Raw genomic sequence first — 72,089 nt, 5'->3', positions numbered from 1 at the left:
ATAGTGTGAGCCTGGCATAAGGGGATATTATATTATATTATTATTTTATAACTTTTAAATATAATACACCAATATATGAAAAATGAAACTACATAGCTATTTCTTGTATTTAGCTCGATTAAAGCAAGAGAACATGAATGTTCTTGTGGAACATGAGGTTCACAATGTTTTTGCAAGAATACCAGGATTTGGGTTTGTACAAACTTTTTGCAGTCAAAATACAAGTTATATAATGCAAGAAGTAGCATTTCTTTGTGGGAAAGTAGACAAATATGTTTTTTTTTTTCAATTATGAGATTATGACATGGAAGAAGAGAAAGAAATATATAGATTTTCTTTTCAAAAATTTGGAGATAGTACATGACCAAGTTGTCTATGCCATCAAAATCATGCTACTTTTATAACCATATACCAAAACTTTGGGATAATTTTCAAGCAGTAAGTCATTATATCCATGCCTATGTGATGTTTCCATTTACTATTCTGGCTTTGATTATATAGCTCGTATATAAAAAATATACGTTTACAACCAAGTACAAATACATACAACGTATTTAAAGCTTCCTTTTTAGAAGAACGGACAAAAGAAGAAGACTTGTAAGCAGATTTGGGGAAGGGTTTGGGATTTTCACTGAGTGCCATCTTGATGTAATTTAGAAAAGAGCAGGCAAAAGAAGAGGATTTGAGGAAAGATTTTTTAGAATATGAAGACTTACCACAGACAGAGATTATTAATTAATTAAAAAAGATTATTAATTAAAAAAAAGGAAAAAAGATAAGCTGGGATGAAAATAATGAAGAGAAGATAAGAATGGAAAGAAATAATGAGCAACTTACAAGGTGTTGTTGTGTTCCTGTTACAAGGAAAGTCTCGTTGAAGACAATTTAATCCTGGGAAGTAACTGTAAATGGAACATAAAGAGAAACAATGTTAAGAAGAAATAATAAGAAAAAGAAAAGGAATGTTGACCATAGCTCTTTTGACTTTTCATAGCTTATTTGACCCAATAAGCTTTTGAAAAAGCTCCAAAATAAAAGATTGAGTTGAGTTGGGTTGTGAACAAAGATATTTAAGAGTTAACACTACCCTTTACACTCCAGATTTAAAATAATGAAAAAAGTGGAAACGATAAAATAACATGTTATATATGTGACATGGCATCTTCCAACGTTGACTATGCCTAATAGAAATGAACCAATTTCTAGCAGTTTCTGGGATTTTATTCTTGTTTACCAGTAATATCCATTGCATCAGATAGATTTGTGGATTGAAAAACTAAAAAGTCTCATTTCAGCCAACTACATAAAAGCACTCAGACATTGATTGATAGAACAAATAGACAAGATATACACATAGACACACAGATCCCAAACATGAACAAAGTTGACTAATTGCATCATACCCAAAAGATTGATAGCCTGAGATTGATTGATAGAACAAATAGACAAGATCAAGAGGGGCACCTGATCATGAAGCAGGCAATATCGACTGAGTCATTCTGATTAATTCATTTTTGAAAATAAAAAATTCCATGTACCCAGAAGCTGGGACAAAAAAAACTCACCAAAGCTGGGACATTTTCCTACTGAGTGGGTTTGTTTTTACTGAGTGGGTCATTTTTAGGATCCATGATTTCCTCTTTTCTTAATCTTTTTTAAACCTAGAAAACTTATGAAAATGGAAGTTAGGGGACAACTTAAGGTGCACCATGTGGAAGTTACACAAAGCATTCAATCTAAAAAGAAATATAAAAGAAGCACCTGAATAAAGGTTGCTGGACCACCACATATATCAAAGTACTTCTTTAGGCGCTCAATGTTCTGAGAAAACAAGAAAGATTATTTTACAATATAAAATATTTGTAATATTAAAAAAAAGTGTTAAGTACCTTAGCATTCTTGAAGATGCCATTAGATCCTTCGTTTCTCAACGGTTGACCATCTTTCATGAATATATTGCCTCTTGATAATCTAGAAAATCCATAATTTGGTGATGCACCCAATTTTCCTTGTGCCTGAGCATGTGCTAATACTTGCTGTTGCTGTTGATGTTGGTGTTGCTGCTGTTGTTGTGATGCCAAATAAAACTGATTTGGGTTTTGTAAATTGGGTTTATGGACTTGAAGACCTATACCAGAGTGTAGTTGGTCAATTCCCTGCATTTGTATTCTTATGTCAACCCCAATGTAAACTATGAAATTTTATATATTACTGAAAGAAACTCCTATAGGAAACTTACAGTTAGAGGCCAACCCTCAATGGAAGACCTAACTTTTTGTTTGTGTGCTATAGAACGTTACAAATAAGCTGGAGGAGCAAAGGGATGACAGCCTGACTCAACTTAAGGAGACCAATATATATATATATATATATATATATATATATATATATATATATAATATTCCATTTCCATGCCAAATTTATTGAACATATTGTTTTATCACAAATGTTGTTCAGGTTAAGAAACCAATTGAAGCAAAAGGAGGAGCACAATGCTCTTACTGTCCAACAATATACTCAACAGAAAACTCCTTATAATTAATGCAAAGCAACTTGAATGGAATTTCTCTTTTTTATTTTTGTAAAAGTAATATTGATATTGATACATGCAGTTGAAGCTGGAATCTCTAGAACTCCAAATTGCAGACTTAAAGCTTCAACAACATGAAGAAAAGTTGGTGAAAGAAAAGTCCCAAATGAAGATGTATGTAGAACAATCAATCACTGCAGAGCACGATTCTAGTATTTTTTCACATCCTGGAGTCAAATCAGTCAATATACTAGATGTTGCATGAGTTTTAAAGAGATCCAAGAGAGATTGAAGTACCTGTTTCTTGGGTTGTTTAAGATGTTGCATTGAGGGCCTGAGTTGCGCACTACATGGAAAACTGAAACAGGGACATATATACAGATGCTTTGGCGTTGCTTTGTCATCATAAACATCAAGATTAATATTTTGGGAATCAACTTGAGCAGACATTTCAACCTTAACTTCAGCAGTAAGGTAATCCGATCAAACATTCCATTCCATTCCTTTGATTTCATCATACCAAAAAATAATAGGAAATGGACAAACTAACCAAATTTCAAAAAAAAAACATATATACAGTACATGATGTTGTTTGTGGAAATAAAAAGAAATATTATTACAGCAGAAAGTAAGATCATTCTTGATCCATTGATAATTAATTATGACAATTTGTGAACAACACCTTGGAGCCATCAAAACTGTTGGGAATTAACTTCCATTAATTGCCAAATATCCTAGAAGGGCATTAACAAAATTTTAATCTTTTAATCAGAAACTAAAAGGAATCTCCTAAATTAATTTAACCCTAAACCACATGTACTAGAAGGGTATTACTTCCAAACTGTTGGAAATTAACTCCCATTAATTGGAAACTAAAAGAATCAGGTTTCAATAAACTAAAAAGAAAAAAAAGTATAATATAATTACCTGAAAAATATCAATAGCATTCATTTCAACTGGGAAAGGATTTTAGATGGTCAGGAGTGAATTAATGGAGTTAGATACATGCTTCTTTGAATTGACGAATGAGGTGACCCCATGTCAAGAAGGTGATAATGTTGTTATATTTATTATTTTAGTCTGATTTGCCCCTCCCCCTGCCCTTGGATGAAGTGGTGTCACTGCCCCACTATGGATTCTAAAGCTAGGACCTGGACTTGTCATTTTAGGACTTGGAAGTGGAGAACACTCTGGGCTACCTCTACTTGGTTGCCAAAACAACCCTGCCATGTCACCTCCCATTGAATTATGACCTGAGTTTTGACCTGAACCAGGGCTAGAACAGTGACCCGATCCAGATCCAAGAAAAGGGAAATCCGGATTAGGTTTTGAGGTGTAGAAAACTGAATTTATAACTTGCTCTGTTCCAAATGCACGTAAGGGGCTTCTAGAAGGATTTGATATGGAAGAATCCGGAGCACTGAAGAACGCACCATGAGAGGGGACCTGAAGATTTGGGACATGACTTCTTAAAGGCTTTCTTCTAGGTGGTGAAGAGGAGATGTGATTATCAAAAAGATGATCATGTGGTTTTGGTACCTCCCTTTTAGTCACAGGTAACTGATCCTTAACAATCACACTTCATAAACAAAAAGAGAAACATACAATGAATCAGTCATATACAAGATTTAATGCATTCTTTTTTTTAATTTCAAAATTTATAAATATGCTTACTTGGAAGGGCTGCCTGCGGTTGTTCGGCTCCCGATATCATAATCAGATGCCAAGGGGCTAAGCTGGCTTGAATCAGGCGGATCATCACTACCACTATAACATTCACTAAAAATAGAATTTGCTCCATCAAAATCTCTTGCATCTGGTCTGGTTCGCATATGGGGGAGTGGAAGAAAGGGAGGCGTTTTGGAGCCCTTTTCTTGTTTTTGTTTTCCGGATACACTGAGTCCAGACTCGGTACGAGTCATACACGAAGGGTGAAGAACTAGAAGAGGGATTGGTTGAGCTTGAGGTCTTTCTTGAAAACTTTGACATCTTGCCACAAGTTTGGATTCTTTGGATGGCGACACAGATCTTTGGATGGTGACACGGATCTGGACTGAATCCTAGATAGAGACCCAATCTCTGAAACTGTGTCACTACAACCTCTTCGGGAACCACTTGATTTTTTGGTCAGAAGAGATTATAAACTTGAAAATTGTGTCAATGAAACTATCCTTGCTTGTCTTCTTCTTTGCTTCTTAAATCGTAATAACAATCTCTATGAAATCGCAGGTTGGGTTTTAGGTTAGAGAGAGAGAGAGAGACACGAAGACCTAGGCTTCTTTCTTGCTAATTGGAAGAGGAGCTACGGGCTTTAATTTTTCACATGGAATAGGCGGGGTTTTAATTTTTTGGGATTTCATTTCCCGCTTAAAAGGCGTGTTTCATTAAAAAAATATAAAGCGACGCACTTAGACGACACACAGTTTATTATAAGCGTCCTCCGTATGTCTTTTTTTTCTTTTTCTGACACACATTTTAGGGCACGCACAAATGCGTGTTGTCTATCCTTCAAATTTTATAAGAGATGGAATTATTTTTAGGGCACACGTTTTTGCGTATCGTAAATCACTGCGTGTCATTGTTTGCCGTCATTAAAGACCTGTTTTCTAGTAGTGGCTTTTTTGAGTATGGTAAAAGCCTGATGGGTTTTGAGCACTACATCAATCCTATGTTGTACATGCAAACCCTGAAGCTTTTGATCTAGTTTGTCTAATGAACATGCTGTTGTGTAAGGCGTCTAAGTCCATAACTATTTCTGGTATGTACTTGACCCGACCCGGCATGGTCCATTTGGGTTGCATGGCACCATGTAATTGGATAGACTAAATGAGAGAAATAACACTTGTGGTTTATTAATATATTATAAGTTCTAATATATTAATAATATTATTTAATTAGTTTGATCAAGAATTAATTTTAGAATTAATTAAGTGATCAAAAGATAACTAATTAAATATATGGGTTGATTATGTAAATCATCCATATCTTGTATAGTGGGCTAAGAGGCTCCATGGATAATCAAGTTGGGTTGAACCCATTGGATGTTCCATGGAGGCTCCATGGGAGTTACAAACCCATGGGTCATGGAAATGAAGAGTCATGACACATTAGGGTTTACATGGTGTAACCCTAAATGTGTCAACACTATATAAAGCTCATGTTTCTCCTAAAATCAGCTACACATGCATGCTTGAGGGCTAGAGCTGATTTTTAGAGTGTTATACTTTCTCTCCAAGTTTACTCCATAGCATTTTGGTGTTGTCTGAAGCATTTGAGGCATCACACTTGGGGTGCTAGGCTCACAAGGTTTCAAGGATCAAAATCAACAACAAGGTATGTAGTTCTATCTTTTATTCAAGTTAAAATTGTTCCCCATGTATGCTAGATAGGATCATAGCCTTAGAAATCAACTTTGCATGATAATTAGACAAACATAGATCCAAGGTTATTAGGGTTGCATGTACACTTAGGAAGTGTTAGAATGCTCAAAACCCATCAGTGGTATCAGAGCCTAGGCTTGTTTGTTTGTTATTTGTGCTAAATAGTTGAAAAAGTTGATTTTGTGCAATCTGCCTGATGAACTCGCCGAGTCCATGGGGGGAATCGCCGAGTTCATGTGTATCTTCAACCTACTCGGTGAGTAGGTTCGTGCACTCGGCGAGTAGGAGCCACAGAATGCATATTTTCGACTTTTTCTGCTGGAAATGGACTAGAAACATTACCCTAAACTGTTTTGGTGTTATAAAACTTGTTTTAGATGGTGTAATGTTTGTTCTAATCCATTTACAATGGCAAATATCATTTTTTCATGATTATATGTGTTTATATGGACTTGAAACTTTGATATGGATATTCATGTTCTTGATCTTATGAATTTAGATGATCATAGGAATTACTTGTAACCTACTTGGTAGTTTAATTCTTGATCATAATGTGTTTTAATGGAGTCCATAACTTGTCCTCAAGTTATGGAAAACCAAGAGTCACACTTGAATTAAAACCATTAAAAGAACACAAGAGTTAGAAAAATGAAGAGTCTTCATTTTTAATACTCTAATTAACTCATAAGTTACAAGAAATGAAAAGTCTTGAAAGTTTACAAAACTTGCCCTCAAGTTTTGGAACAAGTAAAGTCTTGATTAAAACTTTAGTTCCAACCCTTAGAATTCTAAAAGTTAAAATTCAACCCTTATATACTTATAATATTATAAGTTAAAATTCAACCCATAGATTTCATCCACTCCAACTTCTATAGAGTCCATTAACCCATTTATGCAACTATCTTATAATTACACAATCAGTCCCTTTTCTTTAATTAATCTGTTTTAGCCACAAAATTAATTATTACTAATTCTTGACTAATATTAATTAAACAATATGATTTCTCTTTTAATATATCTTTCATATAATATATTAATAAATCATAATTAATCATCTTTCTCCTTAGTTCAACCTATCAGTTGCTATGGTGAAGGCAACCCAAAAGGACCATGCTCACAATCGGGTCAAGTATATACCAAAATAATTATGGGCTTAGACACCTAATCCAACAGTCTCCCACTTGGATAAGTCTAATAACTATATTGCATATGACTTCAGAACCTGATCAACAACCGTAGCTTTCAAAAGCCGCTGTCGAACTCTGATCATATTAGAAACATGTCCTTTAGATAAGGGATCATATATTCCTCCATTCTAGATATCATATGAACTGAGACATGGATTTTAATCATACTCTCTGTTCATGTGTTGTTTCCTGATTTCCGATTTTTGACGACTGACAACACACTACAATTGAACACATCAACTTAGTCCCGGCTCGGCCAAGTGCTTAGGGTGTCATCACTAAATCATCGAGGGTCCCACATATATCGCTTTTACCCCACTTTGGGTAAAATGAACGGATAAACTTGGACTCAATGCTCGCTTGTACCTAGTCATCAAATCACAAACAATAATATGTTTTATAACACCAAGTTACTGGTGTGTTTACATAATATCAATGTGCAACCGAATTAATGAATACAATTCATACGTCTCGGTTCCAAGAATCTTGGATATTGTCGTCTCACCAATCACTCGTGATAATATCCTTGATGCGATCCAAGTGAGCATCGGTTTAATCCAATACTCTAATCTTATAAGAGCACTCATGAACCCTGCAACAAACTTTTGCTATGTCTAAGACACTTTAGACAATCTACAGTCAGATTCATGACAATCTTCTTTCATACCTACTTCCAAAGTATGATCGACTGTGGATGGTTTGAATAATCTCATTATTAGGGAAGTCAAAACATGCAAAGTGAAACACAAGAAAAATATTAATCCCATATGGCCCCAAACTTCTGAGTATAAAAAAACTCATTTTCTATCATTTATATTATTTTAAAATAAATTACAAAAATGGTCATTGTGGTTTACCAAATGTCACGAATTCAATCCTTTTATACTTGAAAAGACGAAAATGTCATTTCCTGAATACTAACGGAGTTAGTGCATGTATTGCAAACCACAATGCCCATTTGCATAATGAAAATTAACAGTGACTGACTTTGTGACATTTGACAAACCATAAGGACTATTTTTATAAGGGAAGTGATTCGTACACAACAATTTTTATCCGTACACAACATTTTATGTTTAATAGAGTTGTACAATACAACAATTTAAAGCACAAATTGTTATGTATGGAAAAAATTTGTTGTGTACGAATCAGCTGCCTTTTTATATTTCTGTCTAAAAAATAAAGTATTAACATAAACTGATAAATAAAACTACATTAATTAACTATACATAATGGTTAATATTTTAAAAAAGTTTCATAATCGAACTTAAAAATAACCAAATAGATAAGCTTTTACTAATTAATAATAACAATAGTTAAAAAGTTATCATTAAATCTAAAAATAAAATTTTATTTTATTTTCACTCAAACCATGGATTGAAGCCATTGATTAATGTGATTGTAATATATATTTGATTTATAATATATACTTCAGCTTATTATAAGATTTTCATTATTTTATAGTAAACCAAAAATGAAATAATTGTTTTTAATAAAATATATTTTTAATAATTTTTGTTATGTAATGTTAATATATATCAAACATGTTGCCTAATTTTATATACGAGGAAACACTTGAGATATAAATTAATGGAAATCATCAACCGTAATAGAAAAAATATATTACAAAGTATATCAAATTACACAAAACACAAAAACATGTGAATGAGAGCACTCGACAACAATTTAATCTAGCCACAAATATCATGAATCCGATCAAATACAAAACATTATAATCTCCGGATCAATCAAATCGCCTGAGCTCTATAATGGAATTTTCTTTTCTTTTGATATTGTTGTACAATCTACTTCTTGGAAGGTGGTGGAGCAAAGAAAGGAATATTGGGAACAGTTGTTGGAAAGTTAGGGATGGTAGGCATAGAAGGCAATGGAGGCAAGGAAACTTTGGGCATGTTTGGGATGCTGGGCATTTGTGGTAGTGGCAACGTGGGGATGGTGGGCATTTGTGGTTGTGGCATTGTCGGGATTGTTGGTATCTGTGGCTGTGGCATTGTCGGGAATGTGGTTGCTTGCAGCAAATTGCGGGAAGCAAAACACATCTCATTTGTTGTAATTGAGAATAGTGCAATTGCGAAAATGTAAAGGTAGGAGGTGGAAGCCATTGTAGGATTTTTTTGAGTTGCTAAAGATGAGTCAAAAGATTCTGAGAGGTGATCGAAGATTAATGAAGTTGATTAACCTGTGAAAAATAATGTACAAGGGACCAAGTATATATAGGTAATGCACAGTGATAATGATTGATCAATAAATAATTCACGTGTCATGAGTTTTGTTGAGACTTGCATTAATTAGGTTGGTTGGTATGAAGATATCCAAGGCATGTAATGTTGTTAAACAACTTACTGATAACAAGAAATTGTTTATTAATCCTCCTATATGTTAGGTAAGCTATTTTGCCACATAATATCGAGAGTTTTCCTTTTAAGAAATTAATGACAAAAAAAAAACAAAATTAAATTCACTGACAATTTCTAGTCAATGGTTTCCTCAACGGCCCAGATCTTGTATCTAAATTTGCTGCATCAATGGCCCTCAAACACCCACAAAATATCGATTATTCTGTTCAACTATTGGACCAATGTGAAAATCCCTCCGTCTTTGATTTAAACTCTCTAATCAGAGTTTACTCCAAGAGCTCAACTACTGAAAAAATCTTCGATTTCTATAAAAGAAGTGTAAAATCGAATCATAAACCTGATAATTACTTGTTTACGTTCTTGATCAAGTCTACTGCACAGTTAGTAGATAAGAATTTTGGTTTGGCTGTACATGGGACTGCTTTGAAATACGCCTTGGATCAAGACCCACATGCTCAAAGCGGGTTGATTAATTTGTACGCTGAAATGGGGTCTCTTAGGGACTTATAAGATCTGTTTTTTAGCATCAACAACCCAGATTTGGTAACTCAGACAACAATGGTGGTCGCCTGTGCAAAGTTAGGAGATATCAAATTAACACGCCAACAGTTTGAAATAACGCTCGACCGAGATGTGATTGCCTGGAACGCAATGAAAGCAGGGTACGTGCGTTTCGGGGAGCCTTTAAACGGATTCGAACTGTTTAACGCAATGGAAATGAAAGGTTTGAAGGTTAATGTGTTATCTGCATGCACTCGGTTAAGTGCTTTAGATGCGGGACAACGGGCATATCGAGATATAAAGTATAAAAACTACAAATCAACACAACTCTTGGTAGTGCACTAGTCCATATGTACGCAAAGTGTGGGGGTATTAACACGGCAATGAATGTTTTTGGGGTGATGAATGAAAAGAATGTGTACACATGGAGTGGTGCCATGGGAGGACTAGCCATGCATGGTTATGGTAAAGAGTATCTTGACCTTTTTACCCTTATGCAACAAGAAAACATCACACCAAATGAGGTCACTTTCCTTTCAATCTTAAAGGCTTGTAGTGTAGCGGGTCTTGTTGAAGAAGGTTGGAAGCATTCTGAATCTATGACCAAAGAGTAGAGCATTATGGATGTATGGTTGATTTATACGGCCGATTGAGCCGTTCGGATGAATCATTACGCTTCATCCAGAGTATGACATGTGCACCGATTGCTGAAGCATGGGGTGCACCGTCTAAATGCCAACAAGATTTCTAAAAATGTGGAAATGGCTAAACTTGCGTCTAGAAAGATGGTGGAATTAGAGGCTAATAATGATGGTGCGTATGTGGAGTTGTCGAATGTTTTTGCGGATTTCAAGAATTTGAATGGTGTTGATGGCGTGAGGCATAAAATGAAGTCAAAAGGTGTTGTGAAGATCCCTATTGTTATCGTTATCGATAGTAGTTAAGTTGAACATGTTCAACTGGTATTTAACTTTGTTTTGACTTTTTGACAATGGTTTCGTTTTGAAAAATATTTAAGCATTCATTGCATGTTTTTGTAATTCTTGCAATTTTAATGGGTATTTTAGTTCTTGCCATTTCAATGCATTTTTTTTTTCATAATTTTTTAGTTTCCATGCATTTTTGTAAGTTTTATAAAACATTTAGTTTATTTCTTTAAAAAAAATCAACTTATAAATTTGTACCACTTAATGCTCAATAATTTTTAAAAGTATTATAAGGTATTAAAAAAGTTGTTTTTATTATAAAAAAATCAGTTGAAGCACATTAGATCAGACAAAAGGAATCTAATAAAACCGAAACGGTACCAGGCCTTTACAATTGTCTCAACTATATTTATTTCAGAGAAATTCAATATACTCCTACCTTTTATTCCTACCTATTTAAGATTGTGACAAATGTACATATTTAACACCTCAATCTAATCTAAATTAAATTGAATGATACATGTCACCACCTAAATAGGTATGAAGATAGTAGTGATGGGACCCGATTTATGGACCGGTTTAGAATCCGACTAACCCAGATTATGTTCAGCTCTTGTTATTACAAGGTTACGACCCAAATTATGTACATATATGAACATAGTATACGAACTCCCCTTGACAAAACTTGCATACATGGTTCACTAGTTTTACTTCTCACACAACATCCTTTAATTATGTAAATCTTGTCAACCATAAAACATAACAAGATCTCACATAAGTGCAATGAAAAATAAAGTTTTCTACCTAGACATAGAATTGTAACTTTTGAATTATTTACTAATAATAATTGTTAATGGTTTTAAAATAACTAATGGATGATCTTTCATAACTTTTTAATAGTAATAACTAGTTTAAAAATAGTGCACAATAATAATAATTAATAATAACATAAAAACATAATTTGTTTTTTTAAAATATGTAACTGAATGTTTGGCATATACATCTGTTAGGTTATAAATTTAAGAATTAAAATACAAATATTTTTCCAGTTAGGAGTTAGTAACAAAAGAATTGCATAAAATCTAGGGTTTTTGTATAATATTACTTATATGAAGTTACCTTGAAGTACTTATTTCATTATCTACACATGGGTGGTTACAAATGTTTCAACTCTTGGTACACATACAGAGTGGCAGATCCAAGATCAAAGTAAAAGGCTATCCCCAAAATTTTTCCTTGGCTACCTCGTGAACCACCTAGATATGCTTATGGTAGTACACCTGTCTTGTTCATAAGCCTTGTACAGTTTCCCCCCTTCCCCTCACCTTCTATCTCCATCACTGGTTATAGACTCCAACCAACACACCTTTAGTTTGGATCCCTATGACATTGAGCATAGTCAAAACAAAAATTGGATAACATCAAAGACACATACAAACTCTACCTAGTTCACCTTTTTGAGTATGGTCAAAACCTGATGGGCATTGAGCACTACATCAATCCTATGGTGTACATGCAAACCCTAAAGCTTTGGATCTAGTTTGTCTAATGAACATGCAATAATCATCCAACGCTACTAAACCCTAATTCTAGCATACAATAATCGAAATTGGCAAAAGAATAGAGTTTAGATCTTACATTGATTGTTATGTAGCAATAACAATCTCAATTCCTTTTGATCTTGACCTTTGAAAGCTTAGTGCCTCAAATATTGCACCTATAATGGAGTCACAAACACCATGAGCAACAAGATGACCTAAGAGAAGGAGGCGGAGCATCAAAAACGTCCAAGAACCATTATAGATTACTTCACCACATTTTTGGGGCCTTAGGGGTTCCTAATATTGGTAGGCTATTTGGGTTTTGAACTAGGAAACCCTAATTTGACTGCTTAGGCCCTAAGGAGCCCATGAACTCCCTCTTTAGAGGCCTTGGACGAATTCTTATGGGTTTCCCCAGAGATTTCATCCACTCCAACTTCTATGGAGTCCATTAGTCCATTTATCCAACTATCTTATAATTACACAATCAGTCCCCTTTATTTAATTAATCCTTTTAGCCACAAAATTAATTATTATTAATTCTTGACTAATATTAATTAAACAATATGATTTCTCTTTTAATATATTATCCATATAATATATTAATAAATCATAATTAATCTCCTTTCTCCTTAGTTTATCCTATCAGTTGCATATGACTTCGGAACCTGATCAGCAACCGTAGTTTTCAAAAGCCGCTGTCGAACTCTGATCATATCAGAAACGTGTACTTTAGATAAGGGATCATATATTTCTCCATTCTAGATATCGTATGAACTGAGACATGGATTTTAATCATACTCTCTATTCTTGTGTTGTCTTCCGATTTCCGATTTATGACGACTGACAACACTATAATTGAACGCATCAACTTAGTCCCGGCTCTGACAAGCGCTTAGGGTGTCATCACTAAATCATCGAGGGGCCCATATGTATATCGCTTTTATCCCACTTTGGGTAAAAGGAACGGATAAGCTTGGACTCAATGCTTGCTTGTACCTACTCATCAAATCACACACAACAATATGTTTTATAACACCAAGTTACTGGTGCATTTCAATATTATCAATGTGCAACCGAATTACAGAATACAATTCACACGTCTTGGTTTCAATAATATAGGATATTATCGTCACACTAATCACTCGTGATAAAATCCATGATGCGATATAAGTGAGCGTGAGTTTAATCCAATACTCTAATCTTACAGGAGCACTGATGAACACTGCAAGAAACTTTTGTTATGTCTAAGACACTGTAGACAATCTACAGTTAGATTCATGACAGTCTTCTTTCATACCTACTTTGAAAGTATGATCGGCTGTGGATGGTTTGAATAGTGTTATTATTCGGGGGAAGTCAAAACATGCAAGGTGAAACACAAAAAAAAATATTAATCCCATATGGCCTCAAACTTTTGAGTAGAAAAAAAACTTATTTTCTATCATTTATATTATTTTAAAATAAATTACAAAAATGGCCATTCTGGTTTACCAAATGTCACGAATTCAGTCATTTTATACTTGAAAAGACGAAAATGTCATTACCTGAATACTAACGGAGTTAGTAAAATGGCCATCTGTGCATGTTTTGCAAACCACAATGCCCATTTGCTTAATGAAAATTAACAGTGACTGACTTTGTGACATTTGACGAACCATAAGGACTATTTTTATAATTTTGTCTAAAAAATAAAGTATTAACATAAACTAATAAATAAAATTACATTAATTAACTATACATAACGGTTAATATTTTAAAAAAGCTTCATAATTGAACTTAAAAATAACCAAATAGATAAGCTTTTACTAATTAATAATAACAATAGTTAAAAAGTTATCATTAAATCTAAAAATAAATTTTTATTTTATTTTCACTCAAACCATGGATTGAAGCCATTGATTAATGTGATTGTAATATATATTTGTTTTATAATATATACTTAAGCTTATTATAAGATTTTCAGTATTTTATAGTAAAAGTAAAATGAAATAATTGTTTTTAATAAAGTCTAGTTTTAATAATGTTTGTTATGTAATGTTAACATATATTAAACATGTTGCCTAATTTTGTATACGAGGAAACACTTGAGATGTAAAGTAATGGAAATATCAACCTTAATAGAAAAAATATATTACAAAGTATATCAAATTACACAAAACACAAACACATGTGAATGATAGCACTCGACAACAATTTAATCTAGCCACAAATATCATGAATGCGATCAAATAAAAAACAGTATAATCTCCGGATCAATCAAATCGCCTGAGCTCTATAATGTATTTTTCTTTTCTTTTGATATCGTTGTACAATCTACTTCTTGGAAGGTGGTGGAGCAAAGAAAGGAATATTGGGAAGAGTTGTTGGAAAGTTAGGGATGGTAGGCATAGAAGGCAATGGAGGAAAGGAAAGTTTGGGCATGTTAGGGATGCTGGGTATTTGTGGTAGTGGCAGTGTGGGGATGGTGGGCATTTGTGGTTGTGGCAGTGTCGGGATTGTTGGTATCTGTGGTTGTGGCAGTGTCGGGAATGTGGTTGCTTGCAGCAAATTGCGGGAAGCAAAACACATCTCATTTGTTGCAATTGAGAATAGCACAATTGCAAAAATGTAAAGGTAGGAGGTGGAAGCCATTGTAGGATTTTTTTTGAGTTGCTAAAGATAAGTCAAAAGACTCTGAGAGGTTATCGAAGATTAATGAAGTTGATTAACCTGTGAAAAATAATGTACAAGAGACCAAGTATATATAGGTAATGCACAGTGATAATGATTGATCAATAAATAATTAACGTGTCATGAGTTTTGTTGAGACTTACATTAGGTTGGTTGGTATGAAGATATCCAAGGCATGTAATGTTGTTAAACAACTTCCTGATAACAAGAAATTGTTTATTAACCCTCGTATATGTTAGGTAAGCTATTTTGCCACATAATATCGAGAGTTTTCCTTTTATGAAATTAATGACAAACAAAAAAAAAAAAGTAAATTCACTCACAATTGCAAGTCAATGGTTTCCTCAACGGCCCAGATCTTGTATCTAAATTTGCTGCATCAATGGCCCTCAAACACACACAAAATATGGATTATTCTGTTCAACTATTGGACCAATGTGAAAATCCCTCCGTCTTTGCTTTAAACTCTCTAATCAAAGTTTACTCCAAGAGAGCTCAACTACTGAAAAAAGCTTCGATTTCTATAAAAGAATTGTAAAATCGAATCATAAACCTGATAATTACTTGTTTACGTTCTTGTTCAATTCTGCTGCACAGTTAGTGGATAAGTATTTTGGTTTGGCTGTACATGGGACTGCTTTAAATACGACCTTGGATCAAGACCCACATGTTCAAAGCGGGTTGATTAATTTGTAGGCTGAAATGGGGTCTCTTAGGGACTTAAAAGATTTGTTTTTTAGCATCAACAACCCAGATTTGGTAACTCAGACAACAATGGTGGTCGCCTGTGCGAAGTTAGGAGATATCAAATTCACACGCCAACAGTTTGAAATAACGTTTGACCGAGATGTGATTGCCTGGAACGCAATGAAAGCAGGGTACGTGTGTTTCGGGGAGCCTTTAAACGGACTCGAACTGTTTAACGCAATGGAAATGAAAGGTTTGAAGGTTAATGTATTATCTGCATGCACTTGGTTAAGTGCTTTAGATGCGGGACAACGGGCATATAGATATATAAAGTATAAAAAACTACAAATCAACACAACTCTTGGTAGTGCACTAGTCCATATGTACGCAAAGTGTGGGGGTATTAACACGGCAATGAATGTTTTTTTGGGTGATGAAAGAAAAGAATTTGTACACATGGAGTGGTGGCATGGGAGGACTAGCCATGCATGGTTATGGTAAAGAGTATCTTGACCTTTTTACCCTTATGCAACAAGAAAACATCACACCAAATGAGGTCACTTTCCTTTCAATCTTAAAGGCTTGTAGTGTAGCGGGTCTTGTTGAAGAAGGTTGGAAGCATTCTGAATCTATGACCAAAGAGTAGAGCATTATGGATGTATGGTTGATTTATACGGCCGATTGAGCCGTTCGGATGAAGCGTTACGCTTCATCCAGCGTATGCCATGTGCATCGATTGCTGAAGCATGGGGTGCACCGTCTAAATGCCAACAAGATTTATAAAAATGTGGAAATGGCTAAACTTGCGTCTAGAAAGATGGTGGAATTAGAGGCTAACAATGATGGTGCGTATGTGGAGTTGTCGAAAGTTTTTGCGGATTTCAAGAATTTGAATGGTGTTGATGGCGTGAGGCATAAAATGAAGTCAAAAGGTGTTCTGAAGATCCTTGTTGTTATCGTTATCGATAGTAGTTAAGTTGAACATGTTCAACTGGTATTTAACTTTGTTTTGACTTTTTGACAATGGTTTCGTTTTGAAAAATATTTATGCATTCATTGCATGTTTTTGTAATTCTTGCAATTTTAATGGGTATTTTAGTTCTTGCCATTTCAATGCATTTTTTTTCGTAATTTTTTAGTTTCCATGCATTTTTGTAAGTTTTATAAAACATTTAGTCTATTTCTTTAAAAAAAATCAATTTATAAATTTGTACCACTTAATGCTCAATAATTTTTAAAAGTAATATAAGGTATTAAAAAGTTGTTTTTATTATAAAAAAAATCAGTTGAAGCACATTAGATCACACAAAAGGAATCTAATAAAACCGAAACGGTACCAGGCCTTTACAATTGTCTCAACTATATTTATTTCAGAGAAATTCAATATACTCCTACCTTTTATTCCATCTATTTAAGATTGTGACAAATGTACAGATTTAAAATCTCAATCTAATCTAAATTAAATTGAATGACACATGTCACCACCTAAATAGGTTTGAAAATAGTAGTGATGGGACCCGATTTATGGACCGGTTTAGAATCGGACTAACCCGGATTATGTTCAGCGCTTGTTATTACAAGGTTACGACCCAAATTATGTACATATATGAACAAGTGATTGGTCTATCGCGGAAGACTTTTGGATCAACTACATTTTGTCAAAGATCAGTCGCTAATTGTCGTCGCTTATCCGTTGTTGATTATTTGTAAATGAACAATTTTTCTATATATATATATTTAATCATTGTTACTAATGTAATTAGAAATGGTCTATTAGGTGTTGAATCTACCACTAATACTTACCCAATTGTCACAAATTAAATTCCAGATTAACAAAGAAATAATAACATTGTTTACACCTAATTAAACATCAAGCCGTATCATTTTATTAATAAGAACATACTTTCAAATCGAATAAAAAACTAGCAACATACTTTCAACTTAAAAAAAACTAGCAACAATTAATACCAACGTACAATTTACACAATTTGTCAAAGCTTTCGTTTCTGTTCTTATAATATATTTGTAATAATCATGCACTATCGTTTTGATTATTTCAAAAAGAGTAGTGGACTGCTTTAAGGACATCAGAAGTTGTGGTTGTGAAGACCTAAGTAAATGTTCCCATAATTAGAAACTGTATGAAAATGCTATACTAAAAAAAATGGAAAATTTCAATACCATAAACATGCTTTTTCCATCGACTTTTGATGTTAGTGACAAACCAATCAATCATATGGTAGTGGCTGAAAAAGAACGAAAAAAGTAAATGTTTTATATAGTAAAAGCACATGTTAAGAAAGCAATGAACATCATAAAGAGGTATAGTTAAGGCTATTATGTTCCAAATTAAATGCTTTAAATATATAGTGTTTAATTGATGTTTAAAAACACTTAAGAAGATGGAAGATATAACTTGCAAAATACAAGACTTGTTGTTGGTTGCCATATTTGCTTCCTAAAATCATATCACAAACATCAAAATTAGAGCTGAAAAGGTATAATCCAAATATGGATAATAGCAACTTCCTGAATACATGAGAAATTAATTGAAAGAACTAAATTATAAAGGCTGAAAAGTTATAATCCAAATATGAATAGTAGCACTATGTATATACCTACTAAAGTAGTTTTATATCTTTCAAACTTGTAGGCATGGGAAACATAATAACAACTTCACGCACTCCTTCAAAAATGCATCAACTTTTCATTTAAATATGTAACTGAATGCTTGGCATATCAATCTGTTAGGTTATAAATTTAAGAATTAAAATACAAATATTTTTCCAGTTAGGAGTTAGTAACAAAAGAATTGCATAAAATCTAGGGTTTTTGTATAATATTACTTATATGAACTTACCTTGAAATACTTATTTCATTATCTACACATGGGTGGTTACAAATGTTTCAACTTTTAGTACACATACAGAGTGTCGGATCCACGATCAAAGTAAAAGGCTATCCCCAAAAAATTTCCTTGGCTACCTCGGGAACCACCTAGATATGCTTATGGTAGTACACATGTCTTGTTCATAAGCCTTGTACAGTTTTCCCCCTTCCCCTCACCTTCTATCTCCATCACTGGTTATAGACTCCAACCAACACACCTTTACATTGGATCCCCATAACATTGAGCATAGTCAAAACAAAAATTAGATAACATCAAAGGCACACACAAACTCTAATTAGTTCACCCTTTTGAGTATGGTCAAAACCTGATGGGCTTTGAGCACTACATCAATCCTATGGTGTACATGCAAACCCTAAATCTTTGGATCTAGTTTGTCTAATGAACATACAATAATCATCCAACGCTCATAAACCCTAATTCTAGCATACAATAATCGAGATTGACAAAAGAATAGAGTTTAGATCTTACATTGATTGTTATGTAGCAATAACAATCTCAATTCCTTTTGATCTTGACCTTTGAAAGCTTAGTGCGTCAAATGTTGCACCTCTAATGGAGTCACAAACACCATGAGCAGATGACCTAGGAGAAGGAGGAGGAGCACCAAAACATCCAAGAACCCTTTTGGATTACTCACCACATTTTTGGGGCCTTAGGGGTTCCTTATATTGGTAGGATATTAGGGTTTTGAACTGGGAAACCCTAATTTGACTGCTTAGGCCCTAAGGAGCCCATGAACTCCCTCTTTAGAGGCCTTGGACGAATTCTTATGGGTTTCCCCATAGATTTCATCCACTCCAACTTCTATGGAGTCCATTAGCCCATTTATGCAACTATTTTATAATTACACAATCAGTCACCTTTATTTACTTAATCTCTTTTAGCCACAAAATTAATTATTATTAATTCTTGACTAATATTAATTAAACAATATGATTTCTCTTTTAATATATTATCCATATAATATATTAATAAATCATAATTAATCATCTTTCTCCTTAGTTCATCCTATCAGTTGCATATAACTTCGGAACCTGATCAGCAACCGTAGCTTTCAAAAGCCGTTGTCAAACTCTGATCATATCAGAAACTTGTCCTGTAGATAAGGGATCATATATTATTCCATTCTAGATATCGTATGAACTGAGACATGTATTTTAATCATACTCTCTGTTCATGTGTTGTTTCCTGATTTCCGATTTATGACGACTAACAACACACTACAATTGAACACACTTACTTAGTCATGGCTCTGCCAAGCGCTTAGGGTGTCATCACTAAATCATCGAGGGGCCCATATATATCGCTTTTAGCCCACTTTGGGGAAAAGAACGGATAAACTTGGACTCAATGCTCGCTTGTACCAACTCATCAAATCACACAAAACAATATGTTTTGTAACACCAAGTTACTGGTGCGTTTACATATTATCAATGTGTAACCGAATTACAGAATACAATTCACACGTCTCGGTTTCAAGAATATAGGATATTATCGTCTCACCAATCACTCGTTATAAAATCCATGATGCGATCTAAGTGAGCATGTGTTTAATCCAATACTCTAATCTTATAGGAGCACTGATGAACCCTGAAACAAACTTTTGTTATGTCTAAGACACTTTAGACAATCTACAGTCAGATTCATGACAATCTTCTTTCATACCTACTTCCAAAGTATGATCGACTGTGGATGGTTTGAATAATGTTATTATTCAGGAAGTCAAAACATGCAAGGTGAAACACAAGAAAAATATTAATCCCATATGGCGTCAAACTTTTGAGTATAAAAAAAACTCATTTTCTATCATCTATATTATTTTAAAATATGTTACAAAAATGGTCATTCTGGTTTACCAAATGTCACGAATTCAGTCATTTTATACTTGAAAAGATGAAAATGTCACTACCTGAATACTAATGGAGTTAGTAAAATGGCCACCTGTGCATGTTTTGCAAACCACAATGCCCATTTGCATAATAAAAATTAACAGTGACCGACTTTGTGACATTTGACAAACCATAAGGACTATTTTTATAATTTTGTCTAAAAAATAAATTATTAACATAAACTAATAAATAAAATTACCCTAATTTGACTGCTTAGGCCCTAAGGAGCCCATGAACTCCCTCTTTAGAGGCCTTGGACGAATTCTTATGGGTTTCCCTAGAGATTTCATCCACTCCAACTTCTATGGAGTCCATTAGTCCATTTATCCAACTATCTTATAATTACACAATCAGTCCCCTTTATTTAATTAATCTCTTTTAGTCACAAAATTAATTATTATTAATTCTTGACTAATATTAATTAAACAATATGATTTCTCTTTTAATATATTATCCATATAATATAGTAATAAATCATAATTAATCTCCTTTCTCCTTAGTTTATCCTATCAGTTGCATATGACTTCGGAACCTGATCAGCAACCGTAGTTTTCAAAAGCCGCTGTCGAACTCTGATCATATTAGAAACGTGTACTTTAGATAAGGGATCATATATTCCTCCATTCTAGATATCGTATGAACTGAGACATGGATTTTAATCATACTCTCTATTCTTGTGTTGTCTTTCGATTTCCGATTTATGACGACTGACAACACACTATAATTGAACGCATTAACTTAGTCCCGGCTCTGACAAGCGCTTAGGGTGTCATCACTAAATCATCGAGGGGCCCATATATATCGCTTTTATCCCACTTTGGGTAAAAGGAACGAATAAACTTGGACTCAATGCTCGCTTGTACCTACTCATCAAATCACACACAACAATATGTTTTATAACACCAAGTTACTGGTGCATTTACATATTATCAATGTGCAACCGAATTACAGAATACAATTCACACGTCTTGGTTTCAATAATATAGGATATTATCGTCACACTAATCACTCGTGATAAAATCCATGATGCGATCCAAGTGAGCATGAGTTTAATCCAATACTCTAATCTTACAGGAGCACTGATGAACACTGCAAGAAACTTTTGTTATGTCTAAGACACTTTAGACAATCTACAGTTAGATTCATGACAGTCTTCTTTCATACCTACTTCGAAAGTATGATCGGCTGTGGATGGTTTGAATAGTGTTATTATTCGGGAAGTCAAAACATGCAAGGTGAAACACAAAACAATATTAATCCCATATGGCCTCAAACTTTTGAGTAGAAAAAAAACTTATTTTCTATCATTTATATTATTTTAAAATAAATTACAAAAATAGCCATTCTGGTTTACCAAATGTCACGAATTCAGTCATTTTATACTTGAAAAGACGAAAATGTCATTACCTGAATACTAATGGAGTTAGTAAAATGGCCATTGTGCATGTTTTGCAAACCACAATGCCCATTTGCTTAATGAAAATTAACAGTGACGGACTTTGTGACATTTGACGAACCATAAGGACTATTTTTATAATTTTGTCTAAAAAATAAAGTATTAACATAAACTAATAAATAAAATTACATTAATTAACTATACATAATGGTTAATATTTTAAAAAAGCTTCATAATTGAACTTAAAAATAACCAAATAGATAAGCTTTTACTAATTAATAATAACAATAGTTAAAAAGTTATCATTAAATCTAAAAATAAAATTTTATTTTATTTTCACTCAAACCATGGATTGAAGCCATTGATTAATGTGATTGTAATATATATTTGTTTTATAATATATACTTAAGCTTATTATAAGATTTTCAGTATTTTATAGTAAAAGTAAAATGAAATAATTGTTTTTAATAAAGTCTAGTTTTAATAATGTTTGTTATGTAATGTTAACATATATTAAACATGTTGCCTAATTTTGTATACGAGGAAACACTTGAGATGTAAAGTAATGGAAATCATCAACCTTAATAGAAAAAATATATTACAAAGTATATCAAATTACACAAAACACAAAAACATGTGAATGATAGCACTCGACAACAATTTAATCTAGCCACAAATATCATGAATGCGATCAAATAAAAAAGATTATAATCTCCGGATCAATCAAATCGCCTGAGCTCTATAATGGATTTTTCTTTTCTTTTGATATCGTTGTACAATCTACTTCTTGGAAGGTGGTGGAGCAAAGAAAAGAATATTGGGAAGAGTTGTTGGAAAGTTAGGGATGGTAGGCATAGAAGGCAATGGAGGCAAGGAAAGTTTGGGCATGTTAGGAATGCTGGGTATTTGTGGTAGTGGCATTGTCGGGATTGTTGGTATCTGTGGTTGTGGCAGTGTCGGGAATGTGGTTGCTTGCAGCAAATTGCGGGAAGCAAAACACATCTCATTTGTTGTAATTGAGAATAGTGCAATTGCAAAAATGTAAAGGTAGGAGGTGGAAGCCATTGTAGGATTTTTTTGAGTTGCTCAAGATGAGTCAAAAGACTCTGAGAGGTTATCGAAGATTAATGAAGTTGATTAACCTGTGAATAATAATGTACAAGAGACCAAGTATATATAGGTAATGCACAGTGATAATGATTGATCAATAAATAATTAACGTGTCATGAGTTTTGTTGAGACTTACATTAGGTTGGTTGGTATGAAGATATCCAAGGCATGTAATGTTGTTAAAAAACTTCCTGATAACAAGAAATTGTTTATTAACCCTCTTATATGTTGGGTAAGCTATTTTGCCACATAATATCGAGAGTTTTCCTTTTATGAAATTAAGGACAAACAAAAAAAAAGTAAATTCACTCACAATTGCTAGTCAATGGTTTCCTCAACGGCCCAGATCTTGTATCTAAATTTGCTGCATCAATGGCCCTCAAACACCCACAAAATATGGATTATTCTGTTCAACTATTGGACCAATGTGAAAATCCCTCCGTCTTTGCTTTAAACTCTCTAATCAAAGTTTACTCCAAGAGAGCTCAACTACTGAAAAAAGCTTCGATTTCTATAAAAGAATGGTAAAATCAAATCATAAACCTGATAATTACTTGTTTACGTTCTTGATCAATTCTGCTGCACAGTTAGTGGATAAGAATTTTGGTTTGGCTGTACATGGGACTGCTTTGAAATACGCCTTGGATCAAGACCCACATGCTCAAAGCGGGTTGATTAATTTGTACGCTGAAATGGGGTCTCTTAGGGACTTAAAAGATTTGTTTTTTAGCATCAACGACCCAGATTTGGTAACTCAGACAACAATGGTGGTCGCCTGTGCAAAGTTAGAAGATATCAAATTCACACGCCAACAGTTTGAAATAACGCTCGAACGAGATGTGATTGCCTGGAACGCAATGAAATGAGGGTACGTGCGTTTCGGGGAGCCTTTAAACGGACTTGACCTGTTTAACGCAATGGAAATGAAAGGTTTGAAGGTTAATGTATTATCTATATGCACTCGGTTAAGTGCTTTAGATGCGGGACAACGGGCATTTGGATATATAAAGTATAAAAAACTACAAATCAACACAACTCTTGGTAGTGCACTAGTCCGTATGTACGCAAAGTGTGGGGGTATTAACACGGCAATGAATGTTTTTGGGGTGATGAATGAAAAGAATGTGTACACATGGAGTGGTGGCATGGGAGGACTAGCCATGCATGGTTATGGTAAAGAGTATCTTGACCTTTTTACCCTTATGCAACAAGAAAACATCACACCAAATGAGGTCACTTTCCTTTCAATCTTAAAAGCTTGTAGTGTAGCGGGTCTTGTTGAAGAAGGTTGGAAGCATTCTGAATCTATGACCAAAGAGTAGAGCATTATGGATGTATGGTTGATTTATACGGCCGATTGAGCCGTTTGGATGAATCATTACGCTTCATCCAGAGTATGACATGTGCACCGATTGCTGAAGCATGGGGTGCACCGTCTAAATGCCAACAAGATTTATAAAAATGTGGAAATGGCTAAACTTGCATCTAGAAAGATGGTGGAATTAGAGGCTAATAATGATGGTGCGTATGTGGAGTTGTCGAATGTTTTTGCGGATTTCAAGAATTTGAATGGTGTTGATGGCGTGAGGCATAAAATGAAGTCAAAAGGTGTTGTGAAGATCCCTATTGTTATCGTTATGGATAGTAGTTAAGTTGAACATGTTCAACTGGTATTTAACTTTGTTTTGACTTTTTGACAATGGTTTCGTTTTGAAAAATATTTAAACATTCATTGCGTGTTTTTGTAATTCTTGCAATTTTAATGGGTATTTTAGTTCTTGCCATTTCAATGCATTTTTTTTTCGTAATTTTTTAGTTTCCATGCATTTTTGTAAGTTTTATAAAACATTTAGTTTATTTCTTTAAAAACAATCAATTTATAAATTTGTACCACTTAATGCTCAATAATTTTTAAAAGTATTATAAGGTATTAAAAAAGTTGTTTTTATTATAAAAAAAAATCAGTTGAAGCACATTAGATCAGACAAAAGGAATCTAATAAAACCGAAACGGTACCATGCCTTTAGAATTGTCTCAACTATATTTATTTAAGAGAAATGTACATATTTAACACCTCAATTTAATCTAAATTAAATTGAATGATACATGTCACCACCTAAATAGGTATGAAGATAGTAGTGATGGGACCCGATTTATGGACGGGTTTAGAATCGGACTAACCCAGATTATGTCAGCTCTTGTTATTACAAGGTTACGACCCAAATTATGTACATATATGAACATAGTATACAAACTCCCCTTTACAAAACTTGCATACATGGTTCACTAGTTTTACTTCTCACACAACATCCTTTAATTATGTAAATCTTGTCAACCATAAAACATAACAAGATTTCACATAAGTGCAATGAAAAATAAAGTTTTCTACCTAGACATAGAATTGTAACTTTTGAATTATTTACTAATAATAATAGTTAATGGTTTTAAAATAACTAATGGATGATCTTTCATAACTTTTTAATAGTAATACCTAGTTTAAAAATAGTGCACAATAATAATAATTAATAATAACATAAAAACATAATTCCTTTTTTACTTACAAACAATGGTTAGTATTTTAGAATATTATCATAATTGAAATCTAAAATGGACCAAATAAGTAAAATTTGGATTAAATAATCATGACAATAGTTAAAAATGTAACATTAAATTGAGAATTAAATTTAGTTTTATTGATGTGATTTTAATATGTGTTGCACTACTAGAAACATAGGTATTGGTGACGAACATTTATGTCGGGAAATCTGTTGCAAAAGCCATTAGTTACAAATCAATGATGGATACAGACAAAAAAACCTTGGTAGCTAATGGGCAGCGACGGATCAACAAGTGATTGTGCTATTGCGGAAGACTTTTGGATCAACTACATTTTGTCAAAGATCCGTCGCTAATTGTCGTCGCTTATCCATTGTTGATTATTTGTAAATGAACAATTTTTCTATATATTTAATCACTGTTACTAATGTAATTAGCAATGGTCTATTAGGTGTTGAATCTACCACTAATCCTTACCCAAGTGTCACAAATTAAATTCCAGATTAACAAAGAAATAATAACCATGTTTACACCAAATTAAACATCAAGCCGTATCATTTTATTAATAAGAACATACTTTCAAATCGAATAAAAATCTAGCAACATACTTTCAACTTAAATAAAAACTAGCAACAATTAATACCAACGTACAATTTACACAATTTGTAAAAGCTTTTGTTTCTGTCCTTATAATATATTTGTAATAATCATGCAGTATCGTTTTGATTATTTCAAAAAGAGTAGTGGAATGCTTTATGGTCATCAGAAGTTGTGGTTGTGAAGACCTAAGTAAATGTTCCCATAATTAGAAACTGTATGAAAATGCTATACTAAAAAAATGGAAAATTTCAATACCATAAACATGCTTTTCCATCGACTTTTGACGTTAGTGACAAACCAAACAATCATATGGTAGTGGCTGAAAAAGAACGAAAAAAGTAAATGTTTTATATAGTAAAAGCACATGTTAAGAAAGCAATCAACATCATAAAGAGGTATAGTTAAGGCTATTTTGTTCCACACTTTAAATATATAGTGTTTAATTGATTTTTAAAAACACTTAAGAAGATGGAAGATATAACTTGCAAAATACAAGACTTGTTGTTGTTGCCATATTTGCTTCCTAAAATCATTTCACAAACATCAAAATTAGAGCTGAAAATTTATAATCCAAATATAGATAATAGCAACTTCCTGAATACCTGAGAAATTAATTGAAAGAACTAAATTATAAAGGCTGAAAAGTTATAATCCAAATATGAATAGTAGCACTATGTATATACCTACTAAAGTAGTTTGATATCTTTCAAACTTGTAGGCATGGGAAACATAATAACAACTTCACGCACTCCTTTAAAAATGCATCAACTTTTCATTTAAATATGTAACTGAATGCTTGGCATATCAATCTGTTAGGTTATAAATTTAAGAATTAAAATACAAATATTTTTCCAGTTAGGAGTTAGTAACAAAAGAATTGCATAAAATCTAGGGTTTTTGTATAATATTACTTATATGAACTTACCTTGAAATACTTATTTCATTATCTACACATGGGTGGTTACAAATGTTTCAACTTTTAGTACACATACAGAGTGTCGGATCCACGATCAAAGTAAAAGGCTATCCCCAAAAATTTTCCTTGGCTACCTCGGGAACCACCTAGATATGCTTATGGTAGTACACATGTCTTGTTCATAAGCCTTGTACAGTTTTCCCCCTTCCCCTCACCTTCTATCTCCATCACTGGTTATAGACTCCAACCAACACACCTTTACTTTGGATCCCCATAACATTGAGCATAGTCAATACAAAAATTAGATAACATCAAAGGCACATACAAACTCTACTTAGTTCACCTTTTTGAGTATGGTCAAAACCTGATGGGCTTTGAGCACTACATCAATCCTATGGTGTACATGCAAACCCTAAAGCTTTGGATCTAGTTTGTCTAATGAACATGCAATAATCATCCAACGCTCATAAACCCTAATTCTAGCATACAATAATCGAAATTGACAAAAGAATAGATTTTAGATCTTACATTGATTTTTATGTAGCAATAACAATCTTAATTCCTTTTGATCTTGACCTTCGAAAGCTTAGTGCCTCAAATGTTGCACCTCTAATGGAGTCACAAACACCATGAGCAACAAGATGACCTAGGAGAAGGAGGGGGAGCACCAAAAACGTCCAAGAAACCTTATGGATTACTTCACCACATTTTTGGGGCCTTAGGGGTTCCTTATATTGGTAGGCTATTAGGGTTTTGAAGTAGGAAACCCTAATTTCAGTGCTTAGGCCCTAAGGAGCCCATGAACTCCCTCTTTAGAGGCCTTGGACGAATTCTTATGGGTTTCCCCATAGATTTCATCCACTCCTACTTCTATGGAGTCCATTAGCCCATTTATGCAACTATTTTATAATTACACAATCAGTCACCTTTATTTACTTAACCTCTTTTAGCCACAAAATTAATTATTATTAATTCTTGACTAATATTAATTAAACAATATGATTTCTCTTTTAATATATTATCCATATAATATATTAATAAATCATAATTAATCATCTTTCTCCTTAGTTCATCCTATCAGTTGCATATAACTTCGGAACCTGATCAGCAACCGTAGCTTTCAAAAGCCGTTGTCAAACTCTGATCATATCAGAAACGTGTCCTTTAGATAAGGGATCATATGTTATTCCATTCTAGATATCGTATGAACTGAGACATGTATTTTAATCATACTCTCTGTTCATGTGTTGTTTCCTGATTTCCGATTTATGAGGACTAACAACACACTACAATTGAACACACTTACTTAGTCCTGGCTCTGCCAAGCGCTTAGGGTGTCATCACTAAATCATCGAGGGGCCCATATATATTGCTTTTATCCCACTTTGGGGAAAAGAGCGGATAAACTTGGACTCAATGCTCGCTTGTAGCCACTCATTAAATCACACACAACAATATGTTTTGTAACATCAAGTTACTGGTGCGTTTACATATTATCAATGTGTAACCGAATTACAGAATTCAATTCACTCGTCTCGGTTTCAAGAATATAGGATATTATCATCTCACCAATCACTCGTGATAAAATCCATGATTCGATCTAAGTGAGCATGTGTTTAATCCAATACTCTAATCTTATAGGAGCACTGATGTACCCTGCAACAAACTTTTGTTATGTCTAAGACACTTTAGACAATCTACAGTCAGATTCATGGCAATTTTCTTTCATACCTAGTTCCAAAGTATGATCGGCTGTGGATGGTTTGAATAATGTTATTCTTCGGGAAGTCAAAACATGCAAGGTGAAACACAAGAAAAATATTAATCCCATATGGCCTCAAACTTTTGAGTATAAAAAAACTCATTTTCTATTATCTATATTATTTTTAAATAAGTTACAAAAATGGTCATTCTGGTTTACCAAATGTCACGAATTCAGTCATTTTATACTTGAAAAGATGAAAATGTCACTACCTGAATACTAACGGAGTTAGTAAAATGGCCACCTGTGCATGTTTTGCAAACCACAATGCCCATTTGCATAATAAAAATTAACAGTGACCGACTTTGTGACATTTGACAAACCATAAGGACTATTTTTATAGTTTTGTCTAAAAAATAAAGTAGTAACATAAACTGATAAATAAAATTACATTAATTAACTATACATAATGGTTAATATTTTAAAAAAGCTTCATAATCGAACTTAAAAATAACCAAATAGATAAGCTTTTACTAATTAATAATAACAATAGTTAAAAAGTTATCATTAAATCTAAAAATAAATTTTTATTTTATTTTCACTCAAACCATGGATTGAAGCCATTGATTAATATGATTGTAATATATATTTGTTTTATTATATATACTTCAACTTATTATTAGATTTTCAGTATTTTATAGTAAACCTAAAATGAAATATTTTTTTTAATAAAGTATATTTTTAATAATTTTTGTTATGTAATGTTAACATATATCAAGCATGTTGCCTAATTTTGTATACCAGGAAACACTTGAGATATAAAGTAATGGAAATCATCAACCTTAATAGAAAAAATATATTACAAAGTATATCAAATTACGCAAAACACAAAAACATGTGAATGACAGCACTCGACAACAATTTAATCTAGCCACAAATATCATGAATGCGATCAAATAAAAAACATTATAATCTTCGGATCAATCAAATCGCCTGAGCTCTATAATGGATTTTTCTTTTCTTTTGATATCGTTGTACAATCTACTTCGTTGAAGGTGGTGGAGCAAAGAAAGGAATATTGGGAAGAGTTGTTGGAAAGTTAGGGATGGTAGGCATAGAAGGCAATGGAGGCAAGGAAAGTTTGGGCATGTTAGGGATGCTGGGTATTTGTGGTAGTGGCAGTGTGGGGATGGTAGGCATTTGTGGTTGTGGCATTGTCGGGATTGTTGGTATCTGTGGCTGTGGCATTGTCGGGATTGTTGGTATCTGTGGTTGTGGCAGTGTCGGGAATGTGGTTGCTTGCAGCAAATTGCGGGAAGCAAAACAGATCTCATTTGTTGTAATTGAGAATAGTGCAATTGCATAAATGTAAAGGTAGGAGGTGGAAGCCATTGTAGGATTTTTTTTTTAGTAGCTAAGGATGAGTCAAAAGACTCTGAGAGGTTATCGAAGATTAATGAAGTTGATTAACCTTTGACAATAATGTACAAGAGACCAAGTATATATAGGTAATGCACAGTGATAATGATTGATCAATAAATAATTAACGTGTCATGAGTTTTGTTGAGACTTACATTAGGTTGGTTGGTATGAAGATATCCAAGGCATGTTATTATGTGTTATGATTTATTGTGATTTAGAGTTACAGAGTTATGTGTTATGATTTATTATGATATGTGATATGCATGATTCAGAGTTACAGAGGTTGGAATTTCGGGTCCCTAGAGTTAGGGCCAGAGGGCCCACAGAGAGTTGGGGCTGGAGGGCCCCACTGAGACACATTGACCAGAGGGTCAACAGAGTTACAGCCTCGAGTGGCTATTATGTGATTATTGTGGTATTTGGGGGAAACTCACTAAGCTTATGCTTACAGTGTTCAGTGTTATGTGTTTCAGGTACCAGTGATGACTGCGGGAAGGCGCCGGCTTGATTCGTACACACATATGGGAATTGGATGTATTTTGATCTTGGGAGACATTATGATTTGAAAACTTGATGTTATGACTTTTTGTGAACGAATTGTTTAATTAAAAACGTGTTTTTCAAAAGTGAAAAATTGTTTTAATTTTTACGGTGTTACAAGTTGGTATCAGAGCCTAGGTTTGAGGGATTCGGGTGCACCTTCGGGTGTATCTGAACTCAAACCGAGGATTTGAGAAAATTTTTGATAATAAAACAAGTTTACAAAAGAAGAACTTGCGAGATAAACAGATCAGAGTCGTGTGTACGAACGGCCAACGCTCGAACGGTGATTTCCCAAAATACCATCATTATAAGTGTTATAATATATGATGTATTATGTTATCTGATGAGCTATGATATGCATGCAAGAGTAGACTAGGTATTCTTATTAGGACTAGAGTGGCCTGATATGTGATGCCTGAGTCTAGGAGTCTTACTGCTACGAATATTTCAGAGTGGTTAGGTAGCAGCGAGGAGATTTTGAGAGATCTGTTGCGAGTATCATATGATTAGAGAGAGTAGAGTGCTTGGGACTTGGGACTCTAGGAGGAGGACTTGGGGTGGATGCTGATGCGGTGTGGACGGTAGTATTGGGCCCGTACTACTGAAGACACCGGGTCAGTGCACAGTCCAAGTAAGAATCTTTGGAGTACCAGGGAACAAGTAGGATGGAGTACTCAAGTGTGAGTATACTCGAGCGAGTCCCTAATATTATTCTTATGTTGTATTTCAGAGAGAGAGATCATGGTTGGGACTCGCCAGACATCAGGGACTAGTGACACGAGGGATGAGGAGATCCATAGGATCATTCAGGAGGAGGTGGCTGCGGCCATCAGGGTAGAGATACCAGATATGTTCGGGTCTATCAAGACCACGTTGATAGAGACATTTGATGAGAAGTACGATGCTCTTGTTGGATTAGTGTCTAAGTCCATAACTATTTTGGTATGTACTTGACCCGATGGTGCATGGTCCTTTTGGGTTGCCTTCACCAAAGCAACTTGATTGGAGAGATAACTAGAGAGAGAGGTTATTATGATTTATTAATATGTTATAAGAATAATATATTAAAGGAGAAATCATATTTGTTTAATTAATATTGGTCAATAATTAATTAAGAATTAATTTTGTGGTCAAATGTAATTATTTAAACTAGAGGGGCTGAATTGTAATTATGTGATAGTTACAAAATAAGGTAAGGATTATCTTAAGGATAGGTTGGACTAATTTGAGGTGATAGGGCCTTAGAATTCGACCATGATAAGGATTCAAGGCTTATCTTATGGGTTGCTTGGTAAGCAAGCAACTAGATAAAGACAAGGACTGAAACCCTATCTCTACACTTATATAAACCCCCTTTGGCTCATGATTTCGTCCAGACCTTCCCAAGGCTTCTTAGGGACGAAATCTTATACCTCTCTTCTCTCTTTATACCTTCTCCATTTGCTCTTGGTGTTTGTAAGCCATTAGAGGAGTGACACTTGTGACTCTAAGCCTTCCAAAGTCAATACAAGGAGATTTGGGATTGTTATTGCTACATAACAATCAAGGTAATATTATAAACCTATTCTCATGTTAATATGATTACTTATATGCTAGAATTAGGGTTTATAGTCTTGGATAACTTGCATGTACAATAGAGAAACCTAGATCCAAACATTAGGGTTTGTATGAGCACATAGGATGTTCTTAGGACCAAAACCCATCAGTGGTATCAGAGCCTAGACTGGTTTCAATTGTATTGATGCATTACATGTTCAAAAAATTTGATTTTTGATGTTCTGGAGGCTGGACTCGCCGAGTCCATAGCTGAACTCGCCGAGTCCATGCTGACTCGACGAGTCCAAGCTTGACTCGACGAGTCAACTCGTCAGATGGGGATATCTTCGCGATTTCTTGCTGTTTTTGCTTATGGAAAGTTGCCTTATCACATTAGATCAATATAAATCCGTTTTTTATATATATGAGTATATTCTTGATCTAATTGAAGATATTTATCAATTAATAAAATATTTGTTTCCTTATGTGATAATTGATTAATTATTTTGATTAAATTGGTAAATTGTTTTGCAATAAATCATTAAATAAATCAAATATGGATAATTATGTGATTAATTTTTAATTTAGATTATTTGTTATTTGATCCTTATTGTTATGAAAAGTTTCATGTGTTCCCCTTTAGGTTTTATAGTTTAAATTTGAACCCAAAAGTTTTGTTGTTTTGAAATTTAAATAGTTAAAACCCTAATGTTTTGAAATGTTTCAAAACTTGCCCTCAAGTTTTGGAATTTAAATTTTGATTAAATGGTTTAATTTTGATGTATATTTAAATTCAAAGCCCTAATGTGTAGAAATGTTTCAAAACTTGCCCTCAAGTTTTGGAATTTAAAAGTTGATTAAAAGTTTAATTAGGAATGTTAAATTCTAAAACTCTAGTATAGTTTTGAAAAAGTTCAAATCACACCTTTATGGTTTTATTAATTAATTAAAGTGTATAATTAGAAGAGGTTTAATAAATCCATAAAAGTTTAGGTTTACAATTTAATTGAATTAAAAGTATAATTGTTAAATTAGACCACCTAGTATTTTGAAAGTATAAAATACACCCTATACTATATATAACATTAAAAGTCTAACTAACATTATATATATATATATGTATGAGTAAAAGTCAGTCTTACCGTTAGTAGGCCTCATTCACGAAGCTGGTCTATAAGGGGTGTTTAAGGAAATTGCCTATAAAATGGCGATTGAATGGGTATCCACTCTTACCCACCACACTCTTGACTACTGGAGGGTCGTTAGCCGAACGGGTAGGATAGGACAAAACCTTTCATTATAAGTATAATGAATTATTAAAGTAACTAAATGTTTTCATAAAATTCCCAATCTTAGTTACTTAGGCAAAAGTGAATTGATGCAATTCCATGAAATTACACTTTGTGCCCTTGCGAAGACGTTAGTGGAGCGTGTGTGGTTTACCGCACACTAAATGGTTCTAAGCAAAGGTAGCAAATGGTGACTCAATGTTTGTCATAGTTCGGTGGAGCATGTGTGGTTTACCGACACATCAAATAGGTGACTGTAACATGTGAGGGCACCATGTAAGTTTGCATGGTTATTCACACCCACTTTGTGATCCTCGGCATCCCATTCACAAACAAGAGGGGCATATCGAGATTTAAACATGCCATTGAAAGTTCAATGAATCTCAAAGGATCTAGGAGTTTTCATAGATTTAAAACTTAAATTCTTTTTCGTTTTTCGTGGTGGAAATTAGTGAATCATCATTCACTTACCTTCAAATATTCTGCAATTAGGGTTACGGCATCCCTCTCCCGAGTTGTAGAATATTGTGTTGGGTCCTAGCCTTAGTATCTCATTTGGGTGATTTACTAAGGACTCAATCAATCAACTAACTTGAATTCGTTTTCTCCCGTTATGTAGATGTCAAAGTTCGACAACTATGGTTTTCCCAAATCTCGTGGAACAAGCATTCCACATGAAGATGATATTCCACGATTCGATCGAGGAACAAGAGATCATACTTCACTTCCTCCTCCTCCTCCTCAAATTATTCTCCCTAACCCACAAGTTCAAAGGCTTGAAAAGTTCAAGATCACTCAAGCCCTTTTGGCAAGTAAACATAAAGAAGGAAAGTCGGTGTGTGCACACGTCCTAGGGATGAAGTCACACATTGATAGGTTAAGAATGTTGGGATCCGTTGTCTGTGAGGAAATGGCTGTTGATTGGGTTCTTCAGTCACTTACTAACTCATATAGTGAGTTCATAAGAGAGTACTATATGATGAACCGCGACGTGAACCTTATAGATCTCACCTATATGCTTATTGCTGCTCAATCAGCAATGGTTTGGCGCAATAGAAAAGCAAAGTTGATTGGTGAATCTGCCTTCAAGACCTCTATGGATATAGATGATGGCAACAAAAGACATGCTATGATCGAAAGGTTTGATCATAAGAGAAAGGCAATGTCTAAAGTAGTTCCATGTCATGTTCCAAAAGAGTCAATTTGCTTTTATTGCCAAGAGAAAGGGCATTGGAGACGAAGCTGCCCTATTTACCTAAGAGATCTAAGAGATGGGAGAGTCGAAATGTATGGCTCTAATATAGGTAAAATCCATTAACTAACTCTTTTAAGCTTCTATTCTAGATTCTTAATACATAATGTGATAAGATTACAATTGATGTTTTGTAGGATCGAAGAAAAGAAAGGAAGCTTAAGGAAAGAAGTGAGCAGAATCTAACCGTGAAGGAATGGATTTCGATCGCATTTCTCGAAGATTAGATTCTTGAGCTACTACTTAGAGTTACAATTAGATTGCTAAGAAAGATGTATTAGCATAGTTTTTCAATGAATTGCATTGTAAGGACAAATTTTTTCCGCAATAAAATAAATTTTGATTTTAAATTTTATTTATTTATCCTTGCAATGGCGTGTATGAAAAATTGATGTTAAAATGTTTCTATAATGGATTTGGTTCTTATTATGTTATGGAATGTCGAGAATTTAGCAAATAGGGAGAGTTTCTCATCGCCCAAGTTTCAATTGGACAAAAACTTGGAATCATGCAACTTGGTTGCACGATGAATGAAAAATTTCATATTTGGAAAATAGACTAATTCATTGACAAAGTGTCAAATGAAGGAGATCGAGCACACAAAGTTGTGTGTTGATCAAGTCTACCATAAGAGTAACAATGATATTCGTCATGATTTACTAAAGGTTTAATAAATATGATTATACTTACAAGATTAAGTGTAATTATGAATTGATTGAAAAAGTTTAAATCAATAGCAAAACGAATAAGAAGAATCAAGTAGGCAGAAAGATAAAAGTTTCTCCATTCTAAGAAGAAGGGAGAGTAGCTTTTATGCTTTATGATAGGTCTTAATGATTAAGAACCATATCTCAATTGATCCTCTAAGTGAGTCTTAGTACAATTGTATGTCTAAGAAGAGGAATCGAGGATTGAAGAAATGGTTAAATCAAGAAGACAATCATACTTCATTCCAATAACAAGTCTTAAAGTTAAGATTGTGACAATGAGTGAAAAGTATTAAAGGTTTATAACATTCATCAAATGTGGAAAGTTGTGATGTCTTGGATAAGACAAAGACCAACTAGGATCAATTTATGAAGTGTTTTGATAAAAGATACACTAACTCTTGAATATTTGTTTGTCAAGAAATGGTTATTTACAAGAGAATCTTATATGTCAAGGAGTTAGTGGGAGTCTTAATGGTCTTGAAAAGTTTCAAGAACAAATCAAATAAACCTTATCAATCATCACTAGCACACGAGTTGAGGTTTACAACCTATCGTGTTGACATTATTTTGTTTCTGTGCTATTCCAATTGAGTTAATTATGCATGTGATTTCTATGAGTTCTCATTTTGAATGCATAAAAGGCAAAGCACCTTAATCAATGAAACGTAAATTGATAGGAAAGGGTGAGCTGCTTAACTACTTGGAAGACATGATGGGCAGCTGTGCTACCATAAGGCAAGAAATCAAGATTAAGAAAGTTCGGTCCATATGAGTTTGAATTTGTCGTAAACTTTGGTTTTAACAAATTCACATGGATAGGAACACATACACCGTTTAAATCTAAGTGTCATAAGATTTCCTCCTTCATGAAAATGATTGTGAGGAAATGCTTTCACTAAGAAAGATTTTAAGAAGATAGTGATTGTAAAATTGCATTCTCGAATTCGATTATGGTTACGGTATCCCTTTCCATAATTTGAATTGTGAGGTTTGGCAATTAGTCTTAATTGTTTAGACACACATATGAACTATCGAAGGCAAAGGTGTATAAGTTCAAGAAGCCTTGATAAAAGATTATCAAAGAACTAGGTATTAGAAACATGAACTTAAGAAATTCAATAAGTATTGTTTTTTTTGAAAGTTAAGATGTTTATGAATACATGTCGAAGCTAGTGGGAGCATAAGTGTTATGTTTTATAGTAATCATTATGATAGTGGGAGCATAAAAGTTATGATTGTATGATATTATGGAAAGTATTGCAAGTTGGCAATATTAATTACAGAAAAACAAGAGTCATACCTTGCAAAGTAGTAAGGGTTGTAAAGTTGTTTTGCTATAATTAAGGGAGAGAATATTATGCTTCCTTTCAAATCTAAAGGCCTAGGTTGTGGAATGTTAATAAAATTAGTCAAAGGTACATAGTGTGTTCTTAAAATTTTGATTATGATTACGACACTCCTCTTCACAATTCGAATTTTGAGAACATAGCAAATAAAACATTATGCGTCGTGTCCCATACGCTTCGGGTACAGGATCGATTGCAAATGCTTTAATGTTTCACCATTCTAAATTTTTTTCAAATGTCTAGCGCGTTTAGAGGGAAAAAGGACTAGAATCGGTTTTGACTGAAATAATTAAACAACTATCAAAGGACAATCCAAAGTTCGACGAAGATTGGTTGCTTGTGAGTAGTTGGAAGCATGGTATTGAATGGACCATATCGATATTATTATGAATAGATAAGATTCTATTAAGAATAAGTTGTCATATGGAAAATGTGGAAATGTATCTATATTGGGAATTGAATATTGAAAATCTATGTCTAGATTAGAAACCTTTATGCAAAAGGATGTTCAAAGGAATGTACTTTGAGTGAGAGACATCATATCTAAGGAATTGTCTTGTAACAATCTCTGATAGAGGACTTTGTAATATCATTAGCAATAGTCTTTGTGACTTTGGTGCAGTGACATTATGAAAGGATAGTTGCATAGAATGTTAGAATCTAGCATATTCTATAAGTAGCAAGAATTTGATATTCTTTAACTTATGGAAAAAGGATTTGGAGTTGTGAAATAAGAATGATTGGAAATGTGTTCAATGTGATCTATTTCACAAAGTAAGAACCATAGGTAAACATTGTGTGCATGCTAGGAGCATGGGACAAGTGTTGTAATTCAAGTAAAAAGTTGATTACCCGAAACAACAAATAATGAGTAATCAATATGGTGATAAATAAAAGGCGTTTTATTTATACTCAAAGGTTTGAGGCCATATGGGATTAGTATTATTCTTGTGTTTCATCTTTGCATGTTTTGACTTCCAGAATAATTGAGTTTATTAAAAATAATCGAATTGTTCGAACGGGCCACAATCGTTCATATGTTGGAAGTAGATATGAATGAAGACTGTCGTGAATTGGTGTGTGGATTGTCTAAAGAGCATTAGACATAAGCAAATGTTCGCTGCAATGTTCATGAGTGCTTATGAATATGAATTTGAGCATTGGATTAAACCCACACTCACTTGGATCACTCCATGGATTGTATCACGAGTGATTGGTGAGACGATAACATCTTATATTCTTGAAACCGAGAGGTGTGAGTTGTATCTTGCGAGTCGGTTGCACATTGATAATATGTAAACGCACTAGTAACTTGGTGTTATAAAACATATTATTGTGTGTGATTCGGTTAGTAAGTGCAAGCGATCATTGTATCAAAGTTTATCCGTTCCTTTTATCCAAAGTAGGATAAAAGCGATATCTTTGGGCCCCTCGATGATTTAGTGATGACAAACGTAAATGCTCGGCCGGGCTAGGGCTAATTTGATTTGTTCAATTAGTCAGTCGTCATAAATCGGAAATCGAGATATAGTACAAAGAGAATGATTTGAAATCATATCTCATATGATATCTAGAATGGAGGAATATATGATCCCTTATCTAAGGACACGCGTATCTGATATGATCAGAGTTGACAGCGGCTTTGGAAAGCTACGATTGCAGATCAGGATCTGAAGTCATACGCAGAATAGTTATTAGACTTATCCAAGTGGGAGACTGTTGGATTAGTGTCTAAGTCCATAACTATTTTGGTATGTACTTGACCCGATGGTGCAGGTCCTTTTGGGTTGCCTTCACCAAGGCAACTTGATTGGAGAGATAACTAGAGAGAGAGGTTATTATGATTTATTAATATGTTATAAGAATAATATATTAAAGGAGAAATCATATTTGTTTAATTAATATTGGTCAATAATTAATTAAGAATTAATTTTGTGGTCAAATGTAATTATTTAAACTAGAGGGGCTGAATTGTAATTATGTGATAGTTACAAAATAAGGTAAGGATTATCTTAAGGATAGGTTGGACGAATTTGAGGTGATAGGGCCTTAGAATTCGACCATGATAAGGATTCAAGGCTTATCTTATGGGTTGCTTGGTAAGCAAGCAACTAGATAAGGATAAGGACTGAAACCCTATCTCTACACCTATATAAACCCCCTTTGGCTCATGATTTCGTCCAGACCTTCCCAAGGCTTCTTAGGGACGAAATCGTATACCTCTCCTCTCTCTTTATACCTTCTCCATTTGCTCTTGGTGTTTGTAAGCCATTAGAGGAGTGACATTTGTGACTCTAAGCCTTCAAAGTCAATACAAGGAGATTTGGGATTGTTATTGCTACATAACAATCAAGGTAATATTATAAACCTATTCTCATGTTAATATGATTACTTGTATGCTAGAATTAGGGTTTATAGTCTTGGATAACTTGCATGTACAATAGAGAAACCCAGATCCAAGCATTAGGGTTTGTATGAGCACATAGGATGTTCTTAGAACCAAAACCTATCAGCTCTTTCTGAGGATGCTGTTGCTGCAGCCACTGCAGCCATAGCTGCGACGAGGTCGCAGGGTGGTGACGCGTTGCTGTTCCGAGAGTTCAGCAACACGAAACCACCGGAGTTTGACGGGACCCAGGATCCGATTGCTGCGATGAGATGGATTTCAGACATAGAGGGGTGTTTCTTCACTTGCTCATCTCCTGAGCATTTGAGAGTCCGGTTCGCGCTGAACCAGCTTTGCTTGGGGGCGAAGGACTGGTGGAAATTTGTGACGGCGCACTATACGCCTGCTGAGCTTGCAGTAGTAACCTAGGAGAGGTTTACTGCTATGTTCCGAGATGAGTACGTTCCCCAGGTGGAGAGGGAGCGTTTGGCCTAGGAGTTTCTGACCCTCAAGCAGGGTACTAAGCCTGTTACAGTGATCACGAGGATGTTTCATGAGCAGGCGATGTTCTGCCCAGGGCACGTGTCCTCCGAGCAGGCACGTATGAGTCGATATTTGAGCATTCTGAGGAGGGACATACGTGAGTTAGTGGCGAACTCGACGTACCGGAAATTTTCCGAGCTTCATGCAAATGCCCGGAAGAGGGAGATAGAGCTGGAGACTCAGGCTAAGGAGGAGGCTGAGTCTCAGGGGAGGGATCGGCGACCGGCGCAGTCCCAGCCGGTAGTCAAGTTGGCCAAGCCCGCCGATTCAAGATCAGGGAACCAGAGGGGCCGCACTTGTGGCAAGTGCAACAAGAGCCACGACGGAGTGTGCAGAGTAGGGTCTTGCTACAAATGTGGCAAGGAGGGGCATATGGCCAAGGACTGCCCCAAGGGGTTTGCAGTATGTTTTCACTGCAACCAGACCGGACACCGGAAGGCAGAGTGTCCGCAGTTGCGGGGATCAGCACAAGGAGCACCTCAGGGATCTGCCCCTGCCGTCATCAGAGCTACCGAGAGTCGGCCAGTGAAGGCCGAAGTGCCGAGGGCACGAGGGAGAGCCTTTCAGTTGACCGCGGAGGAGGTCCGCGCAGCGTCCGATGTCGTGGCTGGTATGTATTCTTTCATGTATTTATTTTGATGATGAGGTATTGTGCTTATATTATGTTATGCATAGGTACTTTTCTTGTGAATTCTGTACCTGCGTTGGTGTTATTTGACTCGGGTGCGAGTCGGTCTTTTGTATCTTTGGCATTTAGTCAACATATCAGTGTTTCTCGTGAGGCATTGAGTCGGCCTCTGAGAGTTTCCATAGCTGACGAGAGGGTGATATATGCCACGGAGGTTCTCCGGCGGTGCGTGTTCGAGATTTTCGGTGTTGAGTTCCCGATTGATTTGGTTCCTATTGCGATGGGTGATGTCTGTGTCATTGTGGGCATGGATTGGTTGAGCAGATTCGGTGCGGTTATCGACTGCGAGCGACAGCTGGTGACCATACGAGACCCTAGTGGGGGAGTTCTTACGGTGTACGGCGAGGGTACCCGTTTTGGATCAGCGTTTTGTTCGGCCGCTAGGGTGAGGCAGTGTCTACAGCAGGGCTGTAAGGGTTTTGTGGCGTATGTGATGGATACGCGGGTGGATTCCGAGAGACCGAGGTCAGTTGAGGAGGTTCCGATAGTGCGTGAGTTCCCGAATGTATTTCCAGAGGAGTTGCCGGGTGTGCCTCCTGCGAGGCAAGTGGAGTTCAGTATCGATTTGGTTCCGGGGGCCGCGCCTATCGCTAAGGTGCCTTATCGCCTTGCACCTCCAGAGATGCAAGGGTTATCCTCGCAGCTTCATGAGCTGCTGGGGAAGGGATTTATTCAGCCGAGCAGCTAGCCGTGGGGAGCGCCTATCCTGTTTGTCAAGAAGACAGATGGTTCACACCGGATGTGCATTGATTACCGGGAGTTGAACAAGATGACGGTCAAGAACCGTTACCCGTTGCCGAGGTTCGACGATTTGTTCGATCAGTTACAGGGAGCATCTTGGTTCTCCAAGATCGATTTGAGGTCTGGATATCATCAGGTGAGGGTGCGAGATTAGGACGTCCAGAAGACAGCGTTCAGGACGCGTTATGGGCATTACGAGTTTGTGGTGATGCCTTTCGGGCTCACCAATGCCCCGACAGTGTTCATGGATCTCATGAACCGAGTGTGCAGGCCGATGCTGGATCGGTCGGTGATTGTATTTATCGACGACATTTTGGTATATTCGAGATCTAGAGAGCAGCATGAGGAGCATTTGAGGGAGATTCTCGGAGTTCTGAGATTGGAGAGGCTTTATGCCAAATTCTCCAAGTGTGATTTCTGGTTGCGGGAGGTCCAGTTCCTAGGACATCTCGTTAAACAGAAAGGGATATTGGTCGACCCGGCCAAAGTTGAGGCGGTGATGAGTTGGGAGGTACCGAGGTCACCCTCCGAGATCAGGAGTTTCCTAGGGTTGGCAGGTTATTATCGGAGATTTATCAAAAATTTCTCTAAAATCGCAGTGCCACTCACTAGGTTGACCCGGAAGGGTGTCGCTTTTTTATGGGGCCTCGAGCAGCAGGCCTCCTTTGAGACGCTTCGCCAAAGGTTATGCGAAGCCCCGGTGTTAGCCCTCCCGGAAGGGATGGAGGACTTTGTGGTATACTGTGATGCATCGATTTTGGGGTTGGGGGCGGTGCTGATGCAGAGAGGGCATGTGATAACCTATGCATCGAGGTAGCTGAAGCCTCACGAGACGAGATATCCCACCCATGATCTAGAGTTGGGGGCAGTGGTGTTCGCCCTCAAGATTTGGCGTCACTACCTGTATGGGGTTCGGTGTACGATATACACGGACCATAAGAGTTTGAAGTATTTGATGGATCAGCCCAACCTAAATATGCGACAGAGAAGGTGGTTGGATGTGGTCAAGGATTATGATTGTGAGATCTTGTACCACCCAGGCAAGGCTAATGTTGTAGCCGATGCACTGAGCCGTAGGGCGGAGAGCACCCCGCTGCGGGATGTATGTTTGATATTGACCGTGATAGCTCTAGTGTTGGACGCCATTCGTGGGGCACAGGCCGAGGCTGTGTAACCTGAGATGTAGAAGAAAGAGCGAGTTGTTGGATTGATTTCAGAGTTCGTTACCGATGGTCAGGGGCTTATGACCTTCCAGGGGCGTATCTGGGTACCGTTTGTGGGAGGAACGCGTACCATTTTGATGGAAGAGGCTCATCGGTCGAAATTTTCGATCCATCCTGGGGCCACTAAGATGTATTTGGACTCGAGGAAAGAGTATTGGTGGCCCTGTATGAAGAGGGATGTTGCGTGGTTTGTTGAGAGGTGCTTGACCTGCCGTAGGGTTAAGGCCGAGCACCAGAGGCCGCATGGCAAGTTGCAGCCGTTGAAGGTTCCCGAATGGAAGTGGGAACACCATGGATTTTATCACCAAATTTCCTAGGACTGCCAGGGGAGTTGATGCAATTTGGGTGATTGTGGACAGGTTGACGAAGAGCACTCACTTTCTTGCTATCAGCGAGAGTTTTTCAGCAGAGAAATTGGTAGAGGTGTATGTGAGGGAAGTGGTGTCACGGCATGGAGTGCCAATCTCGATTGTTTCAGACTGTGATGTGCGTTTCACTTCCAGATTCTGGAAGAAGTTTCACGAGGAGTTGGGTACTAGACTGCATTTTAGTATCGCATATCACCCCCAGACAGACGAACAGAGTGAACGGACGATTCAGACGCTCGAGGACATGCTCTGGGCATGTGCGTTGGATTTCAGGGGAAGTTGGGATACGTACTTGCCCTTGGCAGAGTTTTCCTACAACAACAACCATCATTCGAGCATTGGTATGCCGCCCTTTGAGCTGTTGTATGGGAGGAGATGCCGGACCCCCATTTTCTGGGGAGAGGTCGGACAGCGTGTGATGGGCAGTACAAAGATCGTGCTTCAGACGACAGAGCAAATCCAGCAGGTCAGACAGAGGTTGTTGACCACTTAGAGTCGTCAGAAGAGTTATGCAGACAGACGCCGGTCCGAGCTTGAGTTTCAGGTCGGCGACCTTGTGCTCCTGAAGGTCTCTCCTTGGAAAGGAGTGATTCGATTCAGGAAGAGGGGCAAGTTGGGGCCTCGATATATTGGTCCATTCCGAGTGATCACGAGGGTAGGCAGGGTAGCCTATCGTTTGGATTTGCCAGCAGAGTTGGGGCAGATTCACGACACTTTCCATGTGTCGCAACTACGAAAGTGTATAGCCGATGAGTCGGCAGTGGTTCCATTAGAGGATATTCAGGTGGATGTGAGCCTGAATTATGCTGAGAGACCAGTGGCAATCAGAGATCGGAAAATCAAGGTTCTGAGGAACAAGGAGGAACCCTTGGTTTTGGTTCAGTGGCAGCATCGGAAGGGGTCCGAGATGACTTGGGAACCGGAGCGTGAGATGCATGAGCAGCATCCGGAGTTATTTGCAGAGCGAGACTTCGAGGGCGAAGTCTAGTTCTAGTGGGGGAGAATTGTAACAGCCCGGATTCCCAGGTATTATTTATTTTTATAAAAATTTGGTGATTTGTGAGGAGACTCGGCGAGTTGGAGCTCAAACTCGCCGAGTATGATCGCGGTATGGGCACGGGTTCGCGTCCGGACTCGGCGATTCCACGCTGTTTAATGAAACCCTAATTTCCAGGGTATGAGACCTATTTAAAGGGGCTTATGGCCGTCATTTGCGGCCACCAACCCCAGAGAGAACCCTAAAGAGTCTTTGAGCGTTTTGTGAGAGAGAAGAGGAAGATCCTTGACTATTTGTGGGTGTTTTTGCATATAGAAGAGGATCAAGGCAAGAGGAGACCAAAGAGGGTGCTAATCCAGTGATTCCTGAGCTCAGAGACTTCATTTGAGGTAACCATTTGTTCCTTTCTCAGTCCTTGGTGTAAATCTTAGAGTTAGCGTTTCTTTGTGGAATGATCCATGGAGTAATTGGCCTCTTCTTGTGTTGGTGCTTTAGATCTGGACCCAAAGAGGTCCAGAGACTCTTTTCCCTCAAGCTTTATGAGTGTTAATGGAGGCCATGAGCTTAGAATAGCATTCTAGAGACCATATCATCAAATAAGGCCTTTGGACCTTTGCATGAGCACCAAGATTGTAACTTTACGTGATGTATGTGCTTGGAAGGACTGGATCTATGAGTTATTGGAACGGATCAGACCTCAGGAGTGAGTTTGAGTTTATGCATGGCATAGACTCGCCGAGTCCGAAGAACAGACTCGGCGAGTAGCATGAAGATTGTCCTTAACCACTCAGCGAGTGGTCTTGCCGAGTTAAGGGGTTGACTCAGTGAGTCAGGGAGAGTCAGAGAGGGTTGACGGGTGGACTGAGTCAAGTTGGAACTCGCCGAGTTGTTCTTGAGACTCTGCGAGTTGAGTCATGGTGGCCCCGCGATTCATGCCAGGTGGAACTCGTCGAGTAAGGGAAGTACTCGACGTGTCAAGAGAGGATCCTAGGGAGTCAGTGAACACGTATAGACTCGCCGAGTCGCTCTAGTGCACTCGCCGATTCCGGTCAGAGTTGACCGTTGACCGTTGACCAGAGTTAACCAGTGTTGACTTGATAGGGGTAGTCAACCTTAGTTGTGAAAGTGTTAATTAGAGATATATTGTGTTATAGGAGGATTATAGCTCGGGGGATCGAGCGCGAGTGATTTCTGGGATTTGCAAGTTATCGAGATACGCGAGGTGAGTCTTCTCACTATACTTTACCTAGTGTGATAACAAAGTTAAGAGACAGAGTATTATAGAGTTATATGCCAGTGTGATTGCATGTTATTATGTGTTATGATTTATTGTGATATGTGATATGCATGATTCAGATTTACAGAGTTGGGACTTTCGGGTCCCTAGAGTTAGGGCCAGAGGGCCCACAGAGAGTTGGGGTTGGAGGGCCCCACTGAGACACACTGACCAGAGGGTCAATAGAGTTACAGCCTCGAGTGGCTATTATGTGATTATTGTGGTATTTGGGGGAAACTCACTAAGCTTATGCTTACAGTGTTGAGTGTTATGTGTTTCAGGTACCAGTGATGACCGCGGGAAGGCGCCGGCTTGATTCGTACACACATATGGGAATTGGATGTATTATGATCTTGGGAGACATTGTAATTTGAAAACTTGATGTTATGACGTTTTGTGAACGAATTGTTTAATTAAAAATGTGTTTTTCAAAAGTGAAAAATTGTTTTAATTTTTACGGTGTTACACCAAATGTCACAAATTCAGTCATTTTATACTTGAAAAGATAAAAATGTCACTACCTGAATACTAACGGAGTTAGCAAAATGGCCACCTGTGCATGTTTTGCAAACCACAATGCCCATTTGCATAATAAAAATTAACAGTGACCGACTTTGTGACATTTGACAAACCATAAGGACTATTTTTCTAATTTTGTCTAAAAAATAAATTATTAACATAAACTGATAAATAAAATTACATTAATTAACTATACATAATGGTTAATATTTTAAAAAAGCTTCATAATCGAACTTAAAAATAACCAAATAGATAAGCTTTTACTAATTAATAATAACAATAGTTAAAAAGTTATCATTCAATCTAAAAATAAAATTTTATTTTATTTTCACTCAAACCATGGATTGAAGCCATTGATTAATGTGATTGTAATATATATATTTGTTTTATTATATATACTTCAACTTATTATAAGATTTTCAGTATTTTATAGTAAACCTAAAATGAAATATTTTTTTTTAATAAAGTATATTTTTAATAATTTTTGTTATGTAATGTTAACATATATCAAGCATGTTGCCTAATTTTGTATACCAGGAAACAATTGAGATATAAAGTAATGGAAATCATCAACCTTAATAGAAAAAATATATTACAAAGTATATCAAATTACGCAAAACACAAAAACATGTGAATGATAGCACTCGACAACAATTTAATCTAGCCACAAATATCATGAATGCGATCAAATAAAAAACATTATAATCTCCGGATCAATCAAATCGCCTGAGCTCTATAACGGATTTTTCTTTTCTTTTGATATCGTTGTACAATCTACTTCGTTGAAGGTGGTGGAGCAAAGAAAGGAATATTGGGAAGAGTTGTTGGAAAGTTAGGGATGGTAGGCATAGAAGGCAATGGAGGCAAGGAAAGTTTGGGCATGTTAGGGATGCTGGGTATTTGTGGTAGTGGCAGTGTGGGGATGGTGGGCATTTGTGGTTGTGGCGTTGTCGGGATTGTTGGTATCTGTGGCTGTGGCATTGTCGGGATTGTTGGTATCTGTGGTTGTGGCAGTGTCGGGAATGTGGTTGCTTGCAGCAAATTGCGGGAAGCAAAACACATCTCATTTGTTGTAATTGAGAATAGTGCAATTGCAAAAATGTAAAGGTAGGAGGTGGAAGCCATTGTAGGATTTTTTTTGAGTAGCTAAAGATGAGTCAAAAGACTCTGAGAGGTTATTGAAGATTAATGAAGTTGATTAACCTGTGAAAATAATGTACACGAGACCAAGTATATATAGGTAATGCACAGTGATAATGGTTGATCAATAAATAATTAACGTGTCATGAGTTTTGTTGAGACTTACATTAGGTTGGTTGGTATGAAGATATCCACGGCATGAAATGTTGTTAAACAACTTCCTGATAACAAGAAATTGTTTATTAACCCTCGCATATGTTAGGTAAGCTATTTTGCCACATAATATCGAGAGTTTTCCTTTTATTAAATTAATGACAAATAAAAAAAAAAAGTAAATTCACTCACAATTGCTAGTCAATGGTTTCCTCAACGGCCCAGATCTTGTATCTAAATTTGCTGCATCAATGGCCCTCAAACACCCACAAAATATGGATTATTCTGTTCAACTATTGGACCAATGTGAAAATCCCTCCGTCTTTGCTTTAAACTCTCTAATCAAAGTTTACTCCAAGAGAGCTCAACTACTGAAAAAAGCTTCGATTTCTATAAAACAATAGTAAAATCGAATCATAAACCTGATAATTACTTGTTTACGTTCTTAATCAATTCTGCTGCACAGTTAGTGGATAAGAATTTTGGTTTGGCTGTACATGGGACTGCTTTGAAATACGCCTTGGATCAAGACCCACATGTTCAAAGCGGGTTGATTAATTTGTACGCTGAAATGGGGTCTCTTAGGGACTTAAAAGATTTGTTTTTTAGGATCAACAACCCAGATTTGGTAACTCAGACAACAATGGTGGTCGCCTGTGCAAAGTTAGAAGATATCAAATTCACACGCCAACAGTTTGAAATAACGCTCGAACGAGATGTGATTGCCTGGAACGCAATGAAAGGAGGGTACGTGCGTTTCGGGGAGCCTTTAAACGGACTCGAACTGTTTAACGCAATGGAAATGAAAGGTTTGAAGGTTAATGTATTATCTGCATGCACTCGGTTAAGTGCTTTAGATGCGGGACAACGGGCATTTGGATATATAAAGTATAAAAAACTACAAATCAACACAACTCTTGGTAGTGCACTAGTCCGTATGTACGCAAAGTGTGGGGGTATTAACACGGCAATGAATGTTTTTTTGGTTGATGAAAGAAAAGAATGTGTACACATGGAGTGGTGGCATGGGAGGACTAGCCATGCATGGTTATGGTAAAGAGTATCTTGACCTTTTTACCCTTATGCAACAACAAAACATCACACGAAATGAGGTCACTTTCCTTTCAATCTTAAAGACTTGTAGTGTAGCGGGTCTTGTTGAAGAAGGTTGGAAGCATTCTGAATCTATGACCAAAGAGTAGAGCATTATGGATGTATGGTTGATTTATACGGCCGATTGAGCCGTTTGGATGAATCATTAGGCTTCATCCAGAGTATGCGATGTGCACCGATTGCTGAAGCATGGGGTGCACCGTCCAAATGCCAACAAGATTTATAAAAATGTGGTAATGGCTAAACTTGCGTCTAGAGAGATGGTGGAATTAGAGGCTAACAATGATGGTGCGTATGTGGAGTTGTCGAATGTTTTTGCGGATTTCAAGAATTTGAATGGTGTTGATGGCGTGAGGCATAAAATGAAGTCAAAAGGTGTTGTGAAGATCCTTGTTGTTATCGTTATCGATAGTAGTTAAGTTGAACATGTTCAACTCGTACTTAACTTTGTTTTGACTTTTTGACAATGGTTTCGTTTTGAAAAATATTTAAGCATTCATTGCATGTTTTTGTAATTCTTTCAATTTTAATAGTTATTTTAGTTCTTGCCATTCCAATGCATTTTTTTTCATAATTTTTTATTTTCCATGTATTTTTGTAAGTTTTATAAAACATTTAGTTTATTTCTTTAAAAAAATCAATTTATAAATTTGTACCACTTAATGCTCAATAATTTTTAAAAGTATTATAAGGTATTAGAAAAGTTGTTTTTATTATAAAAAATAAGTCAGTTGAAGCACATTAGATCAGACAAAAGGAATCTAATAAAACCGAAACGGTACCATGGCTTTACAATTGTCTCAACTATATTTATTTTAGAGAAATTCAATATACTCCTACCTTTTATTTCTACCTATTTAAGATTGTGACAAATGTATAGATTTAACATCTCAATCTAATCTAAATTAAATTGAATGACACATGTCACCACCTAAATAGGTATGAAGATAGTAGTGATGGGACCCGATTTATGGACCGGTTTAGAATCGGACTAACCCGGATTATGTTCAGCTCTTGTTATTACAAGGTTAGGACCCAAATTATGTACATATATGAACATAGTATACGAACTCCCCTTTACAAAACTTGCATACATGGTTCACTAGTTTAACTTCTCACACAACATCCTTTAATTATGTAAATCTTGTCAACCATAAAACATAACAAGATTTCACATAAGTACTACAATGAAAAATAAAATTTTCTACCAAGACATAAAATTGTGACTTTTGAATTATTTACTAATAATAATAGTTAATGGTTTTAAAATAACTAATGGATGATCTTTCATAACTTTTTAAGAGTAATAACTAGTTTAAAAATAATGCACAATAATAATAATTAATAATAACATAAAAACATAATATGTTTTTTTAACTTACAAACAATGGTTAGTATTTTAGAATATTATCATAATTTAAATCTAAAATGGACCAAATAAGTAAAATTTGGATTAAATAATCATGACAATAGTTAAAAATGTAACAATAAATTAAGAATTAAATTCAGTTTTATTTACACCCAATGAAGCCCTGATTGATGTGATTTTAATATGTGTTGCACTACTAGAAACATAGGTATTGGTGACGAACATTTATGTCGGGAAATCTGTTGCAAAAGCCATTAGTTACAAATCAATGATGGATACAGACGAAAAAACTTTGGTAGCTAATGGGCAGCGACGGATCAACAAGTGATTGAGCTATCGCGGAAGACTTTTGGATCAAGTACATTTTGTCAAAGATCCGTCGTTAATTGTCGTCGCTTATCCATCGTTGATTATTTGTAAATGAACAATTTTTCTATATATTTAATCATTGTTACTAATGTAATTAGCCATGGTCTATTAGGTGTTGAATCTACCACTAATCCTTACCCAAGTGTCACAAATTAAATTCAAGATTAACAAAGAAATAATAACCATGTTTACACCAAATTAAACAGCAAGCCGTATCATTTTATTAATAAGAACATACTTTCAAATCGAATAAAAAACTAGCAACATACTTTCAACTTAAATAAAAACTAGCCACAATTAATACCAACGTACAATTTACACAATTTGTAAAAGCTTTTGTTTCTGTCCTTATAATATATTTATAATAATCATGCATTATCATTTTGATTATTGCAAAAAGAGTAGTGGAATGCTTTATGGTCATCAGAAGTTGTGGTTGTGAAGACCTAAGTAAATGTTCCCATAATTAGAAACTGTATGAAAATGCTATACTAAAAAAAATGGAAATTTTCAATACCATAAACATGCATTTCCATCGACTTTTGACGTTAGTGACAAACCAAACAATCATATGGTAGTGGGTGTAAAAGAACGAAAAAAGTAAATGTTTTATATAGTAAAAGCACGTGTTAAGAAAGCAATGAACATCATAAAGAGGTATAGTTAAGGCTATTTTGTTCCACATTAAATGCTTTAAATATACAGTGTTTAATTGATGTTTAAAAACACTTAAGAAGATGGAAGATATAACTTGCAAAATACAAGACTTGTTGTTGGTTGCCATATTTGCTTCCTAAAATCATATCACAAACATCTAAATTAGAGCTGAAAAGTTATAATCCAAATATGGATAATAGCAACTTCATGAATACATGAGAAATTAATTGAAAGAACTAAATTATAAAGGCTAAAAAATTATAAACCAAATATGAATAGTAGCACTATGTATATACCTACTAAAGTAGTTTGATATCTTTCAAACTTGTAGGCATGGGAAACATAATAACAACTTCACGCACTCCTTGAAAAATGCATCAACTTTTCATTTAAATATGTAACTGAATGCTTGGCATATACATCTGTTAGGTTATAAATTTAAGAATTAAAAAACAAATATTTTTCCAGTTAGGAGTTAGTAACAAAAGAATTGCATAAACTCTAGGGTTTTTGTATAATATTACTTATATGACCTTACCTTGAAGTACTTATTTCATTATCTACACATGGGTGGTTACGAATGTTTCAACTCTTAGGACACATACAGAGTGCCAGATCCAAGATCAATGTAAAAGGCTATCCCCAAAATTTTTCCTTGGCTACCTCGGGAACCACCTAGATATGCTTATGGTAGTACACATGTCTTGTTCATAAGCCTTGTACAGTTTTCCCCTTTCCCCTCACCTTCTATCTCCATCACTGGTTATAGACTCCAACCAACACACCTTTACTTTGGATCCCCATAACATTGAGCATAGTCAAAACAAAAATTAGATAACATCAAAGGCACATACAAACTCTACTTAGTTCACCTTTTTGAGTATGGTCAAAACCTGATGGGCTTTGAGCACTACATCAATCCTATGGTGTACACGCAAATCCTAAAACTTTGGATCTAGTTTGTCGAATGAACATCCAATAATCATCCAACGCTCATAAACCCTAATTCTAGCATACAATAATCGAAATTGACAAAAGAATAGAGTTTAGATCTTACATTGATTGTTATGTAGCAAAAACAATCTCAATTCCTTTTGATCTTGACCTTTGAGAGCTTAGTGCCTCAAATGTTGCACCTCTAATGGAGTCACAAACACCATGAGCAACAAGATGATGTAGGAGAAGGAGGAGGAGCACCAAAAACGTCCAAGAACCCTTATGGATTACTTCACCACATTTTTGGGGCCTTAGGGGTTCCTTATATTGGTAGGCTATTAGGGTTTTGAACTAGGAAACCCTAATTTGACTGCTTAGGCCCTAAGGAGCCCATGAACTCCCTCTTTACAGGCCTTGGACGAATTCTTATGGGTTTCCCCAGAGATTTCATCCACTCCAACTTCTATGGAGTCCATTAGCCCATTTATGCAACTATCTTATAATTATACAATCAGTCCCCTTTATTTACTAAATCTCTTTTAGCCACAAAATTAGTTATCATTAATTCTTGACTAATATTAATTAAACAATATGATTTGTCTTTTAATATATTATCCATATAATATATTAATAAATCATAATTAATCCTATTTCTCCTTAGTTCATCCTATCAGTTGCATATAACTTTGGAACCTGATCAGCAACCATAGCTTTCAATAGCCGCCGTCGAACTCTGATCATATCAGAAACGTGTCCTTTAGATAAGGGATCATATATTCCTCCATTCTAGATATCGTATGAACTGAGACATGTATTTTAATCATACTCTCTGTTCATGTGTTGTTTCCTGATTTCCGATTTATGACGACTAATGACACACTACAATTGAACACATCAACTTAGTCATGGCTCTTCCAAGCGCTTAGGATGTCATCACTAAATCATCGAGGGGCCCATATATATCGCTTTTATCCCACTTTGGGGAAAAGAATGGATAAACTTTGACTCAATGCTCGCTTGTACACACTCATCAAATCACACACAACAATATGTTTTGTAAATCCAAGTTACTAGTGCGTTTACATATTATAAATGTGCAACCGAATTATAGAATACAATTCACACATCTCGGTTTCAAGAATATAGAATATTATCGTCTCACTAATCACTCGTGATAAAATCCATGATGCGATCCAAGTTAGCATGTGTTTAATCTAATACTCTAATCTTACAGGAGCACTGATGAACCCTGCAACAAACTTTTGTTATGTCTAAGACACTTTAGACAATCTACAGTCAGATTCATGACAGTCTTCTTTCATACCTACTTCCAAAGTATAATCGGTTGTGGATGGTTTGAATAATGTTATTATTCGGGAAGTCAAAACATGCAAGGTGAAACACAAGAAAAATATTAATCCCATATGGCCTCAAACTTTTGAGTATAAAAAAAACTCATTTTCTATCATCTATATTATTTTAAAACAAGTTACAAAAATGGTCATTCTGGTTTACCAAATGTCACGAATTCAGTCATTTTATACTTGAAAAGACGAAAATGTCATTACCTGAATACTAACGGAGTTAGTAAAGTGGCCACATGTGCATGTTTTGCAAACCACAATGCCCATTTGCATAATGAAAATTAATAGTGACCGACTTTGTGACATTTTACAAACCATAAGGACTATTTTTCTAATTTTGTCTAAAAAATAAAATATTAACATAAACTGATAAATAAAATTACATGAATTAACTATACATAATGGTTAATATTTTAAAAAAGCTTCATAATCGAACTTAAAAGTAACCAGATAGATAAGCTTTTACTAATTAATAATGGGAAGAGTTGTTGGAAAGTTAGGGATGGTAGGCATAGAAGGCAATGGAGGCAATGAAACTTTGGGCATGTTAGGGATGCTGGGTATTTGTGGTAGTGGCAGTGTGGGGATGGTGGGCATTTGTGGTTGTGGCATTGTCGGGATTGTTGGTATCTGTGGTTGTGGCAGTGTCGGGAATGTGGTTGCTTGCAGCAAATTGCGGGAAGCAAAACACATCTCATTTGTTGTAATTGAGAATAGTGCAATTGCAAAAATGTAAAGGTAGGAGGTGGAAGCCATTGTAGGATTTTTTTTGAGTAGCTAAAGATGAGTCAAAAGACTCTGAGAGGTTATTGAAGATTAATGAAGTTGATTAACCTGTGAAAATAATGTACACGAGACCAAGTATATATAGGTAATGCACAGTGATAATGGTTGATCAATAAATAATTAACGTGTCATGAGTTTTGTTGAGACTTACATTAGGTTGGTTGGTATGAAGATATCCAAGGCATGTAATGTTGTTAAACAACTTCCTGATAACAAGAAATTGTTTATTAACCCTCGCATATGTTAGGTAAGCTATTTTGCCACATAATATCGAGAGTTTTCCTTTTATGAAATTAATGACAAATAAAAAAAAAAGTAATTCACTCACAATTGCTAGTCAATGGTTTCCTCAACGGCCCAGATCTTGTATCTAAATTTGCTGCATCAATGGCCCTCAAACACCCACAAAATATGGATTATTCTGTTCAACTATTGGACCAATGTGAAAATCCCTCCGTCTTTGCTTTAAACTCTCTAATCAAAGTTTACTCCAAGAGAGCTCAACTACTGAAAAAAGCTTCGATTTCTATAAAACAATAGTAAAATCGAATCATAAACCTGATAATTACTTGTTTACGTTCTTGATCAATTCTGCTGCACAGTTAGTGGATAAGAATTTTGGTTTGGCTGTACATGGGACTGCTTTGAAATACGCCTTGGATCAAGACCCACATGTTCAAAGCGGGTTGATTAATTTGTACGCTGAAATGGGGTCTCTTAGGGACTTAAAAGATTTGTTTTTTAGGATCAACAACCCAGATTTGGTAACTCAGACAACAATGGTGGTCGCCTGTGCAAAGTTAGAAGATATCAAATTCACACGCCAACAGTTTGAAATAACGCTCGAACGAGATGTGATTGCCTGGAACGCAATGAAAGGAGGGTACGTGCGTTTCGGGGAGCCTTTAAACGGACTCGAACTGTTTAACGCAATGGAAATGAAAGGTTTGAAGGTTAATGTATTATCTGCATGCACTCGGTTAAGTGCTTTAGACATGCACTCGGTTAAGTGCTTTAGATGCGGGACAACGGGCATTTGGATATATAAAGTATAAAAAACTACAAATCAACACAACTCTTGGTAGTGCACTAGTCCGTATGTACGCAAAGTGTGGGGGTATTAACACGGCAATGAATGTTTTTTTGGTTGATGAAAGAAAAGAATGTGTACACATGGAGTGGTGGCATGGGAGGACTAGCCATGCATGGTTATGGTAAAGAGTATCTTGACCTTTTTACCCTTATGCAACAACAAAACATCACACGAAATGAGGTCACTTTCCTTTCAATCTTAAAGGCTTGTAGTGTAGCGGGTCTTGTTGAAGAAGGTTGGAAGCATTCTGAATCTATGACCAAAGAGTAGAGCATTATGGATGTATGGTTGATTTATACGGCCGATTGAGCCGTTCGGATGAAGCGTTACGCTTCATCCAGAGTATGCCATGTGCACCGATTGCTGAAGCATGGGGTGCACCGTCTAAATGCCAACAAGATTTATAAAAATGTGGAAATGGCTAAACTTGCGTCTAGAAAGATGGTGGAATTAGAGGCTAACAATGATGGTGCGTATGTGGAGTTTTCGGATGTTTTTGCGGATTTCAAGAATTTGAATGGTGTTGATGGCGTGAGGCATAAAATGAAATCAAAAGGTGTTGTGAAGGTCCATTTCAATGCATTTTTTTTGTAATTTTTTAGTTACCATGTATTTTTGTAAGTTTTATAAAACATTTAGTTTATTTCTTTAAAAAAAATCAATTTATAAATTTGTACCACTTAATGCTCAATAATTTTTAAAAGTATTATATGGTATTAAAAAAAATGTTTTTATTATAAAAAAAGGTAAGTTGAAGCACATTAGATCGGAAAAAAGGAATCTAATAAAACCGAAACGGTACCAGGGCTTTACAATTGTCTCAACAATATTTATTTTAGAGAAATTCAATATACTCCTACCTTTTATTCCTACCTATTTAAGATTGTGACAAATGTACAGATTTAACATCTCAATCTAATCTAAATTAAATTGAATGACACGTCACCACCTAAATAGGTATGAAGATATTAGTGATGGGAACCGATTTATGGACCGGTTTAGAATCGGACTAACCCGGATTATGTTTAGCTCTTGTTATTACAAGGTTACGACCCAAATTATGTACATATATGAACATAGTATACGAACTCCCCTTTACAAAATTTTCATACATGGTTCACTAGTTTTACTTCTCACACAACATCCTTTAATTATGTAAATCTTGTCAACCATAAAACATAACAAGATTTCACATAAGTGCAATGAAAAATAAAATTTTCTACCAAGACATAAAATTGTAACTTTTGAATTATTTACTAATAATAATAGTTAATGGTTTTAAAATAACTAATGGATGATCTTTCATAACTTTTTAATAGTAATAACTAGTTTAAAAATAGTGCACAATAATAATAATTAATAATAACATAAAAACATAATACGTTTTTTTAACTTACAAACAATGGTTAGTATTTTTGAATAGTATCATAATTGAAATCTAAAATGGACCAAATAAGTAAATTTGGATTAAATAATCATGACAATAGTTAAAAATGTAACAATAAATTGAGAATTAAATTTAGTTTTATTTACACCCAATGAAGCCCTGATTGATGTGATTTTAATATGTGTTGCACTACTAGAAACATAGGTATTGCACTACTAGAAACATAGGTATTGGTGACGAACATTTATGTCGGGAAATCTGTTGCTAAAGCCATTAGTTACAAATCAATGATGGATACAGACGAAAAAACCTTGGTAGCTAATGGGCAGCGACGGATCAACAAGTGATTGGGCTATCACGGAAGACTTTTGGATCAAGTATATTTTGTCAAAGATCCGTCGCTAATTGTCGTTGCTTATCCGTTGTTGATTATTTGTAAATGAACAATTTTTCTATATATTTAATCATTGTTACTAATGTAATTAGCACTGGTCTATTAGGTGCTGAATCTACCACTAATCCTTACCCAAGTGTCACAAATTAAATTCAAGATTAACAAATAAATAATAACCATGTTTACACCAATTTAAACATCAAGCCGTATCATTTTATAAATAAGAACATACTTTCAAATCGAATAAAAAACTAGCAATATACTTTCAACTTAAATAAAAACTAGCAACAATTAATACCAACGTACAATTTACACAATTTGTAAAAGATTTTGTTTCTGTCCTTATAATATATTTATAATAATCATGCACTATCGTTTCGATTATTGAAAAAAGAGTAGGGGAATGCTTTATGGTCATCAGAAGTTGTGGTTGTGAAGACCTAAGCAAATGTTCCCATAATTAGAAACTATATGAAAATGCTATACTCAAAATAATAAAAAAAAATGGAAATTTTCAATACCATAAACATGCTTTTCCATCGACTTTTAACGTTAGTGACAAACCAAACAATCATATGGTAGTGGTTGTAAAAGAACGAAAAAAGTAAATGTTTTATATAGTAAAAGCACATGTTAAGAAAGCAATGAACATCATAAAGAGGTATAGTTAAGGCTATTTTGTTCCACATTAAACGCTTTAAATATATAGTGTTTAATTGATGTTTAAAAACACTTAAGAAGATGGAAGATATAACTTGCAAAATACAAGACTTGTTGTTGGTTGCCATATTTGCTTCCTAAAATCATATCACAAACATCAAAATTAGAGCTGAAAAGTTATTATCCAAACATGGATAATAGCAACTTCATGAATACATGAAAAATTAATTGAAAGAACTAAATTATGAAGGCTGAAAAGTTATAATCCAAATATGAATAGTAGCACTATGTATATACCTACTAAAGTAGTTTGATATCTTTCAAACTTGTAGGCATGGGAAACAAAATAACAAATTCACGCACTCCTTGAAAGATGCATCAACTTTTCATTTAAATATGCAACTTTTCATTTAAATATGTAACTGAACGCTTGGCATATCAATCTGTTAGGTTATAAATTTAAGAATTAAAATACAAATATTTTTCCAGTTAGGAGTTAGTAACAAAAGAATTGCGTAAAATCTAAGGTTTTTGTATAATATTACTTGTATGAACTTACCTTGAAATACTTATTTCATTATCTACACATGGGTGGTTACAAATGTTTCAACTCTTAGTACACATACAGAGTGGCAGATCCAAGATCAAAGTAAAAGGTAATCCCCAAAATTTTTCCTCGCCTACCTCGGGAACCACCTAGATATGTTTATGGTAGTACACATGTCTTGTTCATAAGCCTTGTATAGTTTTCCCCCTTCCCCTCACCTTCTATCTCCATCACTGGTTATAGACTCCAACCAACACACCTTTACTTTGGATCCCCATAACATTGAGCATAGTCAAAACAAAAATTAGATAACATCAAAGGCACATACAAACTCTACTTAGTTCACCTTTTTGAGTATGGTCAAAACCTGATGGGCTTTGAGCACTACATCAATCCTATGGTGTACATGCAAACCCTAAAGCTTTGGATCTAGTTTGTCTAATGAACATGTAATAATCATCCAACGCTCATAAACCCTAATTCTAGCATACAATAATCGAAATTGACAAAAGAATAGAGTTTAGATCTTACATTAATTTTTATGTAGCAATAACAATCTCAATTCCCTTTGATCTTGACCTTTGAAAGCTTAGTGCCTCAAATGTTGCACCTCTAATGGAGTCACAAACACCATGAGCAACAAGATGACCTAGGAGAAGGAGGAGGATCTCCAAAAACATCCAAGAACGCTTATGGATTACTTCACCACATTTTTGGGGCCTTAGGGGTTCCTTATATTGGTAGGCTATTAGGGTTTTGAACTAGGAAACCCTAATTTCACTACTTACTCCCTAAGGAGCTCATGAACTCCCTCTTTAAAGGCCTTGGACGAATTCTTATGGGTTTCCCCATAGATTTCATCCACTCCAACTTCTATGGAGTCCATTAGCCCATTTATGCAACTATCTTATAATTACACAATCAGTCCCGTTTATTTAATTAATCTCTTTTAGCCACAAAATTAATTATTATTAATTCTTGACTAATATTTATTAAACAATATGATTTCTCTTTTAATATACTATCCATATAATATATTAATAAATCATAATTAATCTCATTTCTCCTTAGTTTATCCTATCAGTTGCATATGACTTCGGAACTTGATCAGCAACCGTAGTTTTCAAAAGCCGCTGTCGAACTCTGATCATATCAGAAATGTGTACTTTAGATAGGGGATCATGTATTCCTCCATTCTAGATATCGTATGAACTGAGACATGGATTTTAATCATACTCTCTGTTCATGTGTTGTTTCCCGATTTTCGATTTATGACGACTGACAACACACTACAATTGAACACATCAACTTAGTCCCGACTCTGCCAAGCGCTTAGGGTGTCATCACTAAATCATCGAGGGGCCCATATATATCGCTTTTACATATTATCAATGTGCAACCGAATTACAGAATACAATTCACACGTCTCGGTTTCAAGAATATAGGATATTATCGTCTCACTCATCACTCGTGATAAAATTCATGATGCGATCCAAGTGAGCATGTGTTTAATCCAATACTGTAATCTTACAGGAGCACTGATGAACCCTGCAACAAACTTTTGTTATGTCTAAGACACTTTAGACAATCTACACTCAGATTCATAACAGTCTTCTTTCATACCCACTTCCAAAGTATGATCGGTTGTGGATGGTTTGAATAATGTTATTATTCGAGAAGTCAAAACATGCAAGGTGAAACACAAGAAAAATATTAATCCCATATGGCCTCAAACTTTTGAGTATAAAATAAAACTCATTTTCTATCATCTATATTATTTTAAAACAAGTTACAAAAATGGTCATTCTGGTTTACCAAATGTCACGAATTCAGTCATTTTATACTTGAAAAGACGAAAATGTCATTACCTGAATACTAACGGAGTTAGTAAAATGGCCACATGTGCATGTTTTGCAAACCACAATGCCCATTTGCATAATGAAAATTAACAGTGACCGACTTTGTGACATTTGACAAACCATAAGGACTATTTTTATAATTTTGTCTAAAAACTAAAGTATTAACATAAACTGATAAACAAAATTACATTAATTAACTATACATAATGGTTAATATTTTAAAAAAGCTTCATAATCGAACTTAAAAATAACCAAATAGATAAGCTTTTACTAATTAATAATAACAGTAGTGAAAAAGTTATCATTAAATCTAAAAATAATTTTTTATTTTATTTTCACTCAAACCATGGATTGAAGCCATTGATTAATGTGATTGTAATATATATATATATATATATATATATATATATATATATATATATATATATATTTGTTTATTATATATACTTCAACTTATTATAAGATTTTCAGTATTTTATAGTAAACCTAAAATGAAATAATTTTTTGTAATAAAGTATATTCTTAATAATTTTTGTTATGTAATGTTAACATATATCAAGCATGTTGCCTAATTTTGTATACCAGGAAAGACTTGAGATATGAAGTAATGGAAATCATGAACCTTAATAGAAAAAATATATTACAAAGTATATCAAATTACACAAAACACAAAAACATGTGAATGATAGCACTCGACAACAATTTAATCTAGCCACAAATATCATGAATGCGATCAAATAAAAAACATTATAATCTCCGGATCAATCAAATCGCCCGAGCTCTATAATGGATTTTTCTTTTCTTTTTTTGATATCGTTGTACAATCTACTTCTTGGAAGGTGGTGGAGCAAAGAAAGGAATATTGGGAAGAGTTGTTGGAAAGTTAGGGATGGTAGGCATAGAAGGCAATGGAGGCAATGAAACTTTGGGCATGTTAGGGATGCTGGGTATTTGTGGTAGTGGCAGTGTGGGGATGGTGGGCATTTGTGGTTGTGGCATTGTCGGGATTGTTGGTCTCAGCGGTTTATTTTATTTTTTGATGCGGTTATTCAACCGCTTCAAAAAATATAGCATTATAAAATAGTGTTGTTTTTTTAGGCGGTTCTTAAACCGCCTTAAAAAATGTCCAAAACCGCCTCATAAAAATAGCTTCATAAATGATACTTATTTTTTAATGCTGTCCAGAACCGCCTTATAAATTATACTTATTTTTTGATGCTGTCCAAAACCGCCTTATAAAATATAGCTTTATAAAATAGAGTTATTGAGTTATTTTTTGATGCTGTTATTAAACAGCCTTAGAAACACAATTATTTTTTGATGTTGTTATTAAACAGCCTTAGAAAATAGAGTTATTTTTTGATGATGTTATTGAACATCCTTAGAAAATAAACGGTCTTTTAAAATACAATACGAATTGCAACATAAAATATCATAAACTGCTTGATTTACAATACATAAACAAAACAACAAAAAATCATAATAGATGTAAAGGCACAAACCATAGAAGAGATTCAAATTATCTTAATAAAAAATCACATTCTTTTCTAACCTTTTCATCCTTGTATCTATTTACAAATTGATATAATAACTTCAGGTATGTAAGTTGTTTAGGAAGTTAACTACAGAAGCATATTCAAGTTTTCTTGATATAGACGTGTTCAATTTCGTTATCACCATCTTCATATGGCCCCTCTTCGGTATCTTGCAGACTTTTGGAGATGATGCCCACCTTTGACTCTGTTACCTCACTTGGGTAGGAATTCAGAAGCTAATTAAATTATAAAGTAATTTTATCAAAAGGCATACAATCCATTTAATTAAAAGGTAAATTACACAGGTTAGAAATATTATCAATACAAAGGAAAAACTTGCCTGATTCAATTGTTGTAGATGAAAGACATGAGATTGTTTCTTTTTTTAGGTTTTTTCTACCTTTATATCATCCCCTGCATAGATATGTGCTCTCCTTTGAACATCACAAGCTTCTTTGCCCAACCCCTTCTTTCTTCTACAACCTAACTTAAAATCAGAGTATCAGACATATAGATTAAGTAATTTTATGAATCAAAATTATAAATCAGAAACATACATGTCAGTCTTGAAGCTGGGTTGATCGCGATGGACAAAGATGATTATAGTGGAGGTCGACTCCTCAAAGATTATTCAGATTCATCACGGGTGAGAGGACCCAAGGATGTTGGTGAGGGCGGCAGTAGTTGATGATATTAAGGTTTGTGTGGCCAAACGAAATTAGATTGAGGAAATATAAAGGGGAAGAGAAAAGCATCGCGCGGGGAATGAAATTTTGGAAGGAGCTTCAGCCTGGGAACAAAAATAAAGAGGGAACTCAATCCAAAACCGCATCAAAAAATGCATTTGCTATTACTGTAGTTTTGGAAAACGACATCAAAAAATACATTTATTAGTGCCATTTTTAAAAATAGCATCAAAAAATGCATTTATTAATGCTTTTTAAGAAAACAGCATCAAAAAAATACATTTATTATTAGTGCGGTTTTAGAAAACAGCATCAAAAAATATATTTATAAGTGCGATTTTGAAAAACAGCATTAAAAAATGCATTTATTAGTGCTTTTAAAGAAAATAGCATCAAAAAATGCATTTGTTAGTGTGGTTCCTTGATTTATTAATGCTAAAGTGTTTTAATGGTGCGGTCGTAGGCTAAAACCTCACCAAAAAAAAAAACCTCATCGGACTAAAAAATACGTTTTGTACTAGTGTGTGGCATTGTCGGGATTGTTGGTATCTGTGGTTGTGGCAGTGTCGGGAATGTGGTTGCTTGCAGCAAATTGCGAGAAGCAAAACACATCTCATTTGTTGTAATTGAGAATAGTGCAATTGCAAAAATGTAAAGGTAGGAGGTGGAAGCCATTGTAGGATTTTTTTTCAGTCGCTAAAGATGAGTCAAAAGACTCTGAGAGGTGATCGAAGATTAATGAAGTTGATTAACCTGTGAAAAATAATGTACAAGAGACCAAGTATATATAGGTAATGCACAGTGATAATGATTGATCAATAAATAATTAACGTGTCATGAGTTTTGTTGAGACTTACATTAGGTTGGTTGGTATGAAGATATCCAAGGCATGTAATGTTGTAAAACAACTTCCTGATAACAAGAAATCGTTTACTAACCCTCGTATATGTTAGGTAAGCTATTTTGCCACATAATATTGAGAGTTTTCCTATTATGAAATTAATCACAAACAAAAAAAAAAGTAAATTCACTCACAATTGCTAGTCAATGGTTTCCTAAACGGCCCAGATCTTGTATCTAAATTTGCTGCATCAATGGCCCTCAAACACCCACAAAATATGGATTATTCTGTTCAACTATTGGACCAATGTGAAAATCCCTCCGTCTTTGCTTTAAACTCTCTAATCAAAGTTTACTCCAAGAGAGCTCAACTACTGAAAAAAGCTTCGATTTCTATAAAAGAATTGTAAAATCGAATCATAAACCTGATAATTACTTGTTTACGTTCTTGATCAATTCTGCTGCACAGTTAGTGGATAAGAATTTTGGTTTGGCTGTACATGGGACTGCTTTGAAATACGCCTTGGATCAAGACCCACATGTTCAAAGCGGGTTCATTAATTTGTACGCTGAAATGGGGTCTCTTAGGGACTTAAAAGATTTGTTTTTTAGCATCAACAACCCAGATTTGGTAACTCAGACAACAATGGTGGTCGCCTGTGCAAAGTTAGGAGATATCAAATTCCCACGCCAACAGTTTGAAATAACGCTCGACCGAGATGTGATTGCCTGGAACGCAATGAAAGCTGGGTACGTGCGTTTCGGGGAGCCTTTAAACGGACTCGAACTGTTTAACGCAATGGAAATGAAAGGTTTGAGGGTTAATGTATTATCTGCATGCACTCGGTTAAGTGCTTTAGATGCGGGACAACCGGCATATGGATAGATAAAGTATAAAAAACTACAAATCAACACAACTCTTGGTAGTGCACTAGTCCGTATGTACGCAAAGTGTGGGGGTATTAACACGGCAATGAATGTTTTTTTGGGTGATGAAAGAAAAGAATGTGTGCACATGGAGTGGTGCCATGGGAGGACTAGCCATGCATGGTTATGGTAAAGAGTATCTTGACCTTTTTACCCTTATGCAACAACAAAACATCACACGAAATGAGGTCACTTTCCTTTCAATCTTAAAGGCTTGTAGTGTAGTGGGTCTTGTTGAAGAAGGTTGGAAGCATTCTGAATCTATGACCAAAGAGTAGAGCATTATGGATGTATTGTTGATTTATACGGCCGATTGAGCCGTTTGGATGAATCATTACGCTTCATCCAGAGTATGCCATGTGCACCGATTGCTGAAGCATGGGTTGCACCGTCTAAATGCCAACAAGATTTATAAAAATGTGGAAACGGCTAAACTTGCGTCTAGAAAGATGGTGGAATTAGAGGCTAACAATGATGGTGCGTATGTGGAGTTGTCGAATGTTTTTGCGGATTTCAAGAATTTGAGTGGTGTTGATGGCCTGAGGCATAAAATGAAGTCAAAAGGTGTTGTGAAGATCCATGTTGTTATCGTTATCGATAGCAGTTAAGTTGAACATGTTGAACTGGTACTTAACTTTGTTTTGACTTTTTGACAATGGTTTCATTTTGAAATATATTTAAGCATTCATTGCATGTTTTTGTAATTCTTGCAATTTTAATGGGTATTTTAGTTCTTGCCATTTCAATGCATTTTTTCGTAATTTTTTAGTTTCCCTGCATTTTTGTAAGTTTTATAAAACATTTAGTTTATTTCTTTAAAAAAATCAATTTATAAATTTGTACCACTTAATGCTCAATAATTTTTAAAAGTATTATAAGGTATTAAAAAAGTTGTTTTTATTATTAAAAATATCAGTTGAAGCACATTAGATCAGACAAAAGGAATCTAATAAAACCGAAACGATACCAGGCCTTTACAATTGTCTCAACTATATTTATTTCACAGAAATTCAATATATTCCTACCTATTTAAGTTTGTGACAAATGTACAAATTTAACATCTCAATCTAATCTAAATTAAATTCAATGATACATGTCACCACCTAAATAGGTATGAAGATAGTAGTGATGGGACCCGATTTATGGACCGGTTTAGAATCTGACTAACCCGGATTATGTTCAGCTCTTGTTATTACAAGGTTACGACCCAAATTATGTACATATATGAACATAGTATACGAACTCCCCTTTACAAAACTTGCATACATGGTTCACTAGTTTTACTTCTCACACAACATCCTTTAATTATGTAAATCTTGTCAACCATAAAACATAACAATATTATACATAAGTGCAACGAAAAATAAAATTTTCTACCAAGACATAGAATTGTAACTTTTGAATTATTTACTAATAATAATAGTTAATGGTTTTAAAATAACTAATAGATGATTTTTCATAACTTTTTAATAGTAATAACTACTTTAAAAATAGTGCACAATAATAATAATTAATAATAACATAAAAACATAGTACGTTTTTTTTAACTTACAAACAATGGTTAGTATTTTAGAATATTATCATAATTGAAATCTAAAATGGACCAAATAAGTAAATTTGGATTAAATAATCATGACAATAGCTAAAAATGTAACAATAAATTGAGAATTAAATTTAGTTTTATTTACACCTAATGAAGCCCTGATTGATGTGATTTTAATATGTTTTGCACTACTAGAAACATAGGTATTGGTGACGAACATTTCTATCGGGAAATCTGTTGCTAAAGCCATTAGTTACAAATCAATGATGGATACAGACGAAAAAACCTTGGTAGCTAATGGGCAGCGACGGATCAACAAGTGATTGGGCTATCGCGGAAGACTTTTGGATCAAGTACATTTTGTCAAAGATCCGTCGATAATTGTCGTCGCTTATCCGTTGTTGATTATTTGTAAATGAACAATTTTTCTATATATTAAATCATTGTTACTAAGGTAATTAGCAATGGTCTATTAGGTGTTGAATCTACCACTAATCCTTACCCAAGTGTCACAAATTAAATTCAAGATTAACAAAGAAATAACAACCATGTTTACACCAAATTAAACATCAAGCCGTATCATTTTATTAATAATAACATACTTTCAAATCGAATAAAAAACTAGCAACATACTTTCAACTTAAATAAAAACTAGCAACATTTAATACCAACGTACAATTTACACAATTTGTAAAAGCTTTTGTTGCTGTCCTTATAATATATTTATAATAATCATGCACTATCGTTTCGATTATTGCAAAAAGAGTAGTGGAATGCTTTATGGTCATTAGAAGTTGTGGTTGTGAAGACCTAAGTAAATGTTCCCATAATTAGAAATTGTATGAAAATGCTATACTAAAAAAATAAAAAAATGGAAATTTTCAATACCATAAACATGCATTTCCATCGACTTTTGACGTTAGTGACAAACAAAACAATCATATGGTAGTGGGTGTAAAAGAACGAAAAAAGTAAATGTTTTATATAGTAAAAGCACATGTTAAGAAAGCAATGAACATCATAAAGAGGTATAGTTAAGGCTATTTTGTTCCACATTAAATGCTTTAAATATATAGCGTTTAATTGATGTTTAAAAACACTTAAGAAGATGGAAGATATAACTTGCAAAATACAAGACTTGTTGTTGGTTGCCATATTTGCTTCCTAAAATCATATCACAAACATCAAAATTAGAGTTGAAAAATTATAATCCAAATATGGATAATAGCAGCTTCATGAATACATGAGAAATTAATTGAAAGAACTAAATTATAAAGGCTGAAAAGTTATAATCCAAATATGAATAGTAGCACTATGTATATACCTACTAAAGTAGTTTGATATCTTTCAAACTTGTAGGCATGGGAAACATAATAACAACTTCACGCACTTCTTGAAAGATGCATCAACTTTTCATTTTTAAATATGTAACTGAATGCTTGGCATATCAATTTGTTAGGTTATAAATTTAAGAATTAAAATACAAATATTTTTCCAGTTAGGAGTTAGTAACAAAAGAATTGCATAAAATCTAGGGTTTTTGTATAATATTACTTATATGAACTTACCTTCAAGTACTTATTTCATTATCTACACATGGATGGTTACAAATTTTTCAACTCTTAGTACACATAGAGAGTGGCGGATCCATTCTCATAATTACTTGTTTACGTTCTTGATCAATTCTGCTGCACAGTCAGTGGATAAGAATTTTGGTTTGGCTGTACATGGGACTGCTTTGAAATACGCCTTGGATCAAGACCCACATGTTCAAAGCGGGTTCATTAATTTGTACGCTGAAATGGGGTCTCTTAGGGACTTAAAAGATTTGTTTTTTAGCATCAACAACCCAGATTTGGTAACTCAGACAACAATGGTGTCGCCTGTGCAAAGTTAGGAGATATCAAATTCACACGCCAAGAGTTTGAAATAACGCTCGACCGAGATGTGATTGCCTGGAACGCAATGAAAGCAGGGTACGTACGTTTCGGGGAGCCTTTAAACGGACTCGAACTGTTTAACGCAATGGAAATGAAAGGTTTGAAGGTTCATGTATTATCTGCATGCACTCGGTTAAGTGCTTTAGATGCGGGACAACCGGCATATAGATATATAAAGTATAAAAAACTACAAATCAACACAACTCTTGGTAGTGCACTAGTCCATATATACGAAAAGTGTGGGGGTTTTAACACGGCAATGAATGTTTTTTTGGGTGATGAAAGAAAAGAATGTCTACACATGGAGTGGTGCCATGGGAGGACTAGCCATGCATGGTTATGGTAAAGAGTATCTTGACCTTTTTACCCTTATGCAACAACAAAACATCACAAGAAATGAGGTCACTTTCCTTTCAATCTTAAAGGCTTGTAGTGTAGCGGGTCATGTTGAAGAAGGTTTGGAAGCATTCTGAATCTATGACCAAAGAGTAGAGCATTATGGATGTATGGTTGATTTATACGGCCGATTGAGCCGTTTGGATGAATCATTACGCTTCATCCAGAGTATGCCATGTGCACCGATTGCTGAAGCATGGGGTGCACCGTCTAAATGCCAACAAGATTTACAAAAATGTGGAAATGGCTAAACTTGCGTCTAGAAAGATGGGGGAATTAGAGGCTAACAATGATGGTGCGTATGTGGAGTTGTCGAATGTTTTTGCGGATTTCAAGAATTTGAGTGGTGTTGATGGCGTGAGGCATAAAATGAAGTCAAAAGGTGTTGTGAAGATCCATGTTGTTATCGTTATCGATAGGAGTTAAGTTGAACATGTTCAATGGTATTTAACTTTGTTTTGACTTTTTGACAATGGTTTCATTTTGAAAAGTATTTAAGCATTCATTGCATCTTTTTGTAATTCTTGCAATTTTAATGGGTATTTTAGTTCTTGTCATTTCAATGCATTTTTTGTTTCGTAATTTTTTAGTTTCCATGCATTTTTGAATGTTTTATAAAACATTTAGTTTATTTCTTTAAAAAAATCAATTTATAAATTTGTACCACTTAATGCTCAATAATTTTTAAAAGTATTATATGGTATTAAAAATTGTTTTTATTATAAAAAAAATCAGTTGAAGCACATTAGATCGGACAAAAGGAATCTAATAAAACCTAAACGGTACCATGGCTTTACAATTGTCTCAACTATATTTATTTCAGAGAAATTCAATATACTCCTACCTTTTATTCCTACCTATTTAAGATTGTGACAAATGTACAGATTTAACATCTCAATCAAATCTAAATTAAATTGAATGACACATGTCACCACCTAAATAGGTATGAAGATAGTAGTGATGGGACCCGATTTATGGACCGGTTTAGAATCGGACTAACCTGGATTATGTTCAGCTCTTGTTATTACAAGGTTACGACCCAAATTATGTACATATATGAACATAGTATACGAACTCCCCTTTACAAAACTTGCATACATGGTTCACTAGTTTTACTTCTCACACAACATCCTTTAATTATGTAAATCTTGTCAACCATAAAACATAACAAGATTTCACATAAGTACTGCAATGAAAAATAAAATTTTCTACCAAGACACAGAATTGTAACTTTTGAATTATTTACTACTAATAATAGTTAATGGTTTTAAAATAACTAATGGATGATCTTTCATAACTTTTTAATAGTAATAACTAGTTTAAAAATAGTGCACAATAATAATGATTAATAATAATAAAAAACGTAATATGTTTTTTTAACTTACAAACAATGGTTAGTATTTTAGAATATTATCATAATTGAAATCTAAAATGGACCAAATAAGTAAATTTTGATTAAATAATCATGACAATAGTTAAAAATGTAACAATAAATTGAGAATTAAATTTAGTTTTATTTACACCCAATGAAGCCCTGATTGATGTGAATTTAATATGTGTTGCACTACTAGAAACATAGGTATTGGTCACGAACATTTCTGTCGGGAAATCTGTGGGTAAAGCCATTAGTTACAAATCAATGATGGATACAGACGAAAAAACCTTGGTAGCTAATGGGCAGCGACAGATCAACAAGTGATTGGGCTATCGCTGAAGACTTTTGGATCAACTACATTTTGTCAAAGATCCGTCACTAATTGTCGTCGCTTATCCGTCGTTGATTATTTGTAAATGAACAATTTTTCTATATATTTAATCATTGTTACTAATGTAATTAGCCATGGTCTATTAGGTGTTGAATCTACCACTAATCCTTAACCAAGTGTCACAAATTAAATTCCAGATTAACAAAGAAATAATAACCATGTTTACACCAAATTAAACATCAAGCCGTATCATTTTATTAATAAGAACAAACTTGCAAATCGAATAAAAAACTAGCAACATACTTTCAACTTAAATAAAAACTAGCCACAATTAATACCAACGTACAATTTACACAATTTGTAAAAGCTTTTGTTGCTGTCCTTATAATATATTTATAATAATCATGCACTATTGTTTCGATTATTGCAAAAAGAGTAGTGGAATGCTTTATGGTCATTAGAAGTTGTGGTTGTGAAGACCTAAGTAAATGTTCCCATAATTAGAAATTGTATGAAAATGCTATACTAAAAAAATAAAAAAAAATGGAAATTTTCAATACCATAAACATGCATTTCCATCGACTTTTGACGTTAGTGACAAACAAAACAATCATATGGTAGTGGGTGTAAAAGAACGAAAAAAGTAAATGTTTTATATAGTAAAAGCACATGTTAAGAAAGCAATGAACATCATAAAGAGGTATAGTTAAGGCTATTTTGTTCCACATTAAATGCTTTAAATATATAGTGTTTAATTGATGTTTAAAAACACTTAAGAAGATGGAAGATATAACTTGCAAAATACAAGACTTGTTGTTGGTTGCCATATTTGCTTCCTAAAATCATATCACAAACATCTAAATTAGAGCTGAAAAGTTATAATCCAAATATGGATAATAGCAACTTCATGAATACATGAGAAATTAATTGAAAGAACTAAATTATAAAGGCTGAAAAATTATAAACCAAATATGAATAGTAGCACTATGTATATACCTACTAAAGTAGTTTGATATCTTCCAAACTTGTAGGCATGGGAAACATAATAACAACTTCATGCACTCCTCGAAAAATGCATCAACTTTTCATTTAAATATGTAACTGAATGTTTGGCATATACATCTGTTAGGTTATAAATTTAAGAATTAAAATACAAATATTTTTCCAGTTAGGAGTTAGTAACAAAAGAATTACATAAAATCTAGGGTTTTTGTATAATATTACTTATATGAACTTACCTTGAAGTACTTATTTCATTATCTACACATGGGTGGTTACAAAATTTTCAACTCTTAGTACACATACAGAGTGCCGAATCCAAGATCAAAGTAAAAGGCTATCCCCAAAAATTTTCCTTGGCTACCTCGGGAACCACCTAGGTATGCTTATGATAGTACACATGTCTTGTTCATAAGCCTTTTACAGTTTTCCCCCTTCCCCTCACCTTCTATCTCCATCGCTGGTTATAGACTCCAACCAACACACCTTTACTTTGGATCCCCATAACATTGAGCATAGTCAAAACAAAAATTAGATAACATCAAAGGCACATACAAACTCTACTTAGTTCACCTTTTTTAGTATGGTCAAAATCTGATGGGCTTTGAGCACTACATCAATCATATGGTGTACATGCAAACCCTAAAGCTTTGGATCTAGTTTGTCTAATGAACATGCAATAATCATCCAACGCTCATAAACCCTAATTCTAGCATACAATAATCGAAATTGACAAAAGAATAGAGTTTAGATCTTACATTGATTTTTATGTAGCAATAACAATCTCAATTCCCTTTGATCTTGACCTTTGAAAGCTTAGTGCCTTAAATGTTGCACCTCTAATGGAGTCACAAACACCATGAGCAACAAGATGGCCTAGGAGAAGGAGGAGGAGCACCAAAAACGTCCAAGAACCCTTATGGATTACTTCACCACATTTTGGGGCCTTAGGGGTTCCTTATATTGGTAGGCTATTAAGGTTTTGAACTAGAAAACCCTAATTTCACTGCTTAGGCCCTAAGGAGCCCATGACCTCTCTCTTTAGAGGCCTTGCACGAATTCTTATGGGTTTCCCCATAGATTTCATCCGCTCCAACTTCTATGGAGTCCATTAGCCCATTTATGCAACTATCATATAATTACACAACCAGTCCCCTTTATTTAATTAATCTCTTTTAGCCACAAAATTAATTATTATTAATTGTTGACAAATATTTATTAAACAATATAATTTCTCTTTTAATATATTATCCATATAATATATTAATAAATCATAATTAATCCTCTTTCTCCTTATTATATCCTATCAGTTGCATATGACTTCGGAACCTGATCAACAACCGTAGCTTTCAAAAGCCGCTGTCGAACTCTGATCATATCAGAAACGTGTCCTGTAGATAAGGGATCATATATTCCTCCATTCTAGATATCGTATGAACTGAGACATGGATTTTAATCAGACTCTCTGTTCATGTGTTGTTTCCCGATTTCCGATTTATGACGACTGACAACACACTACAATTGAACGCATCAACTTAGTCCTGGCTCTGCCAAGCGCTTAGGGTGTCATCACTAAATCATCGAGGGCCCCATATATATCGCTTTTATCCCACTTTGGGTAAAAGGAACGGATAAAATTGGACTCAATGCTCGCTTGTACCTACCCATCAAATCACACACAACAATATGTTTTATAACACCAAGTTACTGGTGCGTTTACATATTACCAATGTGCAACCGAATTACAGAATAAAATTCACACGTCTCGGTTTCAAGAATATAGGATATTATCGTCTCACTAATCACTCGTGATAAAATCCATGATGCGATCCAAGTGAGCATGTGTTTAATCCAATACTGTAATCTTACAGGAGCACTGATGAACCCTGCAACAAACTTTTGTTATGTCTAAGACACTTTAGACAATCTACAGTCAGATTCATGACAGTCTTCTTTCATACCTACTTC

At 34.8% G+C, this 72,089-nt stretch overlaps 2 long non-coding RNA genes and 7 pseudogenes across 2 annotated transcripts; 7 read left to right on the top strand and 2 right to left on the bottom strand.

The window, feature by feature from the left end:
- The first annotated feature begins 9,494 nt into the window (after positions 1-9,494).
- LOC145064720 (putative pentatricopeptide repeat-containing protein At5g40405 pseudogene) lies at positions 9,495-10,920 on the top strand (annotated as a pseudogene).
- Positions 10,921-15,438: 4,518 nt separating this feature from the next.
- Positions 15,439-16,779, top strand: LOC145064719 (putative pentatricopeptide repeat-containing protein At5g40405 pseudogene; annotated as a pseudogene).
- Positions 16,780-23,421: 6,642 nt separating this feature from the next.
- LOC145064718 (putative pentatricopeptide repeat-containing protein At5g40405 pseudogene) lies at positions 23,422-24,761 on the top strand (annotated as a pseudogene).
- A 22,445-nt stretch (positions 24,762-47,206) lies between these two features.
- LOC145064717 (putative pentatricopeptide repeat-containing protein At5g40405 pseudogene) lies at positions 47,207-48,547 on the top strand (annotated as a pseudogene).
- A 3,964-nt stretch (positions 48,548-52,511) lies between these two features.
- Positions 52,512-53,648, bottom strand: LOC145063460 (uncharacterized). The gene is made up of 2 exons (XR_013687959.1): positions 52,784-53,648; positions 52,512-52,708 (listed from the first exon to the last, which is right to left on the bottom strand). It is a non-coding gene; the product is annotated as an uncharacterized LOC145063460 (long non-coding RNA).
- Positions 53,649-53,849: 201 nt separating this feature from the next.
- On the top strand, positions 53,850-55,296 carry LOC145064716 (putative pentatricopeptide repeat-containing protein At5g40405 pseudogene; annotated as a pseudogene).
- Positions 55,297-61,038: 5,742 nt separating this feature from the next.
- On the bottom strand, positions 61,039-62,034 carry LOC145063172 (uncharacterized). Its single transcript, XR_013687862.1, has 2 exons — positions 61,642-62,034; positions 61,039-61,567 (listed from the first exon to the last, which is right to left on the bottom strand). It is a non-coding gene; the product is annotated as an uncharacterized LOC145063172 (long non-coding RNA).
- A 770-nt stretch (positions 62,035-62,804) lies between these two features.
- On the top strand, positions 62,805-64,145 carry LOC145064715 (putative pentatricopeptide repeat-containing protein At5g40405 pseudogene; annotated as a pseudogene).
- A 2,535-nt stretch (positions 64,146-66,680) lies between these two features.
- On the top strand, positions 66,681-67,842 carry LOC145064714 (putative pentatricopeptide repeat-containing protein At5g40405 pseudogene; annotated as a pseudogene).
- The last annotated feature ends 4,247 nt before the right edge of the window (positions 67,843-72,089 follow it).

Source organism: Lactuca serriola, chromosome 7, assembly GCF_051521515.1.
Source record: "Lactuca serriola cultivar US96UC23 chromosome 7, Lser_US96UC23_V15, whole genome shotgun sequence".
Classification (NCBI taxonomy): domain Eukaryota; kingdom Viridiplantae; phylum Streptophyta; class Magnoliopsida; order Asterales; family Asteraceae; genus Lactuca; species Lactuca serriola.
The sequence above is the reverse complement of the archived record's forward strand: the minus strand, read 5'-3'. Positions and strand labels throughout refer to the sequence as shown.